The 72,089-nt window shown below is 38.5% G+C and overlaps 2 protein-coding genes across 2 annotated transcripts; both read right to left on the bottom strand.

The window, feature by feature from the left end:
- Positions 1 to 16,601: 16,601 nt before the first annotated feature.
- LOC132991606 (CMP-N-acetylneuraminate-beta-galactosamide-alpha-2,3-sialyltransferase 1-like) lies at positions 16,602 to 24,024 on the bottom strand. Its single transcript, XM_061060413.1, has 7 exons — positions 23,884 to 24,024; positions 22,186 to 22,470; positions 20,581 to 20,774; positions 20,316 to 20,483; positions 19,691 to 19,733; positions 19,444 to 19,563; positions 16,602 to 17,329 (listed from the first exon to the last, which is right to left on the bottom strand). The coding sequence occupies exons 1-7, from the start codon at positions 23,950 to 23,952 to the stop codon at positions 17,162 to 17,164; spliced, it is 1,047 nt and encodes a 348-aa protein (XP_060916396.1). The 5' UTR covers positions 23,953 to 24,024; the 3' UTR covers positions 16,602 to 17,161.
- Positions 24,025 to 41,251: 17,227 nt separating this feature from the next.
- Positions 41,252 to 51,344, bottom strand: LOC132991608 (CMP-N-acetylneuraminate-beta-galactosamide-alpha-2,3-sialyltransferase 1-like). The gene is made up of 7 exons (XM_061060414.1): positions 51,180 to 51,344; positions 50,475 to 50,757; positions 48,304 to 48,500; positions 47,990 to 48,169; positions 45,866 to 45,911; positions 45,133 to 45,252; positions 41,252 to 42,449 (listed from the first exon to the last, which is right to left on the bottom strand). Exons 2-7 carry the CDS (start codon positions 50,715 to 50,717, stop codon positions 42,282 to 42,284), a joined length of 954 nt encoding a protein of 317 aa, XP_060916397.1. The 5' UTR covers positions 50,718 to 50,757; positions 51,180 to 51,344; the 3' UTR covers positions 41,252 to 42,281.
- Positions 51,345 to 72,089: the final 20,745 nt, after the last annotated feature.

A 72,089-nucleotide genomic window follows, 5' to 3' on the forward strand; every position in this document is an offset into this window, starting at 1 on the left:
AAGCCTGCCGCTGAAGGAGCTGCCCAGAGCTGTTACAGTACCATGCAGGGGGTGGGAAACGTTCTCCATCAGGACAGAGCTTGCCTTCTTCACCAGTTTGTTTAGTCTATTCCTGTCTGCAGCCGTAGTGCTGCTGCTCCAGCAGACCACTCCGTACAGGATGGCTGATGCCACCACAGAGTCATAAAAAGTCCTCAGGAGTGTTCCGTGCACACTGAAGGACCTGAGTCTCCTCAGCAGATGAAGTCTGCTCTGGCCTTTCTTATAGAGCGCTTGGGTGTTAACAGTCCAGTCCAGCTTATTGTTCAGGCGAACACCCAGGTACTTATAAAAGTCCACTATCTCAATGTCCTTTCCATGGGTGTTCACCGGTGTGGGAGAAGTGGGTCTGCGCCTGCGGAAGTCCACCACCAGCTCTTGGGTTTTACCCGCGTTGATCTGGAGGCAGTTCCCTTGGCACCAGTCCACATAGTCCAGGTTAAGTTCTCTGTACTCCGCCTCGTCCCCATCAGTGATGAGGCCGACAATGGCCGAGTCATCAAAGAACTTCTGCAGGTGACAGTTAGGTGAGAAGTCTGCAGTGTACAGGGTGAAAAGGAAGGGAGCCAAGACGGTCCCCTGTGGGGCCCCTGTGTTGCAGATGACCCGGTCAGACACACAGTCCCGAGTCCTCACAAATTGTGGCCGGTTGGTCAGGTAATCCAGGAGCCAGGATGTGAGGTGCAGGTCGACTCCTGTGTGTTCCAGCTTGTCCCTCAGAAGCATGGGCTGTATGGTGTTGAAAGCACTGGAGAAATACTTACCATGTTTTCTCCACCGCTGACTGCATGCTATTATAACACATTTACATACAACTGTGGCAACCCAGACTTTTTTGACGGATGGCATTTTCAGCCAACATTTATGACAACCAGTGCCAGTCTGCCATTCCTCTTAAGCCAATGCTTTGTTGTTTGGGCATTCAGCTTTCTTAGGGTATAGTTCATATCATTATCATTACTGTATTCATGATAAACTAGTTTTATTTGTGTGTAAAACCCCTGGGCTGTTATGTAGCACTGGTGCTATTTTGCAATACCAGTTTTCACACATGCGCTACTGAAAATGTCTAAAAAATGTCGGGACAGCCTGCTCCTGAAATCTTCCTTAGTTGCTTATTCAGGAAGTGTCCAGCTATATTGCACATTTAAATTGTCCATAGTAAGGATTGCGCTGCAGACAGACAGCACACATTATCTGGAATATCTCCATAGGGAGTTATCACACAGTTCCAGTAAGTTCCTGTTGTGTTCCCAATGCACCAAGAAGTCAGGTTTAAAATAAGCCTGATTGTTGGGCATTAGAGTGATATTTTTTTTACCAATGCTGCAAGTTCTATTGATTCTCTCTTCACCTCTGGCATTTAACTTGGAAATATACACAACTTGAATAGGCATGAGAATGTAAAAGTTTTGTCAGGAGTGCAAGGCTCTGCCAGTTCCTGGAAGCAGTATATATTGAACTTAGGAAAATAAATCTCTCGCTAGCACTCCCAGCAACCCACTGCGCTCCGCTGAACACTTACATGAGGCCTCTGTGCTCTCTTACGTCTGCTGGGTCAGAAGGTCTTTAAGCGATTTTCTCTGCTTATATTGCTAGTGAATATAAACTGTAGCTTTCTGGTCCCTGAATATCGCCTACGCCATCCCACTCCCCAGCCAGCTCCCAACTAACCCAATTTTCTTTGAAGGAGAGTGAAGGGGACTCCAAGCTAAGGGAAGGAACATCACACAGTATGTATGTGTGGCGAGGGGCAGGAAGGGGAGAATGGGGAAGAGACCAACAATGACACCTGGGGAATTGCTACCCGGGAAATACTGTTTCCAGAACCTTGAATTTATTTTAGAATACGATAAGACACAATGTACAAAAACTCAAAAGTTTACTGAACAAATGAAAAAGGGACCAAAGCTTTAAGGTAAGAATATTGACAGACAATTCAAATTAATTTAATCAATAAGAGCTTAAAAAACAAGATGTATAACATTACATAAAAAAGTCCTTCATACAAAAGCCATTACCATAAGTAAGGTCTAAGCCAGTTTTACATAAAGCATAACATGACAAACTGAGTTGAAGCCATTTGTGGAGAGGCAGGTTATAGTAAATATAGTGATGCTACTGCTCAATACTGCTTTTAACTTCAGGTGAAACCCTAGACTGTATAAAACAGTCAGAGGGGCTTCTTGTCAACAGGCAAGGCAGGCTACTGCTTGGGGCCCCAGACCAGTAGGGGGCCCCTGTGGTCTGACAAACTTTAAACCACAGCAGTGGCCCAAAATGTGCACAGTTTGCAGACTTCTGACAGCACTCACTAGGGTTGCCCTTCTAAGGGTTGCATGCATTTTGCCTGTAGAAGCCAAAGTTTGTCAATGAAAGTCAACAATGAAAAATGAAGAGGAATTATCTGTCTATAAGAGAAAAAAAACAGGAAAAAGGAGGAAGAGGAGTAAGCGTCGGTACACTACACATAATGGTGATGAACTCTGGCTTGATTTTTGCCTAGGTCCCCAACAGACTCTATAATCGCCGCTGAAAACAGGAGTCACCCATTGGCTTCCGAAGCAGAGTTTTGAAGCCCAAAGATGGCATTGGCCATAATGGGAAAGGTTTCCATTTCAACTAACTTACAGGCAAACTAGTAACAGGTTAAGAGGTGGAGCTGAGGTAGACTTTCAGCCTCCTTGCAGCTTTAACGTGCCCACCTGTCAGTCAGATCAAACACATCCCTTTATAGGTAACCACTGTACCAAGGGTTAATATTTTATGACTTTTCCTTTTTGATTATACAAAGGCAACAATAATTATGAATATTAATTTGGGCCGTGGTTGTTTTTGATGAACAGGTGAGTAAGCCAGGAGGCTTGGTGTCATTTCAACTAAATCACATTACTGTCCTGAAAGACTCTTCTTTGTTCACATTGTTTTCATTGTATGGAAATGCTAGCTAGATGAGCTGGATGGGCATATATTCACAACGCAGATATTCAGTCGAGCTGCCTAAACCCCTCCTCTTTGTGTCTCAATAAGCAGGAAGTTAGCTGGAGTTAGCCTTTTCGAGATAGCCATCGCTATCGTTAGGCTTCCTAACTTCCAGAAACCAAGTGGTGACATCACTGAGGCTTCTTCCATGTTTTACACAGCCTATGGTCTAGTTGCAAAACGTGTGTAATGAAACTCAATACAACAAAAGGAAAAGGAATATTTCTTCACTTTATAAGAAACATTTTCTTTTCTTTTCTGATCGGTTATTTCCTCCAATTACTCTTGTGGATACACTGAATGTGAAGTCATGTCAATCAGCAAGAAACACATTTCAATTCAATTCAGAAGACACTCTTATCATATTCTGGGATATTAAATGATGATTTCACAATCATAAACTAACGATACAACTAATGAATAAATGATTTAAAGGCAATTTGCCTGAAGAAATAGTTCCCTATCCTCCACACATAACCCAATACTGAATACAGGCTGCAGGTTTTTCTTAATGTAAAGGTGTTTGTTAACAGGCTAGAGAGAGATAACACAGATGGTCTGCCACTGATAACTGCTTGGCTTTATTAGTATCACTGGAAAATGTGTGCAGCCAAAACGCCATCAGAAGACTCAACAGCTGTTAAAGCAGAGAGACAGCTTATCCAGCTGTGGTTAAGAAAAAGACAAAATCCAATTAATTTTTGGAAATATTTTTCTTGTTTGTCTCACAAATGCTGGGTTTCCTGAAGTCTTCCCTCATATCCCTGGAACAGGGAGATGAGATTTAAGATCAACTAGATCTAACATCACACTTTCCTTTTGGAGTGAAGGGGACAATTCCAATTCACATCTGCTAACCAATCTAATTTAATTGTTTGAACTACTAATTGTGTAAAAAAAAAACACACATAAGAATATGTCCTTTGGGTGTGATGATTGAGTGTCTGAAGCATTTTTCTTTTACAGTTTATATGTCTAGAATGTGTCTTGAAAAGCAAGTAATTAGCAAAGCTTTGAATGAAGCATAAAGGAATACTAGAATATCTAATCAATGTAGTTGCTATGGTAACTCCTTCTTTAGGTTGAACAGAAGGATTTCAACTCCATGTACAGTGGTGTTGGACAAATCTGTTTAATGCCATTATATGACTGTTCAATTTTAGGATAGTGCGGTTACTGTCAGTGGTCAGTATTAAACAATGAGAATGTTTTCGTCTCCCAACACATCATGATGGATGCTCCAGTTTCGGTCGGTCCAAAGACATGCACGTCAGCTGAATTGGACACTTTGAATTGTCCGGAGGTTGAATAGCACTGCAGACAGACCGTGCAAATAGTCTGGAACATCTGGGTTCATTTTTTAATTCCAAGGGGTGTGATCACAAATGTACACACAAGAAACTTAGGCTAATTATGAGTGAACAATAATTTAATTTACATGATTAGAGAAGAATTAGAAATGTGGAATTAGACACCATCGTGACATTGTCATGAATTTAAAAGGGATGTTGAAACCATGGGCCGGATAGGATACCCACAATGGAATCTGGACACTGGTCATGGTTGTGCAGGATGGAGGATGCAGGAGGTTATTAGCTGCCCTGAAGGACTTAACCTCAACACTGATGAGATGACTTGGAGGTGACTTGGAGGAGGTTTGCAATGATCCAAAGTGAAATGATGAACTCACAGCAGCAGAAAAGAGAACAGATTGAAATTTTGGCAACAGCGGGATGATTGGTTGATTAAGGCATCTGAGAAATTTGATTTGTCATCAGAGTAGCAGAAACAGATCAAGAGGGAGAGGTAGGTGGTAATATGAATGAAGGATGATTTTATGAATGACTAAATGTGTTTGTGATATTGAGCTTACGCTGACGTTTATTTAGTAACGTTAGCCTTCATTAATAAAAGTCATCAACCTTTTTTTAAATTTCATTTTGACAGAATATGTATCTCAATCTGACTTTTACAATTAATTCAGTGACTGTTAAAGACTTAGACCAATAAGAGAAGGATATTATTAATATTTCTAAGAATGGATTGAAGTTGTAGAACATTATGATCTTAAAATTGAGTTTTCCTGAAAAGTACCTTTGAGAATCATTCGGTTTGCATCTTTGCGCCTCCTATGGACAGAACAATGAGAATTAGAATTACTTTTTTGGCACATCTCTGTGTTGATTTTGTCCTGTGCTAGTTTAAGTAATGCTTTTTAACTGAAAATCTCATCCAGCTTCCTAATAACCTTCAAATGTACCACTGGTTATGAACAATTGTGGTGAAAATATAAACAAAGGCTGTTTTTATAACATGTTGTTAATCACCTTGTCTGACACCTACCCCCGCAGACGCTGTTCCAAGCTTTAATACTTTCTATAGACATAGTCAAGCTTGTGTCTGATGACCTTGTTTGCTTTTGTGGCTCAGTAAGAGGCACCCAAATCAATTTCAGTCTGTTTCATAACCAGTCAAAAAGTAAAAAAAGTAAAAATGCATGACCAAGAGTTTAAATGAGTCCATTTTGGGCTTTCCCTCCTTGCACCTGAATTCCTAAAAAGTCTAGAAAAATACTGATTTTTTTGAGAACCATGAATGTCATGTAAAAATCTGAAGAGGAAGTCAGAATGTTCTTATTTACTCTGACATTTTGATGTTTAAAAAATAGTTGAAAAGTAAAGTGCAAATAATATCACATCCTGAAAAGCATTATTTCTCCCACCAAATGGAGCCTGGTAAACCTGAAGTAAACCAAGCAGGTAGTGACCTCCAATAAAAGCCATGAAAGCCTCAATTATTTCCAGCCTCCATAGTAAAACTATCCAGACACACATTTCACAGGAACTTTGAAATTACTGAGGGCCTGTATTGATTTTTGCATTTATCACTTCGCAAAAACATAGGCTTCAAAAACCTTACTCGGACATTGTTGCAGAAATCAGCCTGAGGGCTTTGTTTGGTCAGTAAATCATATATTTTTATATAGGCCTATCAAGGTTGAAATCTAATGATTAGTAACATATTTTCTCACAACATCCACAAATAATGAATTATAATGTTTTAAAACTTTATTCAAACAAAACCAAATAATGGAAAAAAAAAACATTTTGGCATCATTTTGAAATATGATATATGTTTGCGAAATAAACGCATGCAATGCCTATATTTGCACCTTTATCGAACATAGAATTAATCCAATAACGAAGATGTAATTTTCTTCCGGTTAAATAATTCCATAGAGTTGAACAAGTTTAGGAGATCTGACTGAGAGCAGATGACAGTAAACCTCTTTAGCGGTACTGTTGCTTATGAATCTGTTCACATCTCACAAAAAGCTCTACAAGGAGAAAATGTTCCACTCAACTGCACAGAGAAAATCAGTCTCTCTTATAATAGCTCCGGGCAATTTCAGACCACACAGAATGACAAGGGAATCAATTTTCCTGGTTAGGTTATAGATGGATTTTCTTCTCCCGGTCTTTTCATAAGAAATGACTGAGATATGTTATATCAATTATTAAGAAATCTTCAGCAGGGTTACATTCCAAGGGCTACACCGCTTTTATGAAACCTAATGAATATTGTTAATATTAAACTTACAGAGAAGATTTGAGAAATTAGCATTTGCTGATCTTGCTTTAAATTTTAGACTGAAATTGGGCACTTAAGAGAAATCTAGACACGTGGCCATGTGTGCTGAATGTTAAACTGTGAATAAATGATGTCTGATCCATCATGAGAACACAGTTAACTTGGTGAAGTATGAAGTATAAAGAAACGGTCAGTAGATGGATCCAGCCTGACCCCATGTGGAGAATACAGTACAAAACACTTTACATGCACCACACAACACTGCTGATAGCTTACAGTTTGCTTTTACCTCTGAGCATGTTAAAAGGCTGAATTTAACATCATCCCCTATTGTTGTGTTTTTTTTCCCTGAATGTGTGTTAAAAAGTCAACGGTAAAGAGGAGAGTCAAACTGCCAAATAGATCCCTCTGATGATACAATGCAGTGGGAGTCATTCATTAGGCTAATGAACGCTCATCTTATCAAATATGCCACCATACTAAGTAAAGGCTCATCAGGTGAAAGCTCCAAGCTACAATCTATTTGCAAAATTCTTGTTGGATTGATGTTAATATTTTGTGACTGGATGCTTGGGATTGTGAGGACACATATCTCGTTTGGACGGATCATTTGCCTCCAGCAGTGACTAAACCAAATATTGAACTCAAGAACTAGAAGTATAAGTGGGAAGGTGAAAAAACTGAGTTACTTTTGGTATAATAAACCTTTCATTATATTATGATTTCAAATAATATAATAACATATCTATCTATCTATCTATCTATCTATCTATCTATATAGGCCTATATATGGCTATGCTAACACATAAGGTTTTAAATTAGGCCTATATGAAAATAAAAAATGATATTACAAGTTTTTCTGTTAACTGATAGCCTATGAATAAAACAAATGAACTCTGTACAAAACAATTAAAACCTGAAACTGCACACACTGACAAGGCATTAAAATGCTGATTACATCTAATAAATAGGAATTTACAGTAAATAACCGGTTGTTAGTAGGCCTGTGGTGCTCACAAAAGCTATGTTGCAGCAAAGTAACTTTATTAACTGATAATAGGCAACTGCAACAAAAAAAAAGTGTAACTTTACTTTGCAATGATAAGAATCTTAACAGGCCACATCCTCCAACACTGTTACATTAGTCCTCTGGTTGCTCCACACTAAGTGTAAAAAGGCTACATCAACTAGTTTTGAGGTTTTCATAGGCCTATTTAGTTGATGCAGGAACTATAATAACTTTATTTATATAGCACCTTTTAAAAACACAGGTTTACAAAGTGCTTTGACAAACAGCAAAAACAAGAACAAACTAAACCAAACACAGAAGAACATTAACAACAGTAAGAATATAACAGATGCAAAATACTAAAAATAATGAAATACAATTCAACAAAATTGTCGCAACAAAAGAACCCAAAGTGCACGATACCCAACAGACATATATAACCCGACCATCACAAGAACCATTATAAGAACCCAGGCAAAACAAGAACCCAACAACACGAGCTGAGACCAAGAGGAACCAAAGATTTAAAAAGATGTAAGAAACTAAAAGAGCTGAAAAAAATAAATAAAAAGATAACAGCAATACCAAGGTAAGAGCAGTAAAAGAAATAGAAACAAGTGGTTAAAGGATCGAAAAACCCAAAACTATAATATTAATAAAAATAAAAAGTAAATATAAATATGAAACATAAACAGACAAAGTAAGTAAGATAAGAAATTACCAAGTTAAAACACAAGAGGAGATTAAGATATGAGCATAAATAAAAGAACAGTAAGAAGTAAAAGAAGATAAAAATAGTAAAACCAGTAAGAAAAGAATTGAAATCTATTAAAAAAATAAAAAAAGATTTAAAAATCTATTAAAGCTTTATTTCCTAGTTCCTCATCTCTGTGAAGTCTTAAACTTTTCATGTAAGACCGTGGCATGAGATAAAAAGATGTCGAAATGAGGCTGGGTGTAAATGGCTATCTGTCAAGTGTAAAGTAAGCTCACGGTAGGCGGGACTACGTTGCCATGACAATGACGTCAATGTTGGTGTCGAGTAACCAAAGGTCAAAATAAAGACAAGTGAATGGAAACGGAAGGAAACTTAAACAGGCTGCAGGAAATTTCAAAGAACACCACCAAGTCCGGCTCAAACTTCAAACCAATGACGAGCAGTGTGTGTGTGGACTTTATGTTTTCGCAGAATCGTCGTTTTATTCGCCGGTAAGGAAACGTCAGACATCAAGAAGGTTAGGGTCACAGACAAGCTAACAGAAGCTAGCTAGCTCTATGACACCGAGCTAGCTCGCCTAGGTCGTTGTGCTAAAGTGAGCTAGTGCTAACAGTTACCACATTACATTGTTTACTTTAGCAGGCAGCCCGACAAGACAAAGTTACTTTAAGCGTTTTGCGGGCGAAACCAATTTACTTCCGGCATTTGCCGACTGTTACTGAAGGCTACCTCGCTAATTAAGTTAGCTTTTCCAGTGTTGCAGTGTCTCAGGATAGGACACTGTAGCTGGCCTTGCTGTGACTGTTTCCCAGCTGTGAAACTTAAGTGACATAACAATACCGTTATACTGAAAGTCTACTTCAACAGAAGCAATGTTGTAGCCAATGTTATTTCACCTGTGCAGCAAGTTAAACTGATTAAACAAGCAGGGTTGTTAATCTTTGTAAAAGCAGTGAGTTCAGTTCATAAAGTTTATTAAATTGGTTTATTATCCCTGTCAACAAAGCAAGGTGGTATTTTATCATTAAGCATCATTTTTTGGTGAGCTTGCTGTTGAATGTCTTTGTGTTGTCATTGAAAGTCATCCTCATCTGCATGATCACCCAGAGAGGCTTGTACCATTCAATGATAATGAGGTCACACGTCCTTCTCTCCTTTTTTCAGTTTTTAGAGGAAAATACCTGACTGCAGACAGTGTTACCTGTGAAACTGGAATCTGAAGTCACTATGGACATCGTGTACAAAAGAAGTGATTCTGTTCTCTCTTTTAGAGGGTGATTTTCCATGCTGACACCGATGTATATTTAGCATTTCTCCGTGTTCTTGGTGGTCTTTAACTGTCGAGTCCTGCTCCTGCTGTCTAGGTTGTTTGTATTACTTGTCAACATTGTTCTTAGCTGAGCACATATTCGTCTGTGACTGAGGTTACTGATACACAGGGTAGTTTGGGGCTGTAAACATCCCCGACTGGAAGCTGTCTATCATCAGAGCTTTCAGTCTGATGTTTGCTGCTGCCGATTGCCTTCAGCTCTGCAGAAATGAAAACATAATGTAAATGTGCCCATTTATCTGACCTGCTTTTTGAGTTAAATGTCCAGATAGGTTGTATTATGAAAATGTGCAAACTTTGTGTTTTAGTTGTCTTTGTCCTCAATATCACTCAACAAGGCAAACAGTGCTTTCCTATTTGAAAAATATTATTCAAATCTATGAAAATTTTGAACACTGAAATAAACTAAATTATTAAAGAAATAATTAGAAAACAAATAGGGACAAGGATGCATCATATTTTTAATTGGTTATGCATATTGAATATCTTAGATTTCTGCCCTAACCCAAAAACATCCCCTTTATTTTGAAAAAATGTACCTTTTACATTGACTCCATGAGACAGAAGATGTATTTGTGCTTCTGGGATTGGATAGCTATCTAGGGTTAGTATGTAATATTAACTAAAAGGCATCACATTTTAATGTCTCTCCACGCACAATGATGGCGAAAAACACATGGTGACGGTTCAGTGTAGGCCCCTTCCAATATACTGACAGAAACCCTGTTAAAATGTGAGTTGAAGTAATTGACTGTTTCAGTTTTATGTCTCTAGGTTTTAATTTTTTTCCTTATTATTATATATTTTTTCAAATGTGGAACCCAGCAGGACCAGCACACTTTGCTGCACCACTAATGGGATCGTAACAAATGAGCAAGTACGAGTTGTTCAGACTCAGTTCATGTAAACATCCTACACTCAGCTGTAATCGGTTGCAGCAGAGGCTGAGAGAAGGTTGTTTACTTGAACTATCTGGAAGTGACACTTCGACATAAAGTGAGATGAACGAAATGATTCTGCATTAGGATCTTACATCTCAGGTTTATTAAACATTTACATTAAAAGAAAATGAAATTGATGCACGTGTTAATAAAACATCTGTCGGTCACAATCCTCTAATACCAGTTAAAAACACATGTATGGTTTCGGCCTTATGACGCATTGAGGCATCACATATACTTAATTATATAACTGATGATTAACTTTTATTGAGTTAATAATGCTACATGATTCAGTGTTTAAATAATGTATGTTATAATGAAGATAGTGAGTAGCTGTTGTCCTTTTACCATTATAAACAGGATGTTAATGAAAAGAATAAATGTGACAAAATATTGACTATGCTCATTTACTGGTATCCTTGGTGTTTTTGCATTATGTTTTCACTTCCAGTCAACACAAAATAAAAGATTCAGATTTTGTTTGTAGTGTGATTGTTTGGTGTTTTTTTTTTTTACTTGGTCTGTAATCATATGATCACAGTGTTTTTTATGTTCAAACTGGTTGGACATCATTGAACCTATAAGGAGATCAAATTAAATTTGGGGACATTATTGAAATGGTTTTGTAAAACATTAAGGGTCAAGGTTATAACAAATAAACTAGCTAATGATGAAGGTCTAATGAAGGTTGGGTACAGTAAGTTATATTGCAGTTCTGGTAGCTTTCCTCTTAATGCTTCATGTCAAATTCTTAAATGGAGTTCTATAAATAGAGGTCCTCGTAGAGCCTGACAGAGCAGTCTAATTTCTGGATTCAGCCATTTATCAGCGAGCGAAGGAGGTAGCTTAATGGAAAGGAAGACACTAATGTGTGTTTTTCACCAGCGCACCGCTAAAATGGCTGTATTCAAGACTCAGTCATAGTGTTGCAGTCTTGGCAAAATAGAAACATCGAAGGCCTTGTAAAATAAAATACTGTATACTATTGTTAATGCTGAATGAAGTGTATTGAAAATGTTAAAATCATAAAACTGACACTGGTCATCCATACGGTTTCTTTTATATCCTCAAGGAACCTTCAGACATTGAATTCAATGAAACACCTCAAAATGAGAATAAAGCACCATCATAAGGTTATTTCCATTAGAAACCTTAAAAACAATAATTTACGACTATACTTTGAAAAAAAAGGTTGTTGGGATAAATAACAATGTGTATATAAATATAATGTTATGAAAATCTAGATGTATTCACTTTCTGTATCATAAAATGATCAGTGGGCTTTTTGGGGAATGTTCTAAATGTGAATGGACAGTATTTCTAACATGGATCTTTAAACCAGAGCTCATACTACACTTTCACCACTAGATGTCAGACTTGCTCTTCTTTTTGCTCAGGTGCACTTTGTAAGAAACAACAGTCATTGGTGAATGCACCAAAATGCTTTAAAAATATGATAAATATAGGCAAATATAAACATTTAAATTTCGCTCCGTTTTTATTTTCAATCCTGATTGGTGGATTTTTTTTTTATTGAGAGTTGAAAATTAAAAACTATTATAATGCAAAGGTTTTTTGTTGAGCAGTCTTAATTTAAGCATAATGACAAATGTCAATGAAACACTAAACAGACCTGCTTTTTTTAAACTATGCATCTCTTACAGTAGCCTGACAACCGCTGATCAAGAGATAATTAACGGAGCGAATGATATAAACTGTACAGCTCACTACTGAAAGCATTAACATAACGCTCCTTAGAGAAGTTTTTAAGCTGGTTTTGAAACATATTGAAATTGCTCTGATGTCTCCTGACAGCTATAGACGTGCATGAGCAAATAAGTTAAGGAAAAAGATGATCACCATATACCGTAGTTCTTTTCAAATGCCTGAAACGCACTGCTGCTGGGCGTGTGTCAGACGAAGTGAATACATCTGTGCATGATGTAGAAACAAATCTTTTACGTATTTCACACTAAATAATACGACGGAGGATTAGGGCCATGTGAAAAACGTTTTTATGCGCACTTTATGGGCACTTTTTTAATTTCGAGATTAAACTCGTAAATTTACGAGAATAATCTCTTAAATTAACGAGTTCGAGACCAGCCTGCGCAAAATGATGAAAGTAGAACTCTTAAAGTATTTTCCTCTGCAGACAACTTCCTCCAAGTCAGTGTGGTTCTTTCTTCGGAAAAGCCACAGTTTCTTGCATTATCTTTTCAGGGTGCTGATATTTTAAAGACAATGTGAAGCTGATGATGTGCCAAAAGCATGTGTAGTTTCATATCTGTATAAGTAGATGGTCGGTCTGCCTTGTTAAAGTGTCTCATGTGCAGAGACAGTTTGTGTCGTGTTCATACATCATTTTACAGATAAACAAGGTCTTGCAAGTTGAAGTGAAAACTTCTCTTGAACTAAAAGTTTTTACTGACTACACAAGGAAGTAGCCTATTTCCTTATTAGTGAAACCTTTAGGACAAGATGCTCCATGTTTGTCATTTGAGAACAGGATGCTGCTGCTCTTCTGATATAGACTAAAATAACAACTTTATTATTTTATTCTTTAAAGACTTTAAGCGTTCTACTTTCATCATTTTCGTGCAGGCTGGTCTCGAACTCGTTCATTTACGAGATTAAACTCCTAAATTTACGACTTTAATCTCCTAAATTTACGACTTTAATCTCGTAAATTTACGACTTTAATCTCGACTTTAATTTACACATTTACAGGGCCAAGTCAGCATAGATATAAGAGGTAGGCCTACTTCTTTGTCTATAGGGGGCGCCAAAGTCAACACAAAGCGACAGTTCCCCAGGAGTTTTGGAGACATTTCTGTAAAGAGAGGCATAACTCACCTTGGAGCAGATTATTTCTTGTGAATTTGCATTAGAAAGTAGCTGTCCTGTTCTTACAAAAATAATAAATAAACACATCTATTTGATTATTGTTTATTTAACAGTTATACTTATTTAATAGGCTACCCTAATGAATAGGCCTACAAAATCAGAGTATTTTCATTTCCTGAATTTTGGCCTTTTTCTCCAAGCGCTTGTACTTTATTATTATAAAACCTAGTGCAGGTCAGGACCCCCTGGTTGATAACGTGATTTAAACATCATCACAGACTGGCCTTACCATCAGGTCAAGTAGAACTTTATTTGATTTTTTTCCCTGAGGGAAAAAATATGTGCTTCAGTAAAATCAGTAATATCACACACTATCCGACACACAAGGCGAATATACAAAATTTAGGAACTATGGGACCACTATTTAATATTATTATTGGTGGAAATGGAAACAATACATACCGTTTTGCACTGAACGCAAAGCAAGAGGACCTACAGCGATACATGTAGTAATGGGACTTTTTTTTCTTCAACTGTGGAAATAGAATATTTGTAGTTTGCATAATCCTGTTGAAATTTATATAGGCTTACTGTACATTTTTTTGAGCGATAGCATGCAAGAGAAACGATACAATTAAAGACAATAGTCGGTTATCGTTTTGACATTTAAGGTGGTTTCATTGATTCATGAAAGAAAACACTCCACCTTAAAAATATTTATACACGGCAGAGAAAGCTTACAATCCCGGATCTAGCTGATGTTATCTTTAACCATCGCAGTATTGGCCAGAATGATGTATTTTCTATCTTTATATTATTTGCTATTGGTTAATAAAACTCATAAACAAGGTTTGAAACTAGATGAAGAAGAAAGGGTGCTATCAGACTGATGGTATTCCGCTTTTTTTTAAACAGCTGTTTAGCCAGATAAATAAGTGATCTAAATAGAAGTAATGCTGCACAGACCATGATCTTTCATACATACACAATATTTACTTTAAGGTTGTAGGTTTATGTCTGAACAAACATGGGCTTTCATCTCCAGTCAAAGTAACTATGTAAGCGGCTGTCATGGTTGGCAATGCAAACAGATGATCATATTTCTTATTGCTGGTTTGTAGTGCAAAGATGGGTGGCTTGTTCTGACAATGTATATGCAAACATACATGTATGTATAAGTCAGCTTATCTGCTCTTGTTAGTATTACAATTTGTGAAAAAAAGGTCTGCATGTTCTGCAAATTGAAGCCTCTAAATTAAAATGACCTTTCTAAAATACTTTTTTTTACAGCTTTTCTTCAGACATTGAAAAAAGAGAATAAGGGACGGGCATCAGGGATAGGAAAAGTAGATGCCTGTTTGCTTTATAGTGTATAATTCTCATAATATAGTAGAATTTAACAGGCATGTGCCTTTTTTTTATAATATGTGTCTTTTTATAATATGAATAAAGTTGGGGCGCTGTTGGTGCATTGGTTTGTGCACACGCCCCATGTACGGAGGCTCTGGTCCTCTGGGCAAGGCAGCTCCGGTTAGGATGCAACATCCGGCTACTTTCCCACATGTCGTTATAGAGTAGACTGTAAATATTAGTGGACGAAGCCTGAGTGACGTAAGCCATCTGTTATGGCAGGAGGCTCATCAGCAGTCGCCAAAGTCAACAAAATCCATGTCAACATGAGGTAAACACTGTTCCAACAACAGTACAGCTGGCGACACTCACTCAGGCTTCTCACTCATTGTAGACAGTCATGAGTCAGAGAGACAGTTACACAGGATATACTCGATTTCTCCTTCTTTGATCATGTATTTCTCCTATATTTACAGTAATACAGTCATATCCTAACAATATAATATGGATCAGTAAATGAAAGAAAACATGTAAAGTGTAGTTTCCCATTGAATGCTCTATCCCAGATTCATATCTTTTTTGCTTTTCTCTCCTCTTGTAAGAGAATTATGCTTACAATTTCACTTCTCTTCATCAACACAGGCACACGCATGCACTCACACAAGAAAATACTTAATCCTTTGAATTGTATCAAATATAATTTTATTTCATTTCACAATTTCATTCAGTACTTAAGCTATAACCTTCCTTTCCTACATTCATATAAAGCATCCATGAATAATATTCTGTGACACTTACATATTACTGTAATAAGACAACACAAGTTTCAAAAGTGGACGATTGCAATGGTCCTCGCAATCTTCAAACAGGGTGTCCTTCAAACAGATCTCACAAACAACTATTAAGGACAGCAGCATGTTTCACATTATAATAATAAAATAAAATAAAAAATAATAACAAGGGCCAAAAAAAATAAATAGGTAAAGCCATCGCTAACGGAAGTGTTCAATACAAACATTTCTGAAGGTAACTTAGGTTCAGGAGTGAATTTGCAAGTTACAGCAGGATTCACTCCTCTTTCTTATATACATATTGGTCATGAGAAAAAAGGGGGATAGTATTCTTCTGTTTTAAGTCATGTTTGTCTATAGAACACCCAGATCATCCCATCACAGTGTCACCAAACCAGTCTTAAAATCAAACAAGGAATTCAGGAAAAACCCCGCCTATAATAACATTTCCATCAACGTTTACCCTTTAACCTCTTCATTATTTGCTTGTTCAGGCAGAGATCATAAACCTGATGGTAATATGCAAAATCTAGTTTTAAAATGTATTTAGAGGCAAACATCTGTGCAAGTTTGTGTAACTTTGACTGAAACTATAAAGACCCATTCAAGGTTCAAATAACACAAAGCATAATTCTACCACTGTTGAAGCGATTGAGTGCCTTTTTCTGTGTTTGAAAGGAGCTTTGTATGTCCTCAAAGATTGCATCGTGAACTATTTGTTCTTTCCGTATTGTCTTGTTCCCCAGTTATATCACAAGATAGTTTATCTCTTATCACATAAACACAAGCGAATAAAAATGAGGGCGTGCGTCAGAAACATCAAGACTAACTGGATTCTTAAGAGGGTTTAACTGGCCCATGCACACAATGCTTAAAATATCCTATTGACAGGCCCAAATGAATCACTGCTCTTCTTGCTCTTCTTGCATCTTCATTTTTCAGCTTATGAAACATTTCCAGTTATAACATACAGCATGGTTTGTCATACCTTTGGTAATGTGAGATTCAGGAGGACGGGGGGCTTATCTAAATTCACTATCCACATGTAAAAAGTGGACAATGGCCTGATTCTCAAAAGGATTGCACAATTTTGGCTCCTGCTTAACCTGTGCTTACAAAAAATAAAAAGACATAGTCTAACTCACAAAGCACAGGTAAAAGGTTAACAGTATTTATGAAGGATGTCATGCTCAAACCATCCATTGATTGGGACAACAATACCCCTTCTGGGTGTCCTATGAATAAATGATCCATCAATAAACTAATGGTCTGAACAGCAGCTGCAATCCATTCCATGTGAATTCACCATTATGTGTATTGATGGAAAGGACCAAACTGTTCAACACGATGGGAATATTCAAAACTAGAGGGGAAGTTCAAAATGGGAACCCTAAAACGAGCACACTCATCTGCTGAATGAACAACTATGAAAATGCCGGAGCGCTGATCCACTTCAATTATTTCTTCAATTCTGTTCTCGAGGCTCTTCAGGCTCTTGATGCTGTTCATGTTAATACGCTCAACAAAGACAGAAAGAGACAAAGAAAAAAAAAGATAATCAAATTAAGCTCCTTTAAACATGTGTATTTTCTCGTACTGTGCTAGCTGCAAAATCATCTCGTATTCCACATTTCCTGGATGAGGTCCAGTTTTGAAGTGTTTGTCTGTAAGTGTTTCAAAGTAATGATTCCAGTTTCCATCTCTGTCTGCTCCAAATCCAAACACATTGACCTGGGGACACACACAAATATATCATAACTAAAAATTAATTTCTTCTGTAATTATTTATGTGTATAACTAGACATAGACTTTTAACAGGCTTACAAGTAAAGGCTCACTGATACTATTGAAGTAACCTGTAAAGTCATGAAGTTTGTGTCATTAGAATGTGCAACTTTTTGATGCAGTAGATGTCGCCCTTGAGCACCAGTATGAAACCAAAAAAAACTGCTGTTTGGCTACACCTCCGCCACACTGAATCCTCCGCTCTCCTTCAGCGACACACCTCCAATCCCTCTCCCCTCATGTTGGCACAAAGGATTTTCAAAGGTTAACAAATTGGAACGCACCATGATGAAGTGATTATCGCAAGCGGCAGACAAAATTGTCCTTGTCTCGAGCTGCATTGTTGTGTTAGCGGGCTAATGGTAGCGCTCTTTAGTTTGCGCATTCTGCGTCACACATTCTGCCTTTAAAGTTCAATTGATACAACATTGAGAAAACTATGATACTGAAATATGGAAAGAATGAAGAGGTCACACTCCTGGATCTGAAGTCATTTTACAGTACTCAACACTGTCTATTTTGTTTTCACACATGCATAAAACTTATGAAACTAAAAGTTTCTTGAAATCTTCCCATGGGCTGCATGTTTGAAGAGAAAATGACCAAATTCTTCACCACAACTTAAATCTGACGTTTGTTCCAGCCTGCCTTTTGTAAAAGTTCCAAGTGGTGAGCTGATGTGTGAACACAGCCAGAAATATTCATGGCAAAAATTCACCCTAATCGAGGGCACGACCTGTGCGACCTTCATGTACGTGATGAAGCTGCTTCATATCTTTTCTAATTGCCAGTATGTTTTTCCCCAACTTGTTCATTGATACTTTGAGACAATAAACAAAGGCAAAAGACATTTAAATAGTAGTGTCATGCTTTTTTTTTTGTCCAGTATTGGATTTCTGCAGCCCGTTTTTAATGTCATGTCTTGCCTCCTAATATGTGAATAAGCAACTTAGTAAGACATCAGGGGCAGGTTGTCTAGAAATGTTTTAGATGCTGATTAGAAGAGTAGAGCCCTTCAAAGGAAAGTTACTGTTTGACATTCACTTTGATTGCATGCTGGCATAAAGGTATCACTGTAAGCATCTCTACTTATATTTGAGACAGCAGTTTTGACTATTACCACTTGAAGCCACTAACAGGTTATCTTTGATTTACATTATGGGCACACTCAAACCGTGCCCAAGCACGTTTGACCCCCAAAGTCCAGTTTGTTTGACTAGTGGGGATGCTCTGTACCGTGCTCAGACACAGTAAACTCCCTTAGCCCTTAAACTGTTAGATACACATCTGTTGCTCATGCATATAAGCACAAGAAATCCAAGAGTGTGAGAGGGACAAATCTGGGAAGGGGGGGGTGATACTTCTTCGTCATGGTACAGGCAACTGGGTCTAGTGTGAATGTGCACTAACAGCATTCAAACTATAAATGAGGAAATGACAAACTCGTTTTCACATTTGCATACTACACAAACATGATGTGTTTCCTGAAGTGAGTGACTTTTTTAACATCTGGACAGAACCGACTGAGCTGTTTCCCCATTTCTTTTTTTCCTTCCTTTTTCTCTATTCAAAAGATTTATGTTTGGACTTTTCCTGCCTTTATTGTAGAGATGGGACAGTGGATAGAGTTGGAAATCAGGGAGAGAGAGAGAGAGTGGGGAATGAAGTGCGAGAAAGGAGCCACGGGTCGAACCCGCTTGCGAGGACTGCAGCCTCCATACATGGGGCGCGCGTACTAACCACTGCACCACCAGAGCCCTGTTTCCTCATTTGTAGTCTTCAAGCTAAATTTTAACAGCTCTCTCCAGCTACAATTATTACAGTTATTCTAATCTAACTCTTGTCAAAAAAACAAAAAAAGCTCATTTTCCTGCTGTGATCCATGTACCCTTGACCCGCAATTAACAAAAATGCAATATGTTTAAAAAGAAAAAAAGTTTTTGCATAATTTTAAACTTGCAGTTTTTATATTGTATTATTAGATTCACAACATAGTGTTTCATTACAGCTGCACTCTCACTGGAGAAGCACATAATTAGTGTTGTTTGATTCAAACCTACCTCATCACAAATCTGCAGGCTGAGAATCAAAGTCATAAAGCCGGTAGAAGGGTACCTTCCCTTTTTATGCAGCCATAGATCATACGTATATTTCATAAAAGCTGGATTGAGGACCATCACCTGTAATAAATCAAAGTGTCCCACTATAGGCATCAATTTGATTGGCAGTGAATGTACAACGCTACAAATGTATTATTGGATGACTATCTATTTGACAGTATGATGCAAAATAATTGAAAATTCTCACCAAATCCTTGTTCGCTATCTTTGAGTTCTTTTTCTCGTTTCCCCTGATGGAAGCAACAAAAATTATTACATTTAGGAAAGAATGAACTGGTAACCTATTGCTTAAAAAATAAGTAAATAAGACAATAGTCCATCAGATTAAGATTGTTAGAGGAAATCTATACATATAATACAAAAATTATAATTTAAAAAAAAGTATCATTCATGACATTTATTTGCTTCGTACATTTCTGCACATCTCAAATTCCTCCTTTTGTGGTCAGGAAGAAATCTGACTACTCAAAGTGCTTTTACACCGCAGGTCACACCTACTCATTCACACACTGATGGTAGAGGCTGCTATGTAAAGTATCGATTCTGTAAAGCATCAGATTGAACTAATCCCATTCATCCACATTCGTAGGCCGCAGACGAAGCAACTTTGGGTTAAGTGTTTTGCCCAAGCACACATCAGAAATGTAGCTGCGATCTCGGGATCGAACCCCCGACCTTCTGGTAGAGAAACAACCACTGATCCACAACCGTATATTAAATTCTCCAGCTCCAGCAATATGTCTTCATAATACACGGCTTGTGTTGTTTATTTAAGGTGATTTTTCATCGTACAGATTAGAGTTTAGACTTACTCTGTTTGCAAAGCTTTGAGGAGCCACTCCAAATCCTTTATCTTGAATAGAAAATGCACAAGATGAGTGGTGTTGTCCAAGTTGATCGCACTTTCCGGATACATGACATGATGAGTTGTTTTGGTCCCAACATCTGCCTCATAGCCTTTGGTACGGCCTCTGTTCATTCTAAATGAAACAGAAATACATATTTAATATCTTTTTTTTTTTTTTTTTTTTTTTTTTAAAGGTTCTGTTATCTTTGTATTTAAGTCTGATGATTTACCTTATTACAATATCATGGAAGTCTATAAGATGGCCATAATGTGATCCCTTCAAATTACCAGAGTTCCCCACCACGGCACAAGACCTGCAGCGCTCAGGACTGGCTTCTACAACTGCTGGAGGCGGGATGATGTCAAACAACTTGTCCAATAACGTATTTAAGTATTCTTTGCTGCGACTTTCATACTGTATGCCCTGAAAAACATGAGAGATGAATAAATGATAATTATAAGTTCAGACCTTTATTGTCCCCGCAAGGGAAATTTGATTTACATCAGTGGGTAAAAAAAACCCAACAACATATAATATAAGATATTCATTAAAAAGTCAACTGGAATGGTCGCAATATCAATAAAGTGCAATAGTGTTTTGGTAGACAGAGCAATGAGGTGCAGAAAGGCTCGCCTCGGGAGGAGCCTGATTCCTGCGGTTAAACAACCGCCCTAAACAAAAGGCCTCGCTGAACGGGCCAGAGTAGGAAGTCTTGACTTTGGTCTAACTCTGTTTGTGCTATACTCTGTGTTTTGGGTATGTATGTTCTTTGGTGGGACTTTTCTGTTTGGACAGTAATGGTGCTGTGGAAAGGAATTTCCTCTTGGGGACAATAAAAAGTCTAAAGTCTAAAGTCTAAAGAGCTTATACAGCGCTTTTCTAGTCTTCTGACTCCTCAAAGCACTTTCACACCGCAGGTCACACCTACACATTCACACACTGATGGTAGAGGCTGCTGTGTAAAGACCTTCAGAAGTAACTTGTCACATTTGCACACATGCATACGCCGCTGACGAAGCGGCGGGAGTAATTCAGGGTTAAGTGTCTTGCCCAAGGACACATCGGACATGTTGCTGCAGGAGCTGGGGAAGGAACCCACAACCTTCCAGGTTGAGAGACGACCGACTCTAACTGAGCCCTAAAACAATAAGGAAGTTCATTAACTTGCTTTTTGTAAAGTGTCTCAAGATAACACTTGTTATGAATTGGCACGTTAAAAATAAAGACTGAATGATTGATTCATTGATAGTGCTGCTGGAAAGTGCAGTCAAGGTTTACAGAAAATAGTGCAAGATTTGCACTAGGAACAAACGAAAAGCAGGAGTAAGAGTAAGAACTGAACACGACATTACATTTCAGGACATTAACTGATAGATAGAATCACTAAAGGTTTATTATTGGACTTCTTAAAAACATTTTTATCCTGACATCATATTGGTTGACAAAAAAAAGTACATGAGTGGAGAGCAGCCAAAAGATAAAACAAGCAGACAATGCAATCATTGTTTTCTCAAACAGTCCCTCTTTCAAGTTTCAAGAATTATTTAGCTCTGTGTCATCCGCCATGAAGAAAGCTGTGTGAATGGAGAAATTAGCCACCTGTTGTTCCATCCTAACTGAAAGACGATAACCAGTATATAAGTTGTTGTCTTGTCTACATAATGTGCGTTCAGTTTCACACAAGAGGAAGTAGGATAGTTAGCTAATGTGTTGAAATTGTGTTGGAAAACAGAAATAGCCACATTTATTAATGTATTTTTTAAATCAGGGACACTCAGAGTGAACAGAAACAGAATAGTGGTGCAGTTTCTTTAAAAGGCGTGTTGACATTTACCTTCCACCAGTTGAAAGCATCCTTTGCAATTGCATAGTTTCTTGATAAAAAAGGCACAGGTGCGGCATCGAGAACCGCCTGGAACCCAGAATCTTTATCTGTTATACATTTTTTACATGCACAATGCTGCCGAGGTGTGTAGGAATGTAAATTGAACTTAGTTGAGTACATGGACAGCACAATTAAGGCAAAAATACACAAAAGGTATATAACACGCTTTAGATGTTGTTGATTAAATCTGGAGACCATCTTGGCAGAATGAAGCTCTTGTAGAACAGAGGCAATCTGTGGGTCCAATGAGAAAATAAAACAAAACAAAAAGTCAGCTCATTAATCTGTCAGGAATAAGCCAAGAGCAAACCATAATCAGGTGATATTTATTACAATTAATGTATTGCAAACACAATCTGGGTGTCCTTTGAGGACCATAGGTTATCAGAGGATGCAAGTGATGACACCGCCTGCTGTAAAATGCTCCTGATATTTAAAACGCCACACCTATGTGCTTACAGCTAGTGCCCAAACAAAAGCAAAATGATGTTATCAGGAACAATATACAAAACGTTGCCCTGAATATTTTCTGATCTGGTCAGACAGGTTAGTTACACAATTGCAAAAATAATAAAAGTTTTTTCTTTCAGAGGCTGGGCGTGGCTTATTGGCTGCAGGATTTAGATCCTGGTTCACCTCTCCCAAACTGCCAGATTATTTCCGCCTACACCGTGGTAGATTGGCTTTTCAGAATCAATAAGTATAAATAAATAATTTGTGCTTTGGAATTACCTGTCACTAATTATCCCTTGTCTTCTTTTTTCCCCAGTGCCTCCAACCAACGAGCTCCGGCGCCTCACCACCCAGCCTCTCATTCAAGCCTCACCAGCCTCACTTCAATAAATACCCCTTTTACCCACCACCCTGTTTTCCGGTCTTGCTTTTGGGTCCACTTAAAAAACCTTTTAAGATCATAACAAAGCTTCTACAGTGGATATTGGAGAACATCAGAGATCAATGTTTGTATAATTGACACATTCACAGTTAACAAGTTAAGAGAGGATGAATCAGGAGCGGTATTAGACGGCACAGAGGATATTTAGTGTTGGTGCTTTGAGCTTAAAAGCCAAAATATTGACTTAAACATAATAATTCAAAGAAGCTACAAATATGAAACGATTTTATTTTCCCTAAATGAATAACTTTAGTATTCTTATTATTTGTGGTTTCTTCTGTAAGAATGTCAAATAATGAAGAAATATAATTCCACAACTTAATGTCCCTTTGTCATTTACTTAGCCTATAACAAGCTAAAAACAGACATACAAACCAGCAATCACAGCAGACATGGATGCCGTAAAACAAACAGTAAAGCATACATAGACAAGCAGATTGATGATGATGACTAAAAATAAGACCTGAACATCGTATTTTTGTCATTAGAAATATGTCAAGACCAAAATAATAGAAATAACAACATTATTTCTGACACCAGCAGACAGACAGACGGACGGAAATAATAGAAATAACAACATTATTTCTGGCACCAGCAGACAGGCACAGAGTCAGGACTTTTCCCCAGACAAGGTTTTTTTCCAATTTTAAATAAGATCGTTGGATAACTATATTTAACTACATACCAGGTTAAACATATACAACACCAACATAAGTTAGAATTATATATCTATAAATAATGTTTTCTCTTACCTGAAAGTGAACAGTCAAACGGACGGTTGAGGCAAAACTAACACCGACAATGATAAACGTGTGAAACATCAACAATGATACCAGCTGAGATGAAAAGCAGGTTGAACGGCTACTCAGAGAAGCCTGGTAGCTTGCCAATGCATTACAGAAGCATTGGCAGTCACTACAGGTGTACACAGGTGAAGGCGTATGACTATACACACTTTTTTTCTGGCCTCTAGGTGCATTACATCATAAATACACCAGATACAAGTCAAAAGATCAACCCTTATAGGAGCCAACATTAAAAAACTGCATTCAAGTGAATAACATGATGTCAATAAAAACAATATAATGAAACAGCAAATTGTAACTAAATATTCAGTATGAAAAAGTTGAGAGGTTTTTTTAACAGACTCACTCCCGACAGCGCAAGATAATATGATGTATGCAGTATAAAACTCTATATAAACCTCATAAACACATTAACAAACACACAAACGGTCATTTTTGAGTGTTTTGTTCTGAAAATAAACCGGATGTTTTTAAGATTTATTTTACCCTTTTGTGCCTTTAATGGAGAGATAGGACAGTGGATAGAGTTGGAAATCAGGGAGAGAGAGTGGGGAATGACATGCGGACAGGGAGCCACAGGCGGGATTTGAACCTGGGCCGCCCGCTTGGAAGACTATGGCCTCCATACATGGGGTGCGCGCACTAACAACTGCGCCACCAGCGCCCCATAAACCAGATGTTTTAATGTTGTTTCGGTGTCTGACTTCCCGTCCCGCTTGTTCTTTTCTGTGCAAAATTGATGCGTCAGGCTCCGGCATCCGGCAAAAATAGAAGCTTTGCGTATCTGCTGCGGAGGGCAGCGGACTGCCGGAGCTGAGATGCAGTGCAGCGTACCCAGTAGTCAATAAAGGAGCTGCAGAATTATCCTGATCAATTCGAGGTGTATTTCTGGATTTCAGTGATCCAGATTGATACGCTGCTCTCTGTAACCACACATTAAAAAGAACACAACAAATTAAAGCGAAGCATAATGATCCTGAACAGCAGCTGGCAGTATGTATGAGGCACAGACAGCCACGCACACACACAAACAGGAATGGATGCGAAAAAACGCAGAAAAGCGAACCTGTTCCGAAAGAAATATTGACCGACAAAAGTGTCAAACTGTCATTATTATCAGTGCGCAAACATGATTGACATAACATGGGATCATATTTCTTTTTTAACATGCGTCAATTTCGGACGAAAAAAACGGACTCAGTGTGCAATTTTTGTATTGGTTCTCTTCATATCTATCTGAAAGATCATTCTCAGTTACTGTTGGTAAACATGCTTCGTCTGTAGAAACCCAATCTTGATGTGTTCCCCAAGGGTCTGTTATGGGCCCTCTGTTGTTTTTGTTGTATCTGCTCCATCTGGGGCATCTTATAAGAACTTTTAAAGATGTGTCCTATCAAAGTGGTCCAAACTGCTGCTGCTAAGCTGTTGAGGAGATCCTCCCAACGGTCTCTCGTGACACCTATCCTTAAGTCTTTACACTGGCTCCCCATCAGTTTCAGAATCCAGTTTAAAGTTCTTATTATTGTGTTTCGAGCCTTGCTTGGTCAAGCTCCAGTTTATGTTAGCTGTTGAGGCCTTTTAACACCAGCAGGTCCCTGAGGTCCTCTGACCAGGGTCTGCTGGTTGTTCCTTCCATGAGGCTCAAAACCAAAGGAAACTGTGCCTTTGAGGTTGTGGCATCTAAACTTAGGAACTGTCTTCCCCCAGAACTGAGAGCCTTGGCCTCTGTGGACACTTTTAAAAAGCAGTTAAAGACCCCTCTGTTCAGACTTGCTTTTGTTTAATCTGTCTGTATTTGATTTAATGTGACTGTCTGTTTGTATTATCTCTGTTTCATTTTTATTCTGAAGCACTTTGTGACGTCGGTTCTTGAAAGGTGCTATATAAATAAACTTTTCTTACTTACTTACTTGGAAAGCATTAGGCAGGAACAGCACACATCCATCCATCCAAGCTTATAAGGCAGGGAGATAAGCAACAAATCCAAACAGAGCAGGTATCAATGACAAGCATGACACTGATTAGCAAACTCCCAAAACAACCATACCATCAATTTTAACCACATCCTGGAGTTTCTCAACAGTTTTTGCAAGGTCTAGGAGCAAGGATATAAAGGAGTGGCCCTGTGGAATAACACCCATAGGAAAATTAAGATGGCCAAACAAAGAAAGTAATTCCCTTTTTTGACATAACTACTGCTTCTTGTGCTTTATTCATGATTTCTCGAATGCAATTTCATTTCTCAAGAGCAGGGAGGCTTGCATTAGGTTGCTGTCTAAAGTAATTCCTAGAAGCTGTAAAGACTGAAGTGGCCTACTGTTTCTCTTCAGACAGAGGAATACCTAATCTCATAAAGTTTGTTTGAGAGAAGTGATACATCAATCTTTTTCGGATTATGATATCATCGATCCGCGATGTAGACGGCAGAGGCGGCCTCACGGCTAAGGCAGAAGATGGAGTGGACTTGAGGGCCTGGATTCTGGAGTTAATGCTGACGAGTGACGACTGGACACTGGCTAAAGCTGACAGGGCTGGATTCTCTTCAGGATTGGTGAAGCTGGAGCTGGTAATGGGAACGAGCCCTCTTGGAAGGCCAACTGGAGCTGGGACGGCAGCAGAGTTGCAGTTGCATTGCTTCCTTTCCACGGGGACTTTCTTGCTTTTCAAACGAGAGCTCCGGTGAATGGAAGCTGGGCTCTCTTCTTCTAATAACACAAAATACACATGACAGTTCTACTAATTTAATCAGTTTCATAGTTCCTGGATAAGAAATGGCATATTTATAAAATATATATAAAATGTATTATTTGTTGGGTGGTGATCATGCTTCATCATTCTTGCTTTGATGAATACTGACTGAGTTATCACAAATTTAATTTAGCCTTACACTATTAACTATAACTCATATAGTCATTGAGGTTTTTTTCCCTCAGTTTGAGTTTAAATACCCCAAAAATAAGTTTTTGCAGCAAACCTTTAATTATAGTTAATGTTAAATATTTAGTATTTTTATTTATTGATGAGAAAGTAAACAGACAATGAATACCAAAAATCTTGAGACAAATCTGTATTGAGTTAAAAAAACATATAAGCTATTGCTAAATTTAGCATTCAGCCACTTCTAAGTTAACATTTACATTTGAGAAACACTGATACGATACAAGAGGATTTAATACTTCTAGAATTGAATGCTGTTTTAGAGCAAAATTGGCTAGATCTAATTCCAGCTCACATTGTATTATAGTCAATGTAAGACCTCCAGCATCTGTCTGTACCGTTCTGCAAACTTTTTTTGGTGAGGGAATGTTAACATGAAATGAACAATAATTAATGTTTACACCACAAAGTAGTTAGTTAATTCAATCATCAAATTGCTTGTGCAAATTTGGAAATAAACTTTATACACTGCATGGACTATATATTAATGTGAAAATAACAGTGGAGCTTGAAGGGAGATCTGCACAGTTACATTGTGAGCTGGAAATGTGTTTAAGATGAGCGTTAATATCTAGAATTAATAAATGCCTTGCATATCGTATCAGTGTTTCTTAAATGTAAATGTTGACTAGGAAGTGGCTAAATGCTAATATTAGCAATAGCTAATGGTGGCCTGTTCTGTCTCCAGATTTTCAGTATTCATTGTCTGTGTACTTTTTCATCAATCGGGAAGATGAAATGAAAACATGGAACTAGTTATAATGTGTTTGTCATAATTGTTTTATTTAGCAATAGAAAAAAGTAACTGGCTGTAATTAGGTGACAAGTCAGCAGCTGGCCCTTATGGAAACCTTGCTTTTTGCTCCTGTACTGCTAGTTTTTTTATAGCACATTGGAGCTCAGACTGATTGACAAGTGTTGCAAGGGACTGTTGCCTCTAATGATTGAACTGCAGTATACATATACAGTATATAGAAATTAGGATTATAATTCACATTTTAATCTTGATTAATTGCTAAATTTCAATAGTTAACCACAATTAATCATGGTTCTAATCACATGTTTGAAATTCCATTATTTATCATTTAAAAATACAAATTGTGGGTTTACAAATTGTGGGTGCCTAATTGTTTAGTCTCTCTAAACAATTAGGCATTGTGCAACAAATCCCAAGCCACCCAAGGCCTTCCACAGGGGCGTGGTCAGACACAGCTCATTTGCATTTAAAGGTACAGACACAGAAACAGCCTGTTCTGAACAGGGCTGAAATAGAGGGGTTTACAGGCATGATCAAATACAGGATCAGAGTGGATATTTGGCAAGAAACTTTGTGTTTTTACTGATTGAAACTTGAAGGACTTCTTGAAGGACGTCTTGCATGACTACCCAGATATTTATGTTGATAAGCTTCCATCAAAATTATTTATTATACTCACCAAATCTTTGTTGGCCTTGAACCGTGTGTTGTTGGCTGTTTTTTCTCTGTTGGGGGACACATGAAGTGTTAGTCTACCCATTCTTCTTCTAATATACAACAACTGTGTATATATCTCTCTAATTGAAACATGTGACATCATCTTTTGTAACAGCCTATTCAGTTGTGTTGTTAGGTTTAGGCCTGTCACATGTGCTTCTGCCCTGTCTTTGCCTGTGTGTTAGCTATATCTTTCACACTGACCATGAAGGTCGGAATAACAACTAGGGAGATGGAAAAAAATGTTTTACCTCACTTTCCAAACCTACATAGGCCTACTTGATGTCATATAACATAGTACATGTTTCCTTGATGGTCAGAAACTTTTCAAAATATCACTAATTGTGTTTTTTCTTTTCTTATTCATTTAGTGTTACATGGGGTTACATGCTGTGCACATCTTCTTTTTATCTGTATCTCCATTTAAAACAAATAAACTAGTTGATGATTAATCTCCCTTATTCTCATCTCTCATCTCTCTTCTGTATGTTCTGCAGGTGATGATAGAGAGAATAAAAGAGAGAATGAGAGAGACAGATGTTGAAGACGGAAGTCTCATGATATATTAAACAGCTGATGATGTTATTTTTATGTTGTTTGGGTGACTTTATGAAATTAACTGCTGTTGAAGATCCTCAAAAGAGCAAACACATACAGGCAGGGAGAAATGGACGAGGGTAATGTCCCTCTCTCGACCCTTCAATTAATAAAAAATAACATTCCAGCAAAAGATAACTTCTTCTCTGCATCAACATGCCTCCTAGAAATTAATCACATTCTAAAAAAACATTTAAAACGTTGACATAGTTTGTTATTCTTACAAGTCTATAATCAAAACTAAAGTAATGGCATACCTTGTTCAACATTACAACATATGAACTATGCAAGAAGGCTACCTGTATAAAGCTGCAGCTTGAGAAATTCTGCAGGGCTAAAATGGTGCATAAAGATAATAACAATTCAACAAGTCCATGTTAATGTGTTCAAATAAATGCATTTATCACTGGGTGAAAATGTTTAATTTCACACAATGATATAGAGGACCAAACTACTGTACAGTGCTACATTTTATTTCAAGCAACACTTGAAGCAAGCTGTGAAAATCTGCAGCAGGTTAATTGTTTCTAGCCAAATCCAAAATCAAAGCCACCCTTTTTCAGTTACACCCAAGAGCTTTGGATCACACCTTTAGGGAGCTTGTCCAAGATGTTTTGAAAGGAAGCCAAAATAAACATTTTACTTGAATGTTTTTTCTTGCAATGCTTTACTGACTTTGGCTTTTCCTAACAGTCTTCCCAAGATTTTTTCATTGCAAAAGAAATGTAATTTACATTGATAATATGTGTTAATATTTCAAGATAATTATTTTGTTTTGTTTTTGTTTCTTTGGGCTTGCCTCTAATTTCTCCCTGTTTTATACCATGATTTTCACAGGTTATTCCCAGGATTCTAAACGTTGAATGAAAGACTTTTAAAGGCCATCTCATACAATTGTTAAAGAAAATAAATCAAATACTCATTTTCTGCAAATACCCTCTTAAAGGCTTTATATTTTGTGATCCAGCAGATGTCGCCCTTGAGCACCAGCATGAAACCAAAACAACTCGCGGTACATTGTTGTGTTAGCATGCTAATGCTAGCGATCTTTATTATGCTCGTATCTTCACACTGCATGTAAATTTACCCGAAATGAGCGTGATCTAGAAACACAGTTAAGCAGTGAGTACAGTATGTTATTCTTCTTTTCTTTAGTCCCTCAATTAAACAACTTTTATTCGTGAGGGGAGGAGTCAGCCGCCGTCCTGGCACTATAAACAAACTGGCAATATGACTCGGAAAACTCGGAAAACATCACAGACAGTGGGACTCGAGTGTTACACCCATTGTAGACAGTCATTACTCACAGAGTTATTTTCAGAGGATATACTTGATTTCGCATATAAAGCCTTTAAAGCAAGAATGTGCGGCTTTTTGATCCAGTAGATGTCGCCCTTGAGCACCAACATTAAACCAAAACAAACTGCTGTTTGGCTACAACTCCACTATTTAGAGGCCTCCGCTCTCCTCCAGCAACACACCTCCAACCCCTCACCACTCATGTTCACATGAAGGAGTTATCAATTAGAACGCAACATAATTCAGCACCATTAAGGGCTAGCGGCGGACAAAATTGCCTGTGTCCTGCATTGTTGTGTTAGCAGGCTAATGTTAGCACACTTTGGTTCACTCATAGCTTCATATTACACATAAATTGACACGGAATGACCGAGATCTAAAGACACTTACGTGACATCCAAATAAGCAGTGAGTAGGCTACGTTATTCTTCTTTTCTCTAGTCCTTTGCCCATGTAAACATGATGTAAACATGGCTCTGACAACAATACATCTAGCGGGACTCCCATTTTTCACTCATTGTCAACAGTCATGACTCAGAGAGATTTCTGCTATATTTATGTGTAAAATGTTACACATTCGGCCTTTAAGTAATCGGTATATAAAAATTGGATGGATTACTTTTTACTATAAATACAAGCTTCTAAAGTAACCCAGCTCTACTGTCTAGATTGCATCAGTGCACCATTTTCATGAGCAATATCCTGCTGTCCTGGAGCAATGTGAGTGCAGGAATTGGGGCAATTATGCTGCAGCAGTACGGACAACTGGGCCCAGTGTAAGTGCGCCTTTAGACGCATCACTCATTATATTTAAGGAAAAAGTCTGGTACTGGTATTAATTATAACATCTAGAAGCTTCAAGTACACATTTAATCTATTCTCCCATCTGTCAACCCCACTTCAGACTCTTCTGCCTTTAGCCCTACATTGAGTGGTCAAACTACTTAACTTCTATCAAAGCTTACTTGTTCACTATTTTTTGTTGTTTTGAAGAGGACTGTGCAGATCTCTCAGGAGATACCAGCGGTCATTGTAGTACCCCACCTGCTACTCCATTTTTTTTGCATCCACGTGACTTCTTCACAGTTGTTGAATGTATAAAACTCTTAAAATCAATTTCATCCTAACACTGAAACAAATACAAATGTTTTTTTTTTTCCTTTTTCACATACTTGATTTAAATTACACATCTACCTTGGAGTGAAGGACTTGACGAGCAACTTCAAATCACTTGTCTTGAATGGGAACAGCACAAGATGAGTCAGTAGCACTGTGGGGATACATCACGTGATGTGTTGTTTTGGTTCCAACATCTCTTTCAAAGCCTGTGATATGAGCAGTGTTCATTCTAAAGGAAAGAGAGGACATTATGCTGTATTTCATTAAATGAAAAAATATTTGTAAAAGAAGTGTATTCTGAGACTTCAGTTCACATAACAGGGGAATAAAGTGTAAAAAAGGGTTTAAGACCTTGTTTAAGAAAAGTCTCAACAGCAGCATTAAAACTGATGATTCACTGTACCTTATGACGAAATCATGAAAATCTATCAGAGGTCCTTGGTGTGATCCATTCAAATGACCAGAATTACCAACAACAGCACAGGTCAAGCAGCGGTCAGGACTGGGTTGTCTTAAATCTGGATTAGTTGGGAACATCTGAAACACCTCTTCCACTACTTTATTGTAGTAATCAAAGCTGCTTCTTCCAGGCTGCAGTTTCTGACAGACAAAAAGATTCACATGATTATCCTCTCTCCTAGAAAATATCAATACATTCAAGTGAGTTGAGTAATTCAAGTTTTCACAATTTTCTGCTCGACAACATTTCTAAAGTCTTAAAACCTGGCTCAGACTGCAAGGCTGCTCGGTACTGATTATTTTACCAGATTATCTTGTAATGTGAGTCATATAAAGATCCAAACAGTCCCCGATCTGTTTGTGCGATAGTCAGGGAAGCCCCTAATTTATTTCAAACATGTTTGATATCTAGAAATTAAAATCTTGACGATTACGTCATTAAAGGTTCCGGCAGAAGTCGTGTGTGACTACACTAACTGTGAGAGACGAGGGGGACAACTTAAACAACAGGTTTAATTTCTATGACTAGTTTACTGAAGTGGAGATGGTAAATCACTACATTGATGTTGGAAATTGACAAGCCGACTACCACAAACAGCCACCTTACGCTAACATAACTCTTGTAAAAAGTCAATGCAATAGTCTTTTCAAATTGGAGCCGCAGAGCATAGTTCAAAGAGTAACCAGCAAAACCTTAGTAAACCAAATCATAACTTAAGAATGGCGCCATCAACTAGTGTAGTTCGTATTTCCATATTTCCCAGTTCAATGTTACGTGGACCATTGTACGCACATGCTACAGTTCAAATCTGTAACCGTTTCATACCATATGACAGATATAATTGTCATGAAAGCAAAATGAGAATAAAAATGTTTAATGTAAAAAACCTCAATCGGAAGAAACTATTCCGATCTGGCCCAATGAAAACTCCATTCCGAAAAAGGGGTGTGGTTCATAAGTTTGTTATTACAATTAATATCCATGTACACATTCGACCTGAACATTTCTTACTGGTTGGGGAAAAACTATTGGATAAGGATTTGCAGACAATATATGAGTGATGTCACCCATCTGGAGTTACATCGATGGCTGTCCCCATGCTGAGAATACTGTCTCAAACTTTCAGCCAACTTAAGGCAAGACACTACAGGTGAATAGGGTAAGAAATTTAACTCCCAGATATCAACATGATACTTCTCCAGTTGATTACTTATATCAAGACAAATATTTTTAATATTACAAGTTTTCTGAAATTTTGTTTAAGTATGCAAATAAGGCATTATCTAATTAAATATATGCTAATTTGCATACATTTCCAGCTCAGAAATCTGAACATTGGATAAACCCAGGTTCAAAATTATGTTTTCATTTTGTTGACATATTAAATACACAGGTATTTACAGAGGGGGTTTTGGATATCTCTTTTTATCACTCCATAAATCAAAAAATACTATCAACAGACTAAAAAAAAAAGTGTTTTTAGGAATAAACTGTTATATAAATCAGGCTATGAATGATATGTGAACAAACCCCTCTGTTGATACCTTCAGAATATAGATAGGAATAAAACTGGAATGTTTGGTGTATGCAAGTGCTACTGAAGTGGAGATTTCTGTGTCAGAGTATGAGAATTTTTTTTTTGTTGAGAAAACGGACATTAAAGATTTGTATTGTAAAATTCCATAAATTCTTATTGGAAATTACTATTTACAGACATAATATCTAATAAATTTCATAGCAACAACCATATAGAACATCTTAAACACATACAAATTGATAACTGAATAAAAGCATGTATGAACTGAACAGAACCACAGTAACACAACACACACACATTGCCACCAGTAGAACTGCCACCCTAGTTTGTATACCCTGCCTGCATAACACAGACCATTTACAATCTAGTTGTCCATGCCTGCTCCATATGTAGGCCCCTCATCCATTTCCTGCTGACGTCTTCTCAGTTTTTTAGCTGTGCCCAGACTCTTGCGCCTAGGTTTCACACTGGCAGAGGTGACGGCCTCAGCTTTTGAAAGTCTCAATTTGTGTCAGTGTATCAGTTTCCCTCTTTGCATTGATCGTAACAATTGTGCTCTGAAGCCACGGCCTCTCCATAACAGTTAGCAAGGCAGAGGCACCTTCATTAAACGTGGAGATGGCCATACTGGCTGCTGCCTCAACCCTGCTTTTCCCCACATATTGGACAACGCGCCCATATAATGGAGTTCAGGCACTCGTTCGCATTTGTGGTTGGAGTGCCACCATGCGCTGTAGCAGGCTGTCACTTGACATGCGGTGGTATGGGTACACTTCCTCCTCACCTCTCGTGTTAGAAAGTTCCCGGCATGGTGTTGATGGCTATCAGGTGTTTCCCCATTCTCCTCTGCTCTCCTAAACCAATACCAGGAGGTACTGCACCTGGCCATATTGCTGCCTTCATTTTATAATGAACCCTGGTTATTAAGGATTGCCCCCCTGTAATAATTTTGCAAAGTTTTGCATTTACTGGCAGTCAGCTTGCCTACACCCCTCCCCCCAACGTCCCCTGTGCACTCAACTTTCTGAGTGCTGAACCCATTGTTGTGGGCATGATTGATACACTCCAATTTTACTATTTCATGCCCAGGGTATGGGTTCAGTACAACCACCTTCCTAAATGCAACACTATCCCCATCTGATAGCGTTTCATCCTACCTGTCACCTGTCGTGTTTCTGATGAAGCCCAGGAATCCCCAAAACTTTGCTGATCTTCTTGAGAGCTGCAGATCCCAACCCCAACTTGTGCACTAAGCGCACCATTTGTACTTTCACATCAAAGGCAGCGTCATTCCTGGTTAGGCGTTGAAGACGAGGAGATGTAAAAACTCTCTTGCAGTAACCATCACTTTGGCTGCTACAGAACCCCTGGTTTTGCGGATCAATATTTATATTTTATTTTTTAGACCTGTCCCAGCACAACTAGGACAAATCAATTCACTGATCAGTTCATTCATACCTTCCAGATTAACTATCAGCCACTTTTGTGTGGCCTGTTGGTCACCCCCGCTATCCAAACACTCGGATGACAGCTTACGCATCGATGCACTTTTCGTCTTTTTTGTCATTTGATCCTGTTGTTTGTTTAGCTTTTTGTCGTCTTGAAAGTGACAGTTGTTTTTGTCTTTTGTAAGTAGGTTTGGAGTTTGTGTTCATTGTTCGGCATATTGAATAAACAGTTTGTCCCGCGGAGAGCTAAACGAGGGCGCATCACGTGATGCATCTGAACGAATCACAGTGTCAGAAATCGACAACAGCCAATGACATTCACTCTTGGAGTTAAAACCCGTTTATACTCTTGTGATTGGTTGCTGGTACAGAGGAAATGACCATATTTGGATCCCAAAACATTGATCAGGAGAGAATTAGCCTTGCAACGATATCTGTGAGGACTATATATGTGAAGGTACAGACAAAGACTGCGGCACTGCATGTCGCGTAAGGATGTTAACTTTTAGTGAATTTAGGACAAATCTATAGGCGCAAAGTGTAGTAAAATAAACACCTAAGTGTGTATTTTGGACGTGTTCTGTTTCGTAAATCGTAAAATTGACCAGTGCATAAAAAAACAATGTTTTTGCCTGCCGTGTCTTGCCTTAAGGACAGGAAGAGAGCTGGAGCTGAGGTGGGTTTAAGGCATGGACTGTAAATATGAATGGACGAAGCCTGAGTGACGTCAGCCATCTGTTACAGCAGGGGGTGCCGTAGGCTCATCGGCAGCCGCCATGCTGGAAATCCTGTCTCAACCTAACTTTCAGTCAACCTAAAGACAGGCTGAGAGCCAGAACTGAGGCGAATTTTAAGCCTCTTGACGAATCGTTACATTGGGCCCACCTGTTGATCATGTTAGCTATGTGGATAACACTTATTGTTTTCAAAATCACAACAGAACCGTTTTTAAAAAAATCACCTCCCGTACAGTGTGAGCTAGTGATGACAATAACTAATCAGACCTATTTTGTTTTTTTGTACCAGGCTGTAAACATGTTTAGTTATGCTGTAAAAATCTGACTTCCGGTATTCCTGGGGCCAGCCTCAAGTGGACACTCAACGAACTGCAGGAATTTGCACTTCTGCATTGGCTTAATTTTTCAAAACTGGAGGTTGCAGCTTGATCAAAATGGATGAGTTGTAAAAAAATTCTACCCACATACAGTGTGTGCCGATCGAGACATGAGCTTATCAGACCTATTTGTTTTTTGGAGCCAGGCTGTAAACACGTTCATTTTCGCTTTGTTTATTTTTTTAATGGGTCTGTATGTAACTTCTGGAGCTTCTTCAGCCAGCCTCAAGCAGACGATCCACATACTGCACAATTTTGCACTTCCGCATGCAGGGCTTAATTTTTCATCACCAGAGGTTGCTGCTTGGTTCTGCTTGAACTGGATTTAACAATGTAGAAAAACCTTGACACCCTGTGACGCACCCTGCTGTTATTAAGTATTCTGTTCATTCTTTGACAGAACCCATTAACAGAAACAGGTCAATGGAAATCAATACCAGATCATAAAACAGTTCAAGCTTTGTTCCCAACAAAAAACAACCAAATAACAATAAAGCAGAAATGCTTCTATAGCTTCCAATAGCTAAAATACAACATTTAAGAATCCAAAAGATTATACTTACCTGCCACCATTTAAAAACATCCTCGGATATATTGTTTTTTTTGGTGACAAAAAGAGCTCAGGAGTTTGCTTCAAAAGCTCACTAAATCCAGGTTCATGCTCCATTAAACATTTGTCACATGCACAAAGGGCTGCCTTTGGAGGAGGGAAGGTCTTGTGGTAAAACGCTAAAAGCTGGAAAGTTGTATGAAACATCCCAATGGCAGAAAAATACAGGAGGAGAATAAAAAACACATGGCTTTCTGAAGAGCATCTCAGCAGGGAGACTTCCTTGATTGAAGAGCAGCAGCAATCTGTGGATTAAATATTGGTAAGAATGTGAATTTGAAACCCTTAAAACACAAAGACCATAAAGACAACCACCTAAAAATGGCCTTTATTAAACAATAAAATAAGGCAAAAGGACATTGAACTGATGTCTCTTGTCGAATATATTTGGTTAACAGAGCTACACCTTGACATATTCATTTTAATTATATATTTAAATTTTAAATAAATATAGTATATACAATGTATTTGAGGAAAATAATCATGGGGAAAAACAATTTAATTTTAATAATCAGCTTAGAAAAGAAGATCCTTCTCATCTCAGAAATGCATATTCATAACTGTCAATTTATTCAGAGACGGTTGCTTATACATTTATAAGATAAGCGTGAAACAGCTGAAATGAGAAAATTATAATTTAGTTATAGTTATTTAAAAAACTTTGAATATCTCAGTCTCTGAAAAACTACACCCAACAGACTTTAGACAATGTGAAATCATTTATTCTAAATCCACCATCTTGTTAAAATATAGTAGTTTTCTCTTACCTGTAACGTGATATGATTCTCCCAGAGGAATCCAATTACTCTCCCACTAAAAACTGGCTGCTAAGGCAAAAAGTCTCTCTTGTTAGTGAGAGAGTGTAAACAAAAACCTGAATCACAACATAGTTTCAGTTAAGTTACTGAAGTTACTCAAAACATTACAGCAAGCTCTCAGGGCTTTTGGTACTATCAAAATTGTCATTGGACAATGCACAATTTGTTTTCATGTACTTGTTTACTTTCATACTTTCATGTATTTGTTCCATGCACCGGCTCGCTTCTGACTCTCTCTCTAAAGCCCAATTCACACATACTCCGTGCGCGCCGCGGTCCGTCAATCATTGTGTGAATTGCTCTGAAGTGCCCACGTTCAGAGTCTCCATGTGAGCCAAGTCTGATCTGATTGGTCGGCCTGTCGGCTCTGCTGTAATTGATTGAGGGTAAAAGTGACAACTGTGCCATAAACTTGGTGAAAACAGTTGATATGGCATATTACATAGGCTACATTCAGTGGTTTAGGAGCGTGGGTGATGGTAAATAGTAAATGGACTTGAGCAAACTGTTGAAAATGAATTATGGCATTACAAACACAATAGATGTCGAACACATATCACAGCACTTCTTAACTATGAACTGAACAGCATAGTTTTGTATGTGTTTATGTGCTTTTTAGATTTTGCACAGCATTTCCATTACATGTTCTTTTATTTCTTTTGTAAAATTGCATGCACAATGTTGTTTTATTATGTATTTCCTGCAGCCACTTTATTACAGACTTGATTTGGGCTGATTGAGAGGGTCTGACTGTCTGGGGTCTGCGGACAGGGTGTTATGTTTGCACTAACAACAATACATCAGTGTTCCTATTCACTCTTGAAGTCAGGAAAGATGGAGTTAGGACTATTTGTTCTGTAAAGAATATTCATATATTCATACATGCCGATGAAGTGTCTTGTCTAAGGACACATCAGACATGTGGCTGCAGGAGCGGGGGATCGAAACCCAACAACCTTGCGGTTTAGAGACGACTGACTCTACCAACTGATCCACAGCTGCAACATAGTAATAAATCAATAAAATGCTGAAGTTGTATGGGTGATGAACAAGGCTTCCAAGTGTTTAATCATTGAATTTCAAACTGACCACTAGTCACACAATGATGTCATAAAACAGATTCAGTCTGCACTTAGTAGAGATGCCCTATATTGTATAACAAATGCTAAAGCCTCATAAAAACAGTTTTCATCAATAACAGCTCAGCTCACTATAATGTTCCTCTTTTTGTTGTTTTGAAATGTGGCACAGTGGACTTTCAGTATGTACAGTACAGTACAAACTTAGTAAAAACATAATTGTGAAATATGGAAGTAGATCTTCTAGAAAGTATTTATTTTTGACTTTGACTTTTATCTTTGACTGACTTGACTTTGATTTGGAACCATCTTTTCCTATTACAGAACACCATAGCCAAAGTTAAACTAGAGAGGGATAGAGAGAGAGAGATGTAACAAAACATATACATTTTCAGTGTAAGAGCCATATTCATGTTTTTGGGTCAAGCTGTAAATCATTTTTCACTATTGTGGCACTGGGTGTCGCTGTCCTATTGTTTAAGGCACAGGTATATAGGTATGTCACTTGTCCAGGTACGGGAGGTGTTTTGACCCCAGAAGGGCTTATGGTTTTTGACCACTGAGGCGGCAGGCGGCATGGAGAAACCGCAGCTGTATTGTTTGTTTGTTTGTTTGGTTCAAATGAATGGAAACTGATGGACGCTGTACTCACTTCGCATGGTGCTGCAATAAACGGATTGTATTATGCTGCAAACCAAAGACACGCCTGCAGAAATGTTATTGAAACAACACACAGCAAACGGTATCGTATTGGCCTACATAGGACAGTACAGCGCGTCAGCCAGGTCACTCCTGGGAGTCAAAGCACATCTGCAGCTTTAGTATTGGACTAAGCTTCTATATTCAGTAAGCACTATAAATCCTGTGATCAATGTAATTATCGATGACTTACTGCTCTTATTAAAAGTCTATATAAGCCATATTAGCATTATGAATTTCTGTTGACACATTTTTCAAAGCAACTAAATTATTTTTTGGTTTTTACACAATAAGGAAAGAAGTAATCTTAATAATTCATAGACCCAAAACATGAGATGAAGGGACCTTTTTTTCTCTCTAAACAAAGCCACGCTTAAAACATATCAGTTTCCATGGTAAGGTTTGAGTTTACCACTCACACTACAAGATAATCTGAGCAGATAATCGGTCGGGAGCGACCCTGCAATTGTCGGGAAGTAAGAATCGGAGCTCAAATCGGCCCGATTGTCCTACAGCGTGAGCCAGGCTTTAGAGGAAACTTTTTTTAGCTCCTGCTTTAGACCACGGCAGTGCAAATGCAAACAGAAAAAAAGTTCCCATGGTGTGTAGTTCTCATGGAAGTCCTTAGTGGATAGTTCATCTTCAGAAAGAACCCCAGAACTGTTTGTTTTAAAAACAAGTAAGACATGTAGTGTTAGGCACCACGGACAACAGTTCAAATACATCCAATCACATAGCTCATTTAAAAATCAGAAACAAAGAATGTCATAGAAGTAGACTAATTAAAAAAAACCTCAGAATCTGCTTCGGCTGAATTGTTATTTTAAACTTTGTCATCGACCCTAATTTTCACAATCAATGCATCTCCAGACCTAACTTGCTTAGAGATTGTCAAATCCAAACACTTGTAGCTTCCACACTCTGCATTTATCAAGGTGGGTTATTTTGTGATCCCTCTCTTGCACTTACAAATTTTTCAAGTTGTATTTATTTAGTCCTCTTTTTTGTCTCACCACTTGGGGGCAGTGTAATAAACTTAATTATCCTAAATTATCTTTTTAGCAGTGAGGTGTTTTGACTTTTTTTTTTATCTTTGAGTTGATTTCAATAAATTTGTCAATGTCAGGGTTTATTGACTTACATAGCCTATTCAATACCAGAGGTTTGACTGATTCTAAGGAGAAACAGGATGTGGTGTTAATAAATTGTCTCTTTATATTAAGCAAACTAAGTTCATGAGTTTTGGAAATTGATGGTGATATTATGTTAAAAAAATATGTAATACTGGCAAACATGGCAAACAGGTTTCCATATTTACAGATGATTTTTTTTTTCAAACAACTCACTCATTTTAAATTGCATTAAGGATCACAGAAACACACACACACACACACACACACACACACACACCATGCTTAATTATGAAACAGGTTGTTACAGTACCCGTCACCTGAACAGGACCTGTCTAACAACATATTTAACAAGTATTTAAGTCATGAGACATCTCGTTCTGAAGTCATACAATGGCAACAAGTGGACGCCCCCTTCAGATATTCTGTGCCAGCCAAAGACGAAGTGTATTTATTTCATACATTAAAAAAACTTTGTTCAGTGTTTTTACAAGTTTGTGTTTATCAGGTCCATTTGTTTTGGAGGCAGGGGAGAGACCTTTGTAGAAGATTTAGCTCCTGGTAAAGACCTTGAGGACTCTAAACAACAAAGGAATCCTGAAATAAAACACAAGCTGAGGCCAGAGAAATAAGCAGAGCATCTTAGGTCACAGCCCCTCCAGCGAATTCAGTGTTTCTGAGGGGAACCTTGGAAATGTTTGGTCCCACTTTACAACGGCTGAGTGTTTTTCGCGCAGAACCTCCAGGCTTGTTTGCATCCCTCAGCACTTTGCTGCGTGTCATCACCTCTGTCTTGCCTGCATTTTGCGGACAGCAGCAATTCACAAATGCACAACAATAACTGACTCTGCCCAAACAAGACAGAGGGAGGTCGAACCACCTGAGTAGATCACTTTAAATTACAGATTTAAAGGGCGCAAAATGAAGCTGTCACGAGCCGTTTAAATAGACAGAGATTTTAACGCCTAGATATATAAAACATGAATCAGACCATTTAAAGGGAAAGGTAACCAAGACACTTTTAACCCCAAAATCACCACATGGAAAAGCTTAGGATTTGCCATAATTGAAATGTGTAGAGCTGTAAAACAAAGACAAGCCTTAAATGTATTCTTTTATTATAAATCATATCTTGGAGTCAACCTGCAGGCCATTCAATATAGACATTAGAGTTGGGCACTTTGTTATGCAATCACCCACAGATTTTAAAATAAAGGCAACATTGACGAAACATTATCTTAAAAAAAAATGTTTGCATCAGTGTCAAAGACATATTAGTGCATGTTGCTGAGCAGCTGTTTCCTTTTTCACAATATCTCAGTCTGTTTGTGATACAGGGCTGCACAGTGGTAAATTCTGTCACCTTACAGCAAGACACCCCCTCCCCCCACACACACACGCCCACCCCTGAATCTCACATGTCTAAAAGCTGAAAAAAAGCCAGTATGTAGAAAATACAAATAGAGAGTGAGTATACATTTTTTGGTCATGTAAGCCAGCCTTACTTTCTATGACACATCCAAAAAGAAGAAAAATGGCACAGATTTTTAATTCACATTAAAGGGGGTTTTAGGCCAATTCAAATAATGTAGTAACAGTGGCATTCTGCAGTAAGCATTATAATAGGCATGAAGGTTTTTCTGTGAAGCATGTGCATATAAACCCAAGCATATTGTGATTACTTCGAGCTTTCCTTCAGACTGTATTGACACTCTGAAGCTTTGTTCCTTCTACTTGCAAGAAGAATTAAACTAAACAAAGACATTGATTGACTCATGATCCTTTCTTTTGCATCGTTAACAGAAATTTCCAGCACACTGTCCCCTCATGGTGATAGGGAGAATGCAGATGTACAGAGGTAATGATTTGTATTTACTTTATGTTGCTATCTGTATGTGTGTTGTCCACATTTGTGATGTTCTAAACCACTTGTTTGCATTTAGAACTGTTTAGTTGTGTCAATCGGTATCATCAAAATTATAATGAATAAATATAAACAAATTAAATTTGTTGACACAAAATATCACCACCCTTTATAAAACTTGATTATAAGGAGCCTGGCTAGCCTCAGTATAGCTTCATACTCTTGACTTCCAGGATGTACTCCAGTTCTTAACCTTTTGTTATTGAGTTGTTCCCAGTAATGACTCCAGTTTCCATCTTTGTCCGCTCCAAAACCAAACACATGAACCTAGAAAAAGAACAAAAAAATCCACTGAGAAACAGAATGGATGAAAAATTGCCATCAAGAAGTTGTAATTTTTTGTAATCAAACTTCAGATACAGGAATGTCAGCTGGACTACTAAATGGACCATGTATCAATATTAAACATTAAGTCGTGACAGTTGACAGATGTATAGACCAGTAAATAAATATCTTCACCAATGTTCTGCTTCTTACTTACTGATCATCTGCTCGGTAGACTTAAAATGACTCTGCCATTTTTGTGTGTGTTACATGAGTTCAACCAAACCTTCACTGTAGGGTTTGAAAAATAATTCTATTATAATTATTAATTTTTTGTAACAATCCTGTTCATTTTAAAAGGAACAAACAATGTTGGCACAAGATCAGACAACCAAGTCGATCCTCTCCGTCTTTTGCCTGCTCCACTTTTCAGAAAATTTGTGCTCAAACAGGCCATTCAGAGATTAGCCCTTTGTGACATCACAAAACGCAGTAACACCTCCCCCAGGTGGGTGACATTCCCACAACTAGGTGTTTGTTCTGCCCTCTGAGTCTTACTTCTTACAGTAAACAAATGGGTATGGTGCAATAAGGCCCAAGCCACATCCCCTTCTAGAGGGGCGTGGTCAGACACAGCTCATTTGCATGAGCTGAAAGAGGTTTATAGGCATGATCAAACACAGGATCAGAGTGGATTTTTAACAGGAAACTTTACAGACATGTTTTGGGGACCTCTGAGACTAATTTAAACTTGTTGAAAAAGAAGATAATATGTGACCTTTAAGCAGCTGTAGGCTCTGGAAGTATGAGTGCTGAGGGTGCTTTATGGGATATAAAGCACACCAATACCAGTAATTGTTTTTCTTTGTTTAATATCTGTTACTTGTTCATAATACTGCAAAGTAAAAAGACTCTCAGAGAGTTAAAGCATTCATCATTGTTGCACACACATTGAGGTGTTTCGAAGGTTTTCAACATAAAGTCAATAAAGATGCCTCATACGACTGTCTGATAGAGCAGCATCACTAGACTTCTCTCTAGAATTGGGTTTTTGACTAAATTATTGATTGTTTTACTGTAAAAGAGAGATTGAGTGAGCACATGCAGACAAGGGAAGGTGAGGGAGTGTGCCATTAAGCAAAAATGTGGACGAACAAGAAAAACAAACTTCATTCGATCTCTGTTGCTGTCTAATTTAAACAGATGTTTGCAATCCGCTCGTCACTATAAATCCTCACTGCTGTAATAAACTCTAAACTTGTTATAGTTCACATCTGTATGAACTTTGTATGAAGTTTGTTGAAAACTGGTATAAGCAGCTTTCTAAGTATGAATAATTCAGAAGAATCCAACTAATGAATTAAGTATGAATTTGCACTTAAGAAAGTATGATATCATCTGATTATAAAGCATGACTTCTCTCAGACTGACAAATGTGTCTGACTTCCAGCACACCTGAATTCAGTGAAGAGCAAATAGCATCCCATGCTCTGTTGCTGTCTGCAAATATTTGAATTACTGTCATTCAGAGTTTTGGTCATAATAACCACACTTATGCAAAGAGCATTACTGCTAAAAAAAACAACAACAACTCTAATAATAATAAATTGGTTTTATATAGCGCTTTTCTAGGAACTCAAAGACGCTGGCACACTTTCTTGAGATGTGTGGATACAAACTGTAAAGCAGACTGGCTATGATGGTATCGTGTTATCAGGACGAGTTGCTCTTGCTTGCTCTGAGTGGAAAGTTGAGTTTCGGATGCCAAGAATTCTATTGAAAACAGGCTCCACAATAACCTTGAAAAATTCTGCTAGCTCACTTCCAACTCATCCTTGATACATGGATGGCATTGAACTCAATCAGGGTGACAGCGAGGCTCAGACCCACAATCACATGCTTCAATATCACCGTCCCATTATTCTTTGGTTAATTAGATCTCTATATGGCAGGAATCAGCGGCACTTCAATTCGTAAATTCAACGTGCTTTACAGAAGATACACAAACATAAAACAAACTCATTTTAAAAAATGAAGAAATGGATTCTACTGAATCTACTCACTTTAAATCCAAATCACATTTATAAAATGAGCCGGCAACATCCCATACAACACACACCAACATACCTGTTCTTATAGAGTGCACACAGGGACCATACATCAACCATATGTGCATACTAACACACACACACACACACACACAAAGATAAACTAGCAACCAAAGTCACGAGATGCGAGATAAGCAATGTTTTAAGATCGCTCTTAAAGATCATGATTTTTCTACAGACCTCAGGTCAGCTGGTCGTAGTTTGTTCCACAAACTGCACCATGGTGACTGAATGCACCTTCACCAGATTTCATCTTGACTCTAGATAAATTCAGCAGACCCATACCTGCTGATCTGACAGATCTGATTGGGCTGTAGTCTGTAGAAAATGCAAGTCATGCATGTTGTAGGTGCTATCAGAGGCCTCAATCCATTCTTTGTGAATGATCTTTTTTCCTAGTGCTGATGGGTTCAGAGATTGGTGAAAGTGGAATGGAAATCTCCCCAAACGATACAAGATTTGTTGCTTTTCGATCACTTATTTCAATCAGTGTCCATCATGAATGTGTCACAGCATCACTGGCGACATTAACAATTAAATAAAAATAATATTAAAGAGAATAAAAAAAGTAAACCTACCTCATCACAAATATGCAGGGCAAGGACCAGAGCCATAAATCCAGTGGAAGAATACCTGCCTTTCTTATTCAGCCATGCTTGATGAACGTACTTCATAAAGGCCGGATTGACAACCATCACCTGTTTTTGAATCAGAGACGACTTTTAATTATTTCGGTAACACTTTAAATTAAGGTCGCAATATTCACCATCAACTAGTTGCATATTAGCATGCTAATTAGCAGCAGACTGGCTACTTATTAGTCATTATTAAGTGCTTATTAGGACCTTATTCTACATGACCACAGTCTGTAGCTTATAGTCCATTAAATAAGAGTTTGCCCTAAATACCCTCCTAATTACTGCTTATTGATAGTAAGTTAGGAACTTGTTGTACATGAATTATGATCTTAATATCCTTTGCTTAGTCTCGCCCTTATCAGTTAGACGTAAGCAAAAGCATATCAAGATCAAAATCCATGTACAACAACTTCCCAAGAAGAGGGTATTCATGACCTATTAGCTATAGACTAGGTCATAGAATAAGGTTCCAATAACCGCTCAATAATTGACTTGGGTTAGGAACCGAGGGGTCGCTGGTTCGAGTCCCCGTATGGAAAGGGAAATTGGATTGGTACTAACAATGTGCCCCTGAGCAAGGCACCGAACCACCATATAGTGACTTCAATTTGATGAAGAATTTACATCACAGCAAATAAAGTTAGATGTGAAATACACAACATATAATACTCACCAAATCCTTGTTTGCTTTGATCTTTGTTTTTACTGGCTGATAGGAGCTGTTGAAAAAAAAACAAAAAAAACGTAAATGTCAAACTCCCCAAAAGAAAACTAATACAGAGATCCCTCTCAATATCAGGCATGCAGATGAGTCTAATTCATGCTGAGTGCCAATATTTTCCATGCACGTCCTCCCCTGTTTGAGGTGACCTGTCCCCTCAGGCTAAAACCTGAGAAGCCATGTCCTCAACTCATCTTAGATCAAAGATAAAAAGGATCATCTTTCCCACAATACAGTCAGTGCACTGCTGACCTATGAACATGAGCGGCACATTAAGGCTTTAACCCTAACTCTTTAGCGTAACAGTCATTCCTTTTCCTAACCGCATCCTGAGCAATGGGCGACTTTGACTAACCACAATGAAATCATTTACATTCCAAACCCTTACTGCTGCCTGTGTGTGGTGCTACAGAGACTGAGGGAGTGTACAAGGTTTACAACTGTAGGCAATGCTGATTCTGTTCTGTTGTTGGGCTCATGCATAAAGCAAGTCAGCACTATTCCTAAATGATGCCATCATATGCCCGTTGTGTATCGATTGAGAAGAGTCTCAACAATATTTGACTGTGATCCTAACCTGCAGATTCCATTATCATAACCATCATCACTAGAGCCCTTTTTTCTCTGTTTTTTTTGGACAGGGTCAACCACACCTCCTCACTAAGATAAAGGTTTCTGTCCCTTCCTCGCTCAGAGTCGCTCTTGAGAATGTTCCTAATGATACTAAGTCATGATATTGAGATACTAAGTCATGATATTGAGTTACTAAGTCATTATATTGAGTTACTAAGTCATTATATTGAGATACTAAGTCATGATATTGAGTTACTAAGTCATTATATTGAGTTACTAAGTCATTATACTGAGATACTAAGTCATGATATTGAGATACTAAGTCATTATATTGAAATACTAAGTCATGATATTGAGATACTAAGTCATGATATTGAGTTACTAAGTCATTATATTGAGTTACTAAGTCATGATATTGAGATACTAAGTCATGATAGTGAAATACTAAGTCATTATATTGAGATACTAAGTCATGATATTGAAATACTAAGTCATTATATTGAGATACTAAGTCATGATATTGAGTTACTAAGTCATTATATTGAGTTACTAAGTCATGATATTGAGATACTAAGTCATGATATTGAGATAATAAGTCATTATATTGAAATACTAAGTCATGATATTGAGATAATAAGTCTAAATTTTTCTCCCATGTCCCCTTAGGGGCTCCGTCTAGGTCACCACACGTTGTTTTTCCAATACGCTTTAAAATATCTTGACTTATCTTGACCTTATGACCTCCACGAAACAACATCTCTGACTTTTCCCTTTCCAAAGTGAAGAGAACATTCCTTCATCTTCATCAGTCTTTGCCGTTTGTGTAAACCGTTTTCTGCAGAATAATCCTGCATGAAAGTCTGTTCCTCTGTAAACTCTACATACCGACAGACTCATTGTCTTCGCAATGAGAATTTAGCTGTCACAGAGGAGGGCGCTCTTCATGCCTCTTAAGTCTATGGAACCTTTGTATAGATTTTACCAACGTAACATCGTCGTTTTAAACTGCTTCTTTGAGCACAGGCTGATCTTTAAACAAGCTTCCCCATTCATAAAAAAATTATAATGTGAAGGGGCTTATATTGAAAAGGTTGAGTTGCCATGTTTATAGTTGTCGTGTTTCATAGCCAGATCTTTGCAAAAATTTCCCGACTATGAGAGAACAGACAGATGCATGAATTTGTTTCACTCTGAGGCTCTCTGGCTGTTTTTACAATATTTAAAGATGGTACAATGAATCCCGATTAATAAAGGATTTTTGAGAAGACATTGAGAGAAACACTGCTTCTCTAAGAGTGAGAGCCAGGAATATTGTTTATCCTGCAGTCAAGCAAAAAGGTCAAATATTACCTAGGCTCCACCTACTCTATACACAATGGGTTTTTTCTTGTGTGGCAGATATGTGTGTGTATCCGGTTATATAAAAAGCAAAGTTGTACTTGAAAGGCTTTTTTTTTCTGACTGATCTGAAAAAAAGAATGAATTCCATAAAATATGACTCACGATCCATAAAATCCTGTGGTGAAAGCCTTGTTGAGCCACTCAATATCCTGTATCTTGAATGGAAACAGCACAAGATGAGTGCTGTTGTTCAGGTCCATGGCACTCTCTGGATACATGATACGATGAGTTGTTCTGGACCCAACATCTGCTTCATAGCCTTGGGTTTTTCCAGTGTTCATTCTAAACCGAGAGATAATTCACTGTGTTAAAGGTGCTGCTACAGATTAGAAAAATAATACCCAGCTGTTTATTTGCTTTCTTACAACATTAATTTTTCAGAACTGACTAAATACTTTCTAAGCTGGAAGACTTACCTTATGATGATATCATGGGCATCTATCAGACGTCCATAATGCGATCCTTTCAAATTGCCAGAATTCCCCACCACAGCACAGCTCCTGCAGTGGTCACGGCTGGGTTTTAAAACATCCGGACTTGGTGGGAATATCTGAAACAGTCTTTCCACTGTTTTATTGTAGACATCATAGTTGCGTTTTTCATACTGTAAGCCCTAAAAAAAAAAACATACCATACATTTTGTTAGAGCAGTTGGGTTGCAAGAGCAAACACTGGCTAGTTAATGATACCTATTTCACTGTCTGATCCTGATTTGTTTAAGGTCCGGATGCAGTGGTGTAGTGCAGGGTATACACAGGTACACGGAGTATACCCACTTTTTTTTGTCTTTCCCACTTCTAAATCTCCTCTGATTCACACAATTAATTGATTGACCATATTCAGTAAGATGCTGCAATGTTTCCTAGGGTGGTTAAGGGATGACCATCTCTACTCTGTCTCTAATTGGCTAGCAGGCGCACTAACTAAATATACAAGTCTTATGTCACTGTTAGTAACAAAGGCCGTTTATCCTCTGCTGGACGGGGCACTTAAAATAATCCATTTGGAGGAAAAATTAAGAGTACACCCACTTCCTGAGGCGCCACTACAATACTGTCCGGATGTTATGATACCGTGCAATACAGTCAAAAAATCAATACAATTATGGACAATTAAGATCGATTTGACCAAAACATATCAGTGTTTCTCCGACCATTATATTAGGATGGTCAAGTTAAATTTTATTTTCTAGGCTATATCGCGAGAGATCACAAGATAAGGATACCTTTCCTATAGAACAGGTCTAAACCTCCTCCTTTTATTAAACAAACTAAATAGCCTTATGTTATTTATCTTATTTACACGACGCCATGTCATTTCTGTCTCTACACAGTCGCACGTTTACAATTCTCCTCTTCTCTCTGTGTCGAGCACGGCGGAGTTACCGCCCCGATGCGCGCGCACACACACACACACACACACACACGCACACGTTCGCACACACACAGACACTTGCGCGCACACAGGTGAGCACACTCTCACCAGCGGAGGCCTGGGTGTGTGTGTGGTTGTGTCTGACGGACGCACTCGCAATAATAAAAAGTCCGTAAGAAGCATGAGAAAATAAAGTAGTCGGCTTAGATGACTTCGGACTTTTCTGGGCTTCTCTCTCTCTCTCTCTCTGCCGTTACTCAGGGGATGTGCTGTTAGCATGCTGCATTCAAGGGGTGCTCTGACAATGAGAGACGCATTCAGGTGCGCTCAGAAACGGGAGTTGCAGGTACAACCCCCCCTCCCAGAGCTCTAAACCTAGGGGAAACACTGCATATGTATGGCAAAAGTCGCCTTTTAACCTGCAAAGAGCACTATCTGCTTTTGGCTTCTCATGTTCAGCGAAGTACAGCTGAAGAAGAGAGGTAACAGACATGCAAGAGCAAGTTATGTTTTAGGTTTCAGGATGCATCTGGTTTGAAAGCTGGAGTGGAGAAGGCAGGAAACAGACCAGATAAAGAAAGTGTGTGAAAATCGCAAGGGACTGAGTAACAACACAAATAGCACACCCAACATGAGATGGCACATACGATGGTACTACCTACCTTACCTTACCACGCTAAAGACAACAACATCATATAAGTAACATAATGGAAGCTGTGATTTGAAGCCCCTCTGGTCAGTGCAAGAGACACTGAGTGTGGAGATTACTACTTGCTTTAAGTGTTTTAAGGATTTTGGCTGATACATATAACTTTAGAGCCAGTTGCTATGACTCAACTTTTTGAAACATGGATGAAAACGTATATCAGGTTACACAAAGTTGACAAGGTTCAGGGACTTTCTGTGCTTCTATAGCTGCACCTGTGTTTCAAACATTGAAACACTAAACCACAAAACATAACTTGCTTCTGCCATGCCAAGACTTTCCCTATTAGTGATATAAATGTATTTATTTGGTTTGAGAATTGTTTTAAAATCAGTTCATTTTAAACAAAACATATGAAGTAAACATATTTTTTATAGCATGATAACTTTACAAACAAAAATCGTAATTGTGAACTCAATTTTGTGATCGTATGGCACGATTAGTCGAGTGTGTAATTGCATCCCTGATTACATTTCATTTTAGAGACGGTGTTATGCTGCCACTTACCCTCCACCAGTTGAAAGCCTCCACCGGAAGATTGTAATTTGTCGACAGAAATGGTTCCACAGATCTGTCGAAACGCTTCACAAACCACTGATCATCTTCTGGAAAACATTTCTCACAGTGGCAGCTTTCGACCGACGGACTTTCGTCCTGCAGTTGGGGCAGTTGCATCATGAATCCTCTCATGAAGACAAAGATGCCGGTCACAAACGCCAGCAAGAAGAGCGCCTTCACTCTTGAAATCATCTTCTCTTTCTTATTCCCCGGACTGGGAAACTCTTCCAATCTGTCGTCAAATAAAAAAAGAGAGTACATTCATAGGCTATATGAGGGATAACAGATAAAACTCCCAGAATAATAAAGTCATTTGGTGATGGACTACATGAAGTCGTTATAATGTTAAGTTTATAATTAACTCATAGTTAGTTGTAGTTTATATCACAGTATGTCTATGTAGAAGGATTAAGCAAATAATCGTTTTAGAAGTAGGTAGCCTATCCTTTTTTATATATATATTTTACCGTAGCCTATTTATTATAATAAACCAAGAAGACTAGGCTACATATGTATTATAGTCACATGACTCCTGTTGCAATATGTCTGTTCATTTATAAGAATACATATAGCCTACTCTAAAGTTCATCATCATAATGTCGTAAATTTTCGATCAAGCCTTATCTCTAAAACTGTATTTCCTTATTGGCCTACCGGATCTGAGAGTGGTCAGATTATAAGTCCATCTACATGCCAAGTGCTGAAAATGCATCAGAGCCGAAGAAGAGTGTCGAAAGTGACTCAAAGTTGAATGTTGTCTTATTACACGCTACAGACAGACACAGCAGGAAGTCTTCAGAGTGAAGCACTGGTATCGTCTGTGATATCGGGAGGGGCGGGGTTTGTGCAAGGGCAGCAAATGTGCTATGAAGGGTAGTGTTACACCCCTGTACAGAGTACTGTAAGAGGAGAACTAAAGAAGAAAGAAACAAACACGTTTTTGCTGGCTTTCATTCAATGGTGTGATGAATAATATGCAATAACACATCACATTATCATTGTACAATATTATACACTTAGACGAACATACATGCACTGTTAATACATTTACATAATGGCCTATAAATAATGCTTTCCCCCCCACATTTTGTGATTGTTACGCACTTAGATGGGAAACAAAGGAGTATGTTGTATGCCAAATAGAACTTTGAGCGATGTTTAAGACTGCACAGTGTAATAGTTTAGTATTAGGTCTACTTTAAAGTTTCATCTAGTAGGCTACTGCACCATGTCACTCCCCAAACCAGTCCGTTATCAACAAGCTGCAGCTGCTGCAGCAAGTGCATTTGCTGACACATTAAGATTGATTTTTTTTTTGTTTTTGTTTAATGGATTGAAGAGCTGAGAGACGGAGATCTTTTGTTTCTGTTTCTGTTTGTTTCCAAGCTCTCTAACGTGCGCGCTCTCTCCAGTGCGCGTTCTCGCTAAGGCACGCGGAAACACATGCAGAAGCACACACACGTTTGTATGCGTGTCTTTGTTTTTTGGAGGTAATACTCGGGAATACACTTTATGTGAGTTTTGATAAGAAAATGTCTAAAAAAAATAACTTTTACAATTTCATGATGCAGTAAGCTGATTGAAGATTGCTTTCTATTTCAGTTAAATTATTGGTGTAATTTTAGGAAGCACCTATTTATCTCAAGTCAAAATAAAATCGTCATCCAGAGCTTCAATGAGTTCTTACAATAAAAGAACAACCTCTAGTGGGACTTCTTGTAATACTCAATACAAAAAATACAATACAAAAAATTTGCATGCGGGCTGTGAGCTGACCACCCAATCATAAGTTCAAAATAGTAACGGCATTGTGGAAGTCTATTTCTCAATTGGCTGAATACACTTCAACTGATATATTCTTTTTTCCCCACTTAAAATTTGTTTTGGTGGGCAGAACTCACGTTGAGGGTGGGTTGAGCCCCCCCTGGCTGCCTTTGGCCTCAGTGTCCATGACTCATGAATTAGAGAATGGAGCCAAGGATTCCAGAAGACAAAATAAGTAAATAAATGTTTACAGCCTTTGTTTGATGTTGAACTCACATAACTCTCTCTTAAAGGAAATGGAATTGGTTTGATTCATGTTACGCTCAAAACACAACTACTGCATATATAATCAAGCGACATAATCCAACCTCTCTACACCATGATTATGACCAGCATAACTCGAAAAACCTACTCAGACACTTCCCAAATCACTTCATGCGGCATGCACAGCGAGCTTTACGGCGTCAAAATACGGCCCTATGTGTCTTTTCACATTTTGTTTGATCAATTTCTTTCTTTTCACATGTGCGGCAAAACTTTGCAGGACTCATTTTCAATTTGGTGGGGGGAGAGAACCAAAAAACGCAGAGACAGGTTGACAGAGTGCAATAGGGTGCCCTAAGCCTGTACATATGTTTTAAGTGTTAATAGAAGAACTCCCAGTACACCCAACAGAAGTTGAGCATGGCATTGCACATCGGAAGTTCTTATATCATTGCACAAAAGTGATTGAGTGACTTTTTTTTTCGGTTTGAGTGTGTGCTTTTTTGTTTTGCTAGGAGCGGGATTGGTTGGTCCTCCTGTGGTTAAGTAGCTTCTCTTTCCTGAATATTTGACTTTATGAAGCCCACTGGCAGAGAAGGTGCAGACTGAGTTGCTTTATATGGAGAGGATCCCTTGTCCTCTTATAGCTGGTGCCATAGTATGTGATCACTGTTTCCGGCATATGTCCCGTCCCTTCCTGCATGGGTCTGTCCCTAATTTGAGGTTCAAATAACCATACACTTCTCCTTAAAGGCACATGCCTCTTTCTTCTACCACTTAACCTTCCCTTCCTTTTGTCACATTCATTCTCCTTCCTCTCTATCAATTTTTCATGAGGGAAATCTACACTACACTAAGTTGCCTGAATGAAAAGATTAAAAAAAATCCTTAATATTACTAATACCTACTGTACATGACACAAGGACGAGCACTGTCTTGCATGACATTCAGGCATTCATAGGGGGGGTCACAGCGCACACATTTTGATGCACAGCAGCTCTATTTCCAGTAAAACATCAATGCATTTGCTTTTCTAATGCAGCTATTGTTCATATTTCTATCTATTTTACCCCATCTCTTGATATCATTAACCTGCTTGAGTGATTGAACAGTCTTCTGGCGGGCTCATCATCATTACCTCCTCCTTCACCTTGTCCGCTACAAGGAGATTTGGAAGGTTCTTGTCGCAGCTCTCTTGACCACATACACACACTAACCTAAGAAGTGAGCTTTTTTAGTGCCTTAAACATAACTGCCACAGAAAATCATGCCCACAAGTATTAATACCAACAATACAAGTATCAGAATATGTCGAAGCTTCTGGCCAGAGCACCAACATGAAGAAAAAAAGGTTTAGCGATAAAAGGTCAAGTTATTGTGCAGTCCGTTTGCCAAACAATGGCTCTTGTGTTCTGTGTGTGTACATAGGAAGAAGAGAGTGAACATGTTCAATAAGAGCAGTAGATAGCAGTGAGCCAAGAGCAGGTCCACCAACTTTACGATAGATTACTCTTGGTTATGAGAATCCGGAAACGGGTGGATTCAAACTGAAGTTTTAGAGACGAGTTTTCTTAAACCTAAATAGGTGTAGGGACGGAGCCAGGGAGTAGCCAGGGCCATCTTAGAAATCTGATGGGCCATCCCAAAATCCTAAACTGTAATTGGCTATCTGCCTCCTCAAAGGCAGGACTGACCCCACCTTTTGGCTGTGTTGTCAATGCTGCACATTTTCCATAGTTTGTGGTTTAAATTGTGAATTAGAACACACATCTTTTTGAGTGAACACACATCTTTCTTTTAAGATTAAAATATTAAATGTCCCTCTTGTTTGTGTTACTTTTCAAAGTTATAAATAAATACACATAGGAATATAACATCTGTAAAAATATCTTCATGTTACTTCTTCTAGAGATACAAATGTTAGAAACATTTTTTTTTAATTATTCTTAAATAATATGTTGATTGAATTTATTAGTAAAGGAATCCTGTAAAATATTCAACATAAATGTTGCCATTTGATGCATTGTACCAGAGTTAGCTTGGAGCTAATTTCCATCTGCAGTGACTTGGCAGGTCATAAGTCATTGGGGTAAAATTATGACAAATGTGTTATGTTAGCTAGTTCTGGTTTAGCAGTCAAGGTTGCTAGGTGACAGAAAGCGCACATACAGGTGTGTGTGGATGGGGGATGGGTAGTGCGGGAACAGCCGGTGAGGTAAACAGGAAATCAGGCTGGCAGAGCAGTCTATACAGGCTGCAAAGGCTGGGTCCTTCCCATGATTCTACCCATGAATTCGTACACAGCTAGGGAGAGAAAAACATGATAAAACACAAAGACAAATAGGGTCAAACTTGTATTGCAGGCGCAGTTTTTAGGCTTGTTCTAGGTGTCCATCAGGCTGGTTTTGTCAGCCAGTGAGAGTCATTGTTGTGAACACTCGTTTTGGAAACATGCCCCTGCTTGTTCTGTGTCTTGTACTGGTAGAGTTCAATCCTCATGCCCCGCTCGCTGTTGCTGGCTGGAAGCTAAACACACATCATCCATTGGTTGATGTCTGGAAACATTCTGAAAAAAAGAGGAAGAGGGTGTATGTGTTTGGAGGCACCACACTCCACACACATACACTTTTAGTGGCAGTGAATTTGATTTTTTTTTTGTTATATTATGTGTTTTTGGGAAAGTCCTTCTCATTCTTCCTTCAATTCTAATGTCTTAAATATAACTTAAAGTAGGCCAACCTTTCCCAAATATTAACTTCGAAACAAAAAATTACTCCAGGGTCAACACACAACATCTGTGTGCACCATGTTCTGTCTGCACCACACTCGTGCCCTCTCAATGATTGTGATTCCACTTCATGCAGCCCGTCTCCTGGGAATGCCAGAAGTGAATGCACTCCGCTCTGCTTGCACAATATATACGTCAAGTCTATTGTCACAGAGACATCTCTTTGACAGACATCTCTCCATTAGTGCATGTCCATAGGATCCTGTTTGTGCATGTGTGTATATTTCAGCCTATGTGTGTGTTGCATGGTTAACAGAGTGTAAAAACAGAAATCTCCCCTTGCGGGGATCAATAAAGTAAATCTATCTATATTTCAAGCTGAAAAGAGCAGGTCGACCTGGACAGGAAGTCACACACAGGAATGAATCGAGCATCTGGAAAATTTCAAAATGAAACACAGATGATACAGACTCCGGATTTTATATCCCATCACTGTATCAAAATGATGTCAAAACAGTCACCAAGAAGAACTAAAGATCAAACTTGGAAAGGCAAAAATAAACTGTTGTTTTACTTTAATATGTTGCTCTTTTTATTACTGTAGGATCTTGTAGTTACTTGTGAACTCGTATTTCCAGTTGCTCATAGCTGCACCACACTTCAGAAAAGGTTTCGGTAGGGTGGGGCGGTTGTGGTGATAAAGCAGAACCACAATGAAGACGGATGCCGTTGGGTCTTGTTGCTGTCATCCACCCAAAGAGGTATACACCAAGACCAGCTACCCACTACTACTACTACTCACTTCCTCACACATGCTCACTCATACCATGCCATCTTGTTTTAATCTGCAGTTTTCACTATAACTGTGGGGAGTCTTACATTTCATTACTACTGCTGAGCTTTCTTGTTAAATGAAATTCCTCGTGTCTTTGAACAGCGTGTCACTCTGCAAGTCTGTCATAGTGAAAAATGCAGTCTATGCATTATGATACTGTAACACACTGATGGCATCACTGTGCAAATGGCCAAGAAATGTAAAGTCATATTACTGCTGAGGCAACAAAATAAGAGAAAGAAGTTAATGTTTTTCTTTTAATTGAGGATGTCCTGCGTTCATAATAGGAAATAAGTACAAAACTATTGGCTTTGTAATATGATCCTAAACAAGTAACTCATGGGAACAATGGAGAGTGTTTCTGGGGAGGCACCAGTGTTTGTGTGGAATGACTACTGTAGATAAACGCAGCTTTATCTAACGACATAATTGTAAATGATCTCTTAACTCTGGACGAGTGAGGCTATTAAATAACTTGCAGTAGAGGCAGTGGTTATGTCGCACGCCCCATGTACTGTACAGAAGCTGTAGTCCTCTTTGCAAAGGCTGTGGGTTTGAATCTGACCTCTGCTCTTTGCTGCATGCTCTTTGCAAAAATCCACTCTCACCTCCCAACATTTCCTGTCTCTCTTCAGCTGCTATCTAATAAATATAAAAAGGCCTAAAACACAACTTAAACAAATACAAAAATATTACATGCATTTAGCAAGTTTTTAATGAAAACAATTATCACACAACTCTGCAGAGAAAGGGTAAAAGAGAGGGGATATAAGACTCAAATGTATGAAGTCATTTGTGTAATTCTCAGTTACTAACCATCTTTTCCTGGGAACTCCTGAGCTCTCTTAGGTTCCTTGGGGTAGTTGGTGAACGGCACTGCCTGAACATTTTCCCAGTTGTGGAGAGAATACATTCCTAAAGTTTTATTGACTTGGTTACAGAAAAATCACAACAGCCTGCCTGACTGTCAACACACGATTGGGCTAGCACCATTTTAACAGAACACTCTCTCCACGTATCCACTGTTCAGAGGCAACTCATGTTACATACAGTGCACATGCACATTCATACTTACCTGAACAAACACAATTAAAATATTTAATGTCATAAAATGATGTTATGTAAGCAATGAAGCTCTACTGGGAGGAAGTTGAGCTGGTTGTTTTTAGTGTTTGCTGGCTGCGACTGTCAAACCACAATGTTTTTTCACCTTGATATATTAGTTACAAATGTTGATTTAATAGCACCATAACTTTAATAGCACCATAACATCGAGAATGGCGTCCCTCCCATGTCCACAGGGCGGCTCCGATCGCCTGTTTACTGCAGTATGTAACTTTGGCAGCAGGAAGAGGACATCTTGTGAGATGTTCTTACAGCTTTACGCAGTTAGTTAACACACGAGCCTTCAGTTTTAGAATTAAGCCAGTCTGCCTGTCTCTGTAGGGTTTGATACCATGGCTTAAGCTTAGAGGAAATGGAAGGGGACGATGACGTACGAAGCTAAGAAAATAAAAAGAGAGGGTGACCAAAGAGGAAGCAGAGTGTACGTCCATGGAGAAATGATCCATAACAGATTTTCGTTTACGTTAGGCTGGATCGTTTTCGCTGTCATCGTTGTCTCTATCTAACCCAAGTTGTGTCTCAGGTTTGTATACAAATAAATAAATAAATTCATCTTGTACCAAAAAAGTGTCTCTTTCCGTGTTGATCTTGGAGTTTGCTTTATTCTTTTGGAACCTTACAAACCTATCTCAACTAGCATAATATATTACAATCTCCAATGTGGCTACGGTAAAAAATGAACTCCACATGCAAACAGTTTGAAAACAATGGGATGAGATGCATGCAGTCAGTAATATTACTGTACCTTATCAGTTGACATGGTTGTTTAGCTGCTCATAACGTCTTTGCACTATGTAGAAATGCAAAGCAGCAACGGTGCTGACAAGGTGGGCGCCAAATCGTACCAAACTGAATTCTTACATATTGTTGCTTTAAGATTTAACACACAAGCAAAGTAACATTTTTATTTTGTTATGGATTCATTTATTCAAATGTAAAGTTTTTCAGGCACCTTTTACAATCCTCACAAACCACAGAATATTATGTGGCAAAACTGTGCCTACAGTATCTGAGTCAGTGTTGCTTAAAGCACACAAGGTTATTCAAACCTCAATTTAACAATCCAGATTGTTCTCTAAAATGATGTCTGTAAACCAGCTGAATTATCAAAACTTCTTGAGGAAATGTGAGTTGGACAAAGCTGTTTCAAAATATCATAAAGCACTAAAAAAGAAAGAAGCATAGATGCCAAACACCAATGGTTGTCTATTTTGGAGTGAAGGTTCATACATCCAGATGGACCCTGAATTGATCCCCTGAGTTGTTCTATTTGGCAGAAGAAAACTAGAAAACCTTCAGCAATAAAAAAAAAAGAGGAAGAGTTCTGTGGCTTCCGTTAGATGGCTTCAGTGTCAGTCCCTGCTTTTAACGTCTAGTCCAGTGATGCAGCTTTCTTCCTCTTTTATGGTTCCAAAAATTTAACATAATTTTTCGACAATGTCAGTTTGTGCAAAAGTATCATGGTGTCTTATCTACACTTTGCAGATTACGTGTTTTTTATGTTGATCTTGTTGAATATGAGTAATGTGAAAAATAAAACAAAGAATAATAGACTGTGAAACAATGGATGAGACAAACATAAAGTGTTGCAGTCCAGGAAGTGAGAGACATTAAAACCCAAGCTAAACTAATGGCAAACAGAATTTAAGGGAAGGTCAAGACAAAGTGATAACCATCTTGAGCAGCTCCACTAGCCAAATATGAAAGCCTAAGGACAGACAAATTAGCCGTTGAGCCAATTCAGTGAAACATTGATGGAAAAGTGAGAGAGAGAAGTTTCCACCATGAAAAAGGGAAACTAATTCTATCGGCCTTTGTACATAAAAGAATCCTGTCACCAAAAAGTATCCATTCCCTGGCAGGGATATAACCTCACAGAAATGTAGAAAGGCAGATTATTCATAGCTTGCCCCGTCTAAAACTTGCATAATAGTTGAAGAATAAGGAGCCTTTGGTGCGGACTTTGCATGTTTCTCTCATGCAATGATTTTCTCTCAGCACCTGGCTTTCTCCTGTTCTCCAAAGGCATGCAAAGTAAGTCAATTGGTCACCCTACATTTCCTGTAAGGTGACTATGAGTGTGAATGACTGTGACATTTGGATTGTTAATCTGTTATAGATCTGTGATTTACAGGCGACCAGTCCAGAGTGCACCCGCCTCTTACCCAATTCCAGCTGGAAGTAGTTCCAGTTGCTTCTGATTTCAGATTGCATTAGACAAAATGTATGGAGGCTAATAGCCGCCCTGACTTTCAGCTCTTCAGAGCGGACTGCGTAAAGGAGCTTTCTGGGAAGACGAGGGGAGGCGGAGTATGCTTCTACATTAACGTAGGTTGGTGTACAGATGTCAGAGTGTTGAAGAAGTCGTGCAGCCCTAACCTGGAGACTCTCTTCCTAAACTGTAAACCTTTGTATTCACCGCGGGAGTTCTCCTCGTTTGTTCTGGCTGGTGTCTACATACCACCTCAGGCCTGTGTAACAGAGGCGTTACAGCACCTGGCTGACCAGATTGCAGACGTGGAGAAAAAACATCTTGACTCCCTGCTCATCATTCTGGGGGATTTTAACAGAGCAAATCTGACCCACGAACTTCCTAAATACAGACAACATATTAAGTGTCCCGCCAGAGGAGCTAACACACTGGACCACTGCTACACAGTAACACCTACACCTGTGCAGCTTTGGGACTCTCTGATCACTGTCTGATTCACCTCATCCCGACCTACAAGCACTGCTAAGCCTGTAGTAAGGACTGTAAGGAAATGCACAGAGGAGTCAAAACAGGAATTACAGGCCTGTTTTGATTGCGCTGATTGGCGTGTTTCTGAAGCTGCATCAGCAAACCTTGATGAACTCATTGACACTGTAACATCTTACATCAGCTTCTGTGAGGACATGTGTGTGCAGACCAAGACCTTCTGCACATACAACAACAACAACAACAAGCCCTGGTTTACACCTCATCTAAGGAAGCTGCGTCAGGCCAAGGAGGAGGCCTACAGGAGTGGGGACCGGGACCTGTACAAGCAGGCCAGAAACAAACTGACGAAGGCGATCAGGGTAGCGAAGGGCGCGGTCACACTGGCCATCCGTACCGTGCCCAATCACGCTTCAACCCCTAAAGTCCAGTTCGTTTGGCCAGTGTGAAAGATCCATATCGTGCTCAGGCACGGTACACTTCCTTGGCTTTGGCACACTTCAAAGAGGTGTGCTTCGGCGCTGTACACTTCATGCACGAGCACAAGCACGCGGGTACACAACGCTGACAGCCTTCATTATGAAGAAATCCAGAGTTTCATGGCTGTATCTGACTAACATGACTCAATATAAGCCACAAAGTAGCAGTCATGTTCTCTGTGTTGTTCTCCGATGTGGGACTCGGCCGCGGACTCGGCCGCAGACTCGGCCGCGCGTCTATTTTATTTTTTCATTTATTTATGGCTGTGTCTGATAAAAATGGCTTAAATCTCTCTCTCTCTCTCGCTCTCCGCCTGTATTTCGGCGTTATGTACAAGAGATAATCTTGCTTAAGCACGCATAGTCCTGTGTAGTGTGACCGCGGGACGTGCCGGCTAGCGTGGGAATGGCGCAGCGGGGGGCCAATCATGCTTGAGTATGGCACAGATAGACTGGCTGAAGACCTGAACAGCTTCTATTGCAGGTTTTCACAACCATCACCCACCCCATTAACACCACCCCGACACTCAGACGATGATCTTCTTGTCTCTGTGCAATATAACGCAAAATATGAGCAAAATATGCACAAAACGCTTAATGAATTGGCCCTTTAGACTGCAATCAGGCTGCAATGAATTCTTAGTAAATTTCCCCCAGACCTCAGTCTTTTTCCGCTCTCTTTCTGTTGTTACCCTACACATTGCAAGTTTTCTTAATATGTTACAGTTTTGTTTTTTCTGATTAATCAGGAGAAGCGTGACTCTCAACACATGGAATGAAGTCTTATTTTTTTAATCTACACCCTCGCTCTCTCTTTCTCTTCCTGCCTTTCCTGCAAGGTGAACAGGGAAGAAATATTATCAGTAAACAAACAGTGCTTTGTGTCAATACTGATCCAAACGACATTTTTTATTATAACAAGAAACAACAACTCAGCTCTTATTCCACTGTATACTTCTTTCATCTTTCTGAAAAATCTCACTGACAACCCTTTTTAAGATTATGATGAATAAGAATGAAAACTGTTGTAAAAATGAACTTTACTCAAACACTTCTGATAAAGTTTCTGATGCTTTGAAGTAACTCCACACAAGAGCTTTTTAATGTGATTGCTGATTGATAAGAACACTCCAATCAGCCAAGCTTTACTCAAAAAAGCAATTACTGAACTGTTTAAGCAAATTACGATTATTTTCCAAGAGGAAAGTTGAAGGGCAAATGACACATTAACGTTAACTCTTCATTCATCCTGTGAGGTAACTTTTTATATGATCAGCCTTTTATTAACAACTGATTTGACTTCGTAGCAACTACTGATTGATTGATTGATTCAACTTTTAAATGTACATTGATTGATTCAATGTTTTAAATGTATTTTTATATCTATATATCAGGGTGTATATTGTTATGTAGGGTGTAAAATATTTTGTTAAATAGGGAGATATAAGTCCCCAAATACATAGAAATAACTCCCTATACAGTTTATCTTATCTATAGCTAAACACATTTAGTGATGTATTAGATAAAGCAACTATATGTTTCTTTTTAAAATAAAGGCCCACACACACCTGTATGTAAAGTGACAGGTGGATATTGTAAACATATTTCACAAGCCAGATCAGGTGAATGATAGGATACAGTGCAATGAGATGTGCTGGGTGCTTTATGCCAGTGTGCTTATTGTACGACTCAGCATACTGGCAGTGCTTGTTCTATTCTGTGCTTTAATAAATAAATAAAGTTACTACGAAGAAAGAATAAAGAGTTGATGATCAGGTTTTTGGTTAACTGTCAATGGATCATACCAATAACAGTACAGCAGTACATTCTCTGAGCGAAGGTCAACATTACCTCTAACCCGATATTTCTTCTACTCTGAAATGATGCTGTCGGTGTAAGGGATTAAACTAAGCTTAAATTAAATTTCAAAAAATAAAACCTCAAACAGGGAAAAGCCATAGAGCAGTGGGAGGTAAAAGTACACCATCTATGAAGACACCACAGGCAGGTAAGACGTAATGAAGTGACAACAAGAAGAAACAGTGAGACTAAATAGACACAGGGGTAATCAGACATAGGTGTGACTAACGACACAGGTGAAGACAACGAGGGCAATCAAAACTGGAGGGAAACACACAAAGATGGGACGTAACCCTCGACATGATGCAGTGGCAAAAACTACAAAATAAAACAGGAAACACAAACACAAAAGTTACCCAGAAATATAAACAGAAACATTCCACAGGAAGAGGAACAACATGAGGGAAGAACAAGAGAAAATAAACCAGGAGATTAAATATTAACAATGAATTAAAGAAAATACAAAACTAAATGAGAATAACTCATGTAGACAAGAAGATGTATAAAGAATTATGTGACTGTGTTAACATGTCATATTTATGGTATTATTTTAATGACTATTGAACTTTTTGTCAAAGTAGTATATTTTGGATATTAAAACAAGAAATGTGATTATTACTGCTTTATTTGCTTGTTGGCTTTAATTGTTATACAAAGTTATATAACACTAAAAAGTGCACTTTTCTATGTAGTGTATATTCATGTGCCCCATAAGTGACATTATGTAAGCCCTATATGGGGCGGCTTTGATGTCTGATGTGTCCTTGGGCAAGAAACTTAACAATTTACCATTTATATCCTCCTAACTGAGCACCAGGTGTGTATTACCTTTGTTAAAGTTTAACGTATCTGGGATATGTGTGGTGTCGTGTCCCTGCAGTTGTCCTCTCTGTATTCATGTGGCACACACTGTTCATGCTGTGTGAAACTCTACACTGACCCTGAGGAGCTCTGTGACAAGAGAGCTGCCTCGGTTGTTTACAAGCTTTCACATTAGAATCTGCAGCCATCTTGCTTTCCAATGTTTTCAGTACTTAGCATGGCAGGACTGAATTCTGCCTTATTCAGTTTCTGTTTCCTCCTCCTCTTTAAATGCTAAACTGATTCTTTTTTTATGCACTGGTACTTGCACATTGACATAAATTAATCCAATTTACAGTGGATGTTTTTAAGTTTTGCAGCAGTCAGTTTGAAAGGAATGAAATGGTTGAAATAGTTGAAATGGAAATGTTGTGTCATTTAGTCTCAATGGTTGACATTTTAGTTGTGTTCATATGTCTTGTTAGATACCTTAGCAAATAAAGCAATGCAAGGTTAAACAATGCGGTTGTGCTGTTTAAATAAGCATTAGCGTTAGGTTGAACATTTAAGAATAACTGGCTGAAAGCCAGCATCAAGCCATACAATACGTTCAAATTCCAATACTTTGTAATATGATGAAATACAAGTATAAGTTAAGCTTTGTATGTCTACAAGCCCTTGGTGGAAGCTTTACAAATCTATTCTCTATTGCATCGTTTCTAATACATTTGGTAGTTTTTGTTCAGAATCACTTTTGTAGCATATTCTGTGAATGTATAAGCATTAGACATCCCTGAATAAATGTGTGAGTTCATGGCAGTGTTTATATTTGGGAAATGAATGAAACTAATGGGCTGTTATACTTTGTTACCTGACAGTTGTCTTAGCAGTGAAATATTGACACCAGGAACCAAATGTAGACATCCAGACATTTCTTCATTGAAATTATAAAATGACCACACACTGCTTGCTTTACCCCTTTGTTGAACAGATGTTTGGTATTGTTTGTTAATGCAAGGTCACATGTTTGGTCAAGTAAAGGCCGTTATCCAACAGATATTATAAGGAGTTGTGATCGTAGTAGAATGGCCCAGCTCTATCTCTGAGACACATCCATCATGTACAGGTCCAGCAGGAGAAGCAGCCATGTTCAATTAGTTCTGGCTCTAACTCTGTCTACCTGATCTATGGTGTGCAATTAGAACGGAGCCCATTCGAAGGCGTAGTCATTTCTTTCCGCTTTACCAGTTAGAGTGGAATTTTATAGTTTGAAGATTGCTCGCTAAGAGGCCATTTTGTGACAATCATGACTTAAAAAAAAAAGTCTAAATTAGAGTACAATTTCACACACAATTGACTCTAACAATAGAGGCGATAGCATCTAATCAACATAACTGGTTGTGCTTGAGGCATAATGTGCATTGAGATTGTAGCATACAGTGCAATGCCTGTATATGATGCAGAATAATTCAAATGTGATATTTCACAATATATATTGTTATTTAAATGCACAGAATACGCTGAGGATGAATCACACTGGCCGATGTTATTTATGACATTTTCATCTAACACTCTCAGGGGCGTGGCCAGAGCGGTGGCCAAAGGTGGCATGGGCCCGCCTGAATCTGATTGGCCACCCCAGGTGCCAACAGAAAATACCAATCTATTATTGGCTATTTGCTTAATCAGAGACTGAAGACTTACCCTCAAATGAACTATTCCGGCAGTGTTCAACAGGCTGTTGAGTTTTCCCTACGTGTCAATGTAGTTTATATTTTTTTGTTAGTACTGTTATTTGTAGATAAATTATTTGCATACTTTGCTCTTTCCATTTTAATTTGCAAGCAAAAACTCTTGCACACTGTCCAACTTGCAATGGACTTACTTGCCAATAAATGGATGTTAGACAGTGTAAAAGATTTTGCATGCAATTTTTAAGGATTTCATTTTCTTTTTGAGTCACCAAAGAATTGAGCTAAAAAGATTCATATGTTTCCAAACTGTGTTACTTAAAGGTATATCGTTGGTGGGGATAGAAAGGGTCACAAACTTCATGCCACCCCTACATTAGTCAGTGCCCCAGGTGGGCCACCCCAGTCAAATATAGTCTGGACGCGCCCCTGAACACTCTACCAGCCCCATAGTCTATTACTTAGCTTCATTGATCAAGTGTTACAGCTGCAGACGTGCCCCGCCCCTTTGTGTGGTATTGTCTCTTTTTGGGAATGTCCAGTGAGTGTGTGTCAGGTTGTCTGGGTATTTCTCAGGTTGATTGCTTGAATCATCCACCCGTATGGAGCACACCCTGCCGTATCTGAGCGACCAATCAGAGAGGAGAAGCCCCAACATCACAGCTTTAAGAACTCTGCCGGCGCAACAGCCAGGAGCTGTTTTAGTGCTGAGACGCTTCGTCTCAGCACTAAATATTCTCATATTTTGACCTGTACCTTGATAGATCTGCAAAAAACTTGGTATTGGCATTCATGTCCCTTGCAGCATATATTGTAATGGCTTTGTTAACCAGTGTGTTCAAACACAGACTCACAGATTGGCTGGAATCTTAATATTGTTTAATCTAGATATTATCTTCTTCAAATGTAGTGTGACACTTGTATTTAAAGCTATTACAGTATTCCTGGTTTCTCTCAGGTTCAGTTAATGCTCGGGATTCATATGTGACCATTTTCATCTAATTCTAGGCTCAGTGGTATGCAGCCTTGATTATTAATCCATAAATAAGTGCAAATTGAGCTCCAATTAAGAGCTAATTACTGTGCTGCTGAGCATTAACAAGATGCTAATGGAAATCTAAGACTCATGATGAGACTGGATGATTGCTTTTAAAATGAGGCTGCTTCACCATTTTTGCTCTCTGTGGATGAAGGAATTAGACAGCATGGCTCTAGTTAAGTGAAGTCTTGGCTAATTACAATCAAATCCCAGTGAAGATCATTTGTGGCAATAATTCCTGCCTTGATTGCTTTGTATCTTCCCGTCTTGTAAAATGGGAACGATTTCTTCATGGTTTTTTAACAATTATTTAGCATACGCTTTTATCCAAAGCGAGTTTGTTTTAAGCTGGGGTGGTCTGTATTTTTATCACCGTGTTAGAATTTTGCACTTAAAATGCAGGATTGAGGTGGCGTAGTGGTAAGTGGGCGCCCCATGTATGGAGGCTGTAGTCCTCCAAGCGGGCAGTCTATGGGCTCGAATCCAACCTGTGGCTCCTTTCCTGCATGTCTTTTCCCATTCCATTTAAGGCAAAAATAAAAACCAAATTAACCTTTACAAAAATGTAGGTTTGAAGTTAAAGTTAGATAAGTAATGTATGATGAACTTAAATTGTTAACGATTGAGTTAGTAGCTTTTTCCTAAAAAAAAATCAAATTTAGACTTATACAACAATAATATTGCTCAATAATCACTTCTGGGCCTCCATACATGTGTGGTGGTGACTGTATCTGCAGAGATTGTTGTTTTTTCAGTCTGGTACGCTGCAGCCACAGCAAAGGACAAATGCAAGCTGCAGTGCGTCATCTGTTCGGCTGAGAAGGTGAGTGGCTGCAACCTGCCATCTCTCAGGACCCTGAGGCGTGCAGGTAAGATTGTGGCCGACCCCTCTCACCCCACACATGGACTGTTCCAGACCCTCCCATCTGGCAAGAGGCTGCGGTCCATCAAGACCAAAACCTCTCGCCACAAGAATAGTTCCTTCCCCTCTGCTGTCAGCCTGATGAACAATGTCCCCGCCCTCCTCCCCCCACATAACACAGTTTCTCATCCAGCCCCACAGTCAGAAAACATCACAGTGTGGAGGCTGGAACTGTTTATATGCGTTACATTAACGCTCAATGGACTTTGAATATATTTTCTTAACATGCACTCTGTGAGTAGATTTATATACACTGTAAGATTTGCTTCATTGTCAACTGCACAGTTCCTCCATTGCACATTTTGTTTCACAAATGTTTTTACATTTTTAAATTGTATATTATATATATTGTAATTGCTTCTTGTATTTCATTATTTAAGTTCTTGCTATTTTTGCTTTTTTAACAGTTTTTTGCACCAATACACCAAGACAAATTTCTTGTATGTGTAAATTTACTTAAATAAATAAAACCTCTGATTCTTTTGGTTGACACGGGATGTTTCTGGGCGTGAAGCCGGTTAGGTTAGTTTCCCCCAGCAAATGACAGCACGCAGGTGTGTGAGTGGCTACAATTCAGCGATTGGAAGTGATTCAAACTGGCGAATATGACGGACGTTGACATAGCGGGAAAGAAGCAGAAATATAATCATAGTGTTGCAGAACATTACGCATTTTAAGCTTGTTCCACAACCAAGGTGAACCTTCGGTTAGCTTTCACACACAGACGCAGAGTTGCTTTTTGTTGGACAGGCAGGTACCAAACATCGGCGGTTAGCTTATGCTAGCATGCGGTAGCTTGCAGTATAAATACAAGCAGTTAACATACACACTAACCCTGCAGTGTGTGCGCTTCTGGGGGTGATGAGCCCAGGAGGAGGGGGCTTGTTTGAATCGTGTGTTTTAAAGTTGCAACAAATGCTTGTTTAGAAACAGTTTCTGTCTTTTAATGAATATCCATAAATGGGTGAGTTTAAAAAATTCAGCACCTGTGTACATAAAAGAAACTCTAGGGACTAAATATATTTGTAAGTACCAATAGGAAAATTAATTATTGATACCTATGTATTTATTATTTTAACCAGGAAAATGTGCATAGAAATATGGGATTTGTCTAGATTTTGCATTCAGCCTCAAATTGACACTAGAGGAACTGCAGTTTTTTCTTTTACACTTCCACATCAGCTTGACTTGTCAACCTGGTATGTTGCAGCTTGCTCTTCATTTAGAAAAACATATTGTGGTTGATAGTAACCAAACATACCTTATTTCACACAACATACTTATGTCAGTTAACTACCCTAACTCTGAACCCTTAATTTAAAAAAACAACAACATTGGCTTGAGTCTTTCATGGCAATCAAACATCATACTCCTGTGAAAACCCAAAGTCTGTTTGACTGAAGCTCCTTACTCTGATCTTCATCCTTCTCACTTGACTTCAACACCACGTCAAACGACAAAGCTAACAGGGTACATAAATAATCCAGTGTATAGCCATAGAGTGAGGTGAAAAAGCTTTTAGCCACTGACCATGCTGCACTGAGTATGAGCATGGCAATGATGATGGTTGATAGTACTAAACACAAGTTTTGGTTTAATGTATAGATGGTTGCCTGGGTTAATGTCTCAAACACCTCAGTGGAATGCTTTAGTAAGAATCAAGGTCAGTGGATGTTCCCTTAAGGCAAAAGCAGAAACTGATCTGTTGTTGTATACCTGTTTTTCGATACACGCCTACATGAGAATGAGCACTCTTTTATTGTGTTGTCTCGTTGTGTTAACCTCAGCTTGCCTCAGACCTGCTGGGAATTTCAATAAATGAAAATGTTTGATTGAGCGTCACAAGTGTCAAACACAAAAACAACACGACAATCAAGTAAATGAAATGTTCCCTACAGGCTTCATCTAAAACACACCCTCTGTAGATCAATCAAACAATCATGTAATCACATAAAAATACAAGACTGTCATCCATCCGAGCCAAGTCATGTCATCTCGGTACATGCTTCCCATTAAGCAATTAAATTAAACCAACTTGTTAGTTGTTCACAAAAGTTCTTTGTTTTGATTCTGTGGTTTGGATAAAGTTTTGCATTCATATGAAGAAAGCATACGCCTTCTATTAAACCTGAGGCAAAATACCTGCTGTGACTGCAATGGTGGCCCCACAACCCATTTATTAATAGAACAAACAACAGCAGCTTTACATATGAAATACAAATCCATATGTGAAGAGATCAATTGTAATCCTTCCCAGTTTGTCAGGGACATGCAATGTTTTTCAAAGCTTTGCTCCCAGCAGCTCCATCATCCTGCACAGTGGTGTGTTTTTCCTGCTGAGTCAGTCTTTACCTTTCAGTGTAACAGTGCTTCTGGCTCCTCGCTAAATTGATAAAGTGAGGGGGGTCTTGGTTCCCTGGTTGGGCTGTCAAATACACTGATAAAATGTAGCAAGAGATCCAAGGCAATAGCTAATGGTTTTCAACCCTTAAAAAGTGTTTAAGATGCAGTTTTAGGATGTTAATACTGATCCACAATGTCAAACAATCTAACTTTATCCAAGCTGCCAAACAGAAGCACAATACACAAAATGCTCAAAAGCTCTTTTTGTTTCTATTGCACATCTCTTAACTGTGTTATCAATGATGAATCCGACAGTTCACAAGTCATAATAGTGTCCCTCGATGCACAACTAAAATACTTCCTGTTCTCATGCCAACAGGAAGTGATGATTGCATTTTAAATCATAGGCCTATCATTCTTATATGATAAACTTCTGCAAATATCAATTGGGATATTAAGAGGTGACCACAGTTTTTTTTCCATTTTATATGCTTACTGTATATGAATGCCTTCTCTTGACCATAGACCTGACCCCTTACTTTTTTATTTTTGAAGATTTATTTTTGGTATGTTTATTCCTTTATTGTACAGATAGATATTCTAACTTTATTTTTGATTTGATTTTTGATTTTTTTTTTTACCCATGAACAGCTCATCCTAAACAATAAGTTGACAATGCAGCTTGAGTTTCCTACTTTTACTTGAAAAAAGTATGATACAAAGCATGCTGCCATATCCATCACGTTCAGTGATCCAACTTACAAAGTCGTCTTTCATGGTGTTTTTACACTTACACACAATCATCTCCAAATTTCCTGTTTTTGAAGTGTGAACACAAAGGGCATTTTTTTTTTCAATCTGGTAAAACCAGAACATTTTCTGCAAGTTGACTTTTAGTGTGAAACAGGCTGGGTTTCAATACAACGGGTTCTATTCAGGTATGGCAGGAGCAGCCTGTCCTCAGTGCATGTGTGAAATACGATTAAAAATGAAAAAAAGTAAGCTTGGTGTTTGATATGCAGATTGTTAACTGACAAAATTTAAGTAAAGACAAAGGCTCCATTCTTTTTTTTATTTGTCCACAGTAATCCATTTGTTTTATAATCCTTGGCTGCACCTACTTTTCAAGTTTGGTGATTACACCTCTTGAACCTCTTCACCTGAAAATAACACCTGACACTCTGTAAATATTTGAAGTGTTCTTGTATAAACGACAGCTTTGATAGTTTGGCAATGCTTCTTCTTTTTTTCTACTCAGCCTGTCTGTCTCACAGACTGTTTTAAGACGTCATTTAAAAAGCCCCTCTGCTTTGTTTATAACTAAATACATGGATTTGTTTACCCCTCCTTCCTTAAGTTCAGACTTTACAGGTGAGTCTAAAAGCACCTTTAATGGAGCTTTAGTGAGGTAGTCACAGCATTTTTTAAAGCCCATTTGAATAATGGCTTCCTTCATTTGCATTGATCTTCTTTCTGCCCATAATGGATTGTATTTTAATACATTTAATCAATCAAAATCACTTCAGTAAAACCAATAAAAGAGCCACTTCAAGATGTAAACATTGGACACAGATACCCTTTTTGTCATCTTCTAGCAGCATTTTTATTTGAACAAACATATTAAATTATGCCCAGTTGGCACAAGGTTATATTTACTTCTAGTGCAGCCATAGCTTTGACAAGCACAGACGTCCTGTGTTGTTGTCAGATTTGCATCATCAGTTCTTGGTACACTGAATCTGCAGTTCCTTCCTGAATAGGTTTGGCGTGATAAGTAAATACCTCCCTCCCTGAGCACATGTTCCAACTTGGTGTGGAGCACTGCCAGGGATGGTGTTCTGGTTTCCGGGAGTCTCATGTTTCAGTGTTTCTGGCAGCAGAGAGCAGAGAGGAGGAAAAACAACAGTGGTAATTCAATCCCCACACCCATTAGCTATGATTTGAGGTTGTTGAGCTTTCTTGTACAGTAGTATATCTATAGATAGTCTCATGCCGCTAACAACTGACTGAAAGATGTCATCTGGCACCTCCAGCTTCTGAGATTCTGATAACAACGATTCACACTCCTGCACATAGTCTAAATTCCACAAATACATAGGCAACGTTTCGGAAAGCATTGCCAATTCACTTTCTCTTTCACTTGTGGCAGCTTTAAGATAAAAATATGTTCAGATTTTTTTTTGTAGCTTTGATAATTCTTGATACTATCAATCATTAGAATAACTGAGATTGTGTCATTTAAAACACCTGTTATCGAAAAGAATCAAAGTATCGGAAAATTTTACAACCTTAGTTATATGGATTTTACAACTTAAGGTGATGTCTTAAAAATGTGTTTTACTATTTTTGCATGAAGCAAAATGACTGCATGAATCCTCCTTGTTAACCCATCATAAGCACAGAGCTGCGAGGCCCACCAGTCATTTACTACACAGCATAAAGAGCCACTCTTACTCTTTGGAAATAATTAGTCTCAGCCTTGGTTGTGTTTCAATCTTTGTCCTGTAAAGAGTGGCCTCCAGTGTTGGACAAATATTTGCAAACAAATGGAGACAAAACACAAAAATTATATTTCACGGATGGGGGGTCGTCACTAGAGAGGCTACTGTGAAAAATGCCAGGGACAACAACTTTAGAATTGCACAGTAAGCATTAACAAGTCAAATGAAAGAGCTGCCATTTTCACACAGCCTACATACAGATGATGATGGGTGATATATTTTAATGCTTAAATGAATGATCATCTCTTTTTTCATTGTGCTTTTACAGCAAAGCCAACACTAACATACATAGCTATCCATCCATCCATCCATCCACCCATCTATTATCTATACTGCTTTTCCTGTCCGGGGTCGCAAGGGGGCTGGAGCCGATCCCAGCTGTCATTATGCGAGACGCGGGGGTACACTCTGGACTGATCTTCAGTCAGTCTCAGGGCTGACATACTCACACACTCACATTCATACATATGGGCAATTTTAGAGTCACCGATTATCCTATCCAGGATGTCTTTGG

The sequence above is a fragment of the Labrus mixtus genome, chromosome 16, assembly GCF_963584025.1.
Source record: "Labrus mixtus chromosome 16, fLabMix1.1, whole genome shotgun sequence".
NCBI classification, from domain to species: Eukaryota; Metazoa; Chordata; class Actinopteri; order Labriformes; family Labridae; genus Labrus; species Labrus mixtus.

Coding starts and splice junctions, on each gene's coding strand:
- LOC132991606 (XM_061060413.1), bottom strand. CDS start 23,952: ATGTTTCACACGTTTATCATTGTCGGTGTTAGTTTTGCCTCAACCGTC. Junction 20,484..20,580: donor TTCCATGATATTGTAATAAG/GTAAATCATCAG, acceptor TGTTTCATTTAG/AATGAACAGAGGCCGTACCA. Junction 19,734..20,315: donor CTCAAAGCTTTGCAAACAGA/GTAAGTCTAAAC, acceptor TGCTTCCATCAG/GGGAAACGAGAAAAAGAACT.
- LOC132991608 (XM_061060414.1), bottom strand. CDS start 50,717: ATGATTTCAAGAGTGAAGGCGCTCTTCTTGCTGGCGTTTGTGACCGGC. Junction 48,501..50,474: donor AGGCTTTCAACTGGTGGAGG/GTAAGTGGCAGC, acceptor TTTTTTTTTTAG/GGCTTACAGTATGAAAAACG. Junction 48,170..48,303: donor GCCCATGATATCATCATAAG/GTAAGTCTTCCA, acceptor CTCTCGGTTTAG/AATGAACACTGGAAAAACCC.